The 71,025-nt window shown below is 46.5% G+C and overlaps 1 protein-coding gene across 2 annotated transcripts; it reads left to right on the top strand.

Annotated features, from left to right (window-relative positions):
* Positions 1–37,016: 37,016 nt before the first annotated feature.
* LOC123078294 (suppressor of mec-8 and unc-52 protein homolog 1) lies at positions 37,017–59,463 on the top strand. 2 transcript variants are annotated; one of them, XM_044500752.1, is made up of 16 exons: positions 37,017–37,232; positions 37,508–37,586; positions 37,668–37,871; positions 37,962–38,010; positions 42,982–43,065; positions 43,167–43,270; positions 43,707–43,793; positions 43,868–43,921; positions 44,108–44,203; positions 44,637–44,764; positions 47,056–47,182; positions 47,318–47,377; positions 47,470–47,577; positions 58,880–58,980; positions 59,076–59,127; positions 59,219–59,463. In XM_044500752.1, the coding sequence occupies exons 1-16, from the start codon at positions 37,192–37,194 to the stop codon at positions 59,315–59,317; spliced, it is 1,473 nt and encodes a 490-aa protein (XP_044356687.1). In that variant the 5' UTR covers positions 37,017–37,191; the 3' UTR covers positions 59,318–59,463. The 2 variants fall into 2 exon arrangements, with proteins under 2 accessions (XP_044356687.1, XP_044356686.1); XM_044500751.1 differs by having other exon boundaries at positions 37,508–37,871.
* The last annotated feature ends 11,562 nt before the right edge of the window (positions 59,464–71,025 follow it).

Here is a 71,025-nt window from a genome sequence, read left to right on the forward strand (position 1 = left end):
ATTCAGATCTGTAGATCTCCTCCCTTCTAACCGACTCTGTGTAACCCTAGCCCCCTCCGGTGTCTATATAAACCGGAGGGTTTAGTCCGTAGGACAAGAACAATCATAATCATAGGCTAGCTTCTAGGGTTTAGCCTCTACGATCTCGTGGTAGATCAACTCTTGTAATACTCATATCATCAAGAACAATCAAGCAGGAAGTAGGGTATTACCTCCATCGAGAGGGCCCGAACCTGGGTAAACATTGTGTCCCCCGCCTCCTGTTACCATCCGCCTTAGACGCACAGTTCGGGACCCCCTACCCGAGATCCGCCGGTTTTGACACCGACAACCTCCATAATAGGAGGCGCCCACGCCTGTATCCCCATCCGGTCCCAATGGACCAGGGGGAGACAAGCCGGTGACTACCGACGGCCACCGCGAGCATGCTTGAACGACGCCATGTCCGTGGTCAATGGTGTCGATCTGTCCGACGGCACGGGGACGCCCGACGAGCAACCTCGGACCGACGCCACCACAATGCAACAAGAGAGAAGAGCACTAACGCATAAGCTTGCACCCGTGCGGACCAAGTCGGCTCCCTACACCTGCACGCCGACGAACGACATCCACCACCGCATACCGGATCCGCACCGTCCCGACACGCCGGAGAGACAAACCGTCAGCACCGACCTCCTGAAGCACGGACCACCGCTGCTAAGGAGCAGCAGGCCGCCCCACTGCCGCCCGAGGGATCCCGAGTAGCACCACCTCACCGGACCCGCGCCGCCCTGCTAGATCTGGCCCAGATCTAGGCCGCCGGCCCGAGTCCGCCGCCCACCATGCCGCCCGCCCGAAGAGCGAGCAACTGCTCCCCGTGGCGCCCTGGACTAGGCCGCCACGGCCCGTCGCCCGCTAGTCCGCCAGAACGGGCGACCCGACGGTGCGCGCATCCGCTAGAGAGCCACCGCACAAAGCCGTCGCACAACCCGCACACGTGCTTGGCCCCGCCGCCCACGCCACCGCGCACACCGTCACCACCCGCATTTGTTGCCGCGCCGACGGCCCCTCGCGAGCGCGGCGCCCCCGCCCGGCCAGATCACCTCGCGCCAACCCTAGGCTGAGCAAAAAGGGGGGAAAGCTTCCCGCCGGCGCCAGAGCCACCAGGGCTTTGCCCAGCGGCGCTAGCCGGCGGCGGCGGGGGAGGGAGACGAGAGGGGGAAGAGGGAGGCCGACGGCTAGGGTTGCCCCTCTCGGCCGCCCGCGGGGGCGACGCGAGGGGGAGAGGGGAGGAGTCACGGATGGGTCGGAGTCTCTCGCCCCTCTCCTTATGGCGCCTCCTTCTCTCCACCCCCTTATTCTCCCTTTCGCCCCTGATCTCTCCCTTGAGCACCACACCCACCCCCATTTCCTAGGGCAATATGGACCTGATCTTGGGCAAGAAGTGGAGAATAGAAGAGGAGGAGGAGAAGATCCCCACCTCCCTGATTCCCCTTGCTCAAGCCTCAAGGGTGAGTTCCCCCACCCTCCATGATCCTCTGGGGTGTTGTACGGGGTGAATCATACATTACTAGGGCTGGGGAGCAGTAAGTTCATTTGGGAATTAGGGCCAAATCTATCTATATTGCTTTTCCTAGGTATTCAGATTCGAAAATCAGCAATTTCGGGTTCCTAAATGGCAAAATCAGAGGAGGAGCATGTGGAAAGTTTTGTAGGGGTTGTTCCCATGATCGTTTTCAGTGGTCATTCACTCAATTCGGTTCAGCCATTTAGCCGGGGCGATAAAAATAAGTTGCTGCACTGTTTATGCAAAACAACATTTCTATAGTTTTGCCCATAGCTTTTCATGATCTTCGAGGGCTGATAAATTGGTGTTATACAATGGTATAGCTACCTGATACCTTTTAGTTCATAGGTCAATTTTACATACTTATTTCCCATGAGTATGTTTGTTACCATGAACTTCCAAAGACGACTACTCAATATTTCTAAATATGAGTATGGCAGAGCAGTTTTTGCTGGTTTTGACCCCCATAAGCTCATAATTTGAGGTTGAATAGTTGGAGTTATTTGTAGATGAGTTCCCCATGAATCCATAGCCATCTTGTTTGCATGTTTTCGAGCTTCCTAGCTCAGGCTATGAATTTTTCCGTGAAGGGGCAGCAAAGGGTTGCTACCTGGAAATGCGATTAGGCATGTTTTTGTGTGTGCTTTACATAGCTTGTTTTGGTGCAATCTTTAAAACTTGTATGTATGTTTTCTACAGCAGGTTGCAGCACCAATCCACCGGAGATAGCCTCACACCACCTCCCTCGTAATGGTTGAGGCGAGTACACGGGGCAACAAGAGCTAGATTGCTCCCTTAAAATTATGTTAATGTTCACATTATTCATTTACATTCATGCAATGGTGAACATACAACTCCCTAGTGTACATTTCAATGCCCATACCACTAGTATGTGATAGGGATTGGTCTTTCTTGGTTCTTGATAAAAAATCCATCATGAGTGAATCTTCCAAGTTCAAGGAGTGATCCTCGCTTCGCGAGTGTATGGTCCTTCGGGTCCGTCCTCATGTTATGGTCCTCTCATTTGGTGAGGGTTGAAAAGGAGTGAGGTGAGACGTCGCCCCTCCTCAGCTTGCTAGCAAAATCTCAGAGCCAAGTCATCAGTCTTATTTGATTGCATTATTTCTTGATGCTTTCTCATGCCATTCCAAGAATGGAAGATTCAAATTTAGCATTCACTTCAAGCATGGTTCATTTTCATGGTCTTACTTGCCATTTTCTTATAGGCTTTATTGTGTACTTGCTGCGTCTTTGGACTCACCTCTCATGGGATTTATTTCAGGTAAATCACCGTGCGGCTTTGCAAGTACTAGGAAAGGAGTAGCTCCCATGGGTGTTCACTCACATTGCTCACCCCTTTCATTCACCTAGCCGATCATGATAATTTTTATACTTAGGTTCATGATTCCTGATAGCTAGGATCTACTTGTTGTGTATTAACCATGCCTTTGTTTGTTTCCATGATCAATATGTTTACCTGTCAAGGTGGGTTGGAGTTGACTAGTCCCCACCTTGCACCCGGGTGTGTTGGATAGTATATTTTCTTTGTTATGTGTAGCATAACGTTTGGTGGCTTCACCACTTTGCTCTACATGGGTTGGATGCTTCTGCTTGTGATATTATAAATATATACTCTATTTATTCAACTACTTGTTGTGGATGTTCGACGGTACAAAGGAGGTGCTGCCGGATTTTCCCACGAGCATTGTGTTTTGGTGGTAACATTCCTTCTTACAAGGAGAGGTGTTATACTCCTCGGTGTACCCTACTGTGTCATTGGCGCCACATGGCTGCCATACCACCTATGAAATAGGACAACAATGCAACATTGCTGACAATTTTTCAGGCAAGCACGAGAAATGACTGAACTAATGTCATCGTTACCTGCTCAGGCGTAATCGTGTCCAACTCGGCAATGTACTTTTGGTACATGAGATTGACATCGTTCGTCATCTCGGATACCACATCCCACTAGTAAGCCCAAGTGGGGCGCCGTAATTCGTCATCTTCATCCCAAGGATTAGACTTGACGCTCTTCGGGCATCCAACAGGCAACGCTCCCAGCTCCATACAGAAAGTAGAAGCAGATTACCACCAATGCATGCACTATCTGTGATCCCGCAACACGCATTGTCCAACTGCATATGAAAGAAATAATGTTAACTTGACAGCAAGGTTGCATTTCTAATGAAGAAATGAGTTGATAACAAAACAACCCAATTACCTGTCGGTACAAGTAGCCAAGAGTCGCTGAACCCCAGCTCCATCTTCTATCGAAGACGGTCAACGCCTTCAGCCACATCCATGGAGCGTTCTTGCCTGTGGAGTCAGGAAACAAAGTCCCCGAGACAACGTACCACATATACACACGAGCATGTGTCTGGATCACATCATCAGTGGCATCCCCAGGGCAATGCGCAAAGTTCCTTTGAATCCATGTGAAAGCAGCTCCGGCTGCTTTCCTTTTCTTCTTGTTCTTCTTCTCTTCTCCCTCCTCTACATTAGCCTTAGCCTCGGTAGGAGCCTTACCGATAAGAGCAGTCATCTGCTGGCACCACCCATCAGAATCGGTGCTCATACAAAGAGGCCTCCCATCGATAGGAAGACCGGTGATCAAGGGGACATCCTCGAGCGTCATGGTCATCTCCCCAGTTCGAAGATAGAAACTGTGCGTCTCCGGCCTCCACCGATCAACAATAGAGGACACCAGTGGAGCTTTGAGGTTCGGCGTGGACCGGCTGACCAACTGAATCCACGGGAGGAGTCCTGCCTGCTGGATGTAGGGTGTGTACCACTCATCGTAGGGCATGGCAGGACCAGAGACCCCATGATACCGAATCTTCAGAGGTTCAAGCTTCTGCAAAAAACAAGTAATGACAAATCTTAGGGCATGTCAATTTCAACTAAAGGCAAATTTCCAAAATATTTAGATTACTCATTATTACCATCTCCTTCTCGCGCATCATGTAGGCCCGGTGTTGTGTGCCATAGGCATCGTCGAGAAGCCAAACCATCCTTACAAAGTTCAAACAATAAACATATATGAGTTCATCTCAAATATCGGTATACACTAAACATCTCATATGTGTTCATCTAAACATCTCATATGTATTCATCTACAAGAATCTCAACATCTCCTTCTCACACAATGAATAAATGATTATAAATTCTCATATATATCTCGTATGTCATATGCGTTCAAATAAACTCAACATCTAATATATATCTAAAAAACTCAACATCTCATATATAGCTACAAAACTCAACATCTCATAATTATCTACAAAACTAGGCATCTCATATATATCTAAAAGGAATAATCTAGGTTTCACTAACAAGAATCATATATTGTGAACTAATGAACAATACTAGGATAGTACCACTATGACTACACATCCTCCATCACAACACCCAATCTTGGACAAATAAAGATCCAAACCAAGCAAATCAAGGGTTCCACCCAATCTTGGACAAATCTCTAAAATGGGAACGAATTTACGGAGGAAAAGAAAGGGAACGGAGGAGTTTACTGTAACGCCCCGATTCGATGCGCCAGGTGTCTTCCAGTTATTCGCCGTCGTTGCCATGTCATTTGCTTGCGTGTTGCATTTTGTCATGTCATCATCTGCATTTCATCTGTATGTCTTTCAAAACTTGCATCCGTTCGGGTCCTCCCAGTTCTCTCCGTTGTCCGTTCTGAGCCCCGACACTCTCGCACGCGCCGTCGCCCCTCTCAGACCTTGTTTCGTGAGCGGGAGAAAAACGTTCTCGGAATGGGCCGAGATTTGCCGAGTGGCCTTGGTATATCACCGGTAGACCGCCCGTCAAATTTCGTTCCATTTGGAGGTCGTTTGATGCCCCAACGGTTAACCGTGTAACCCCGAAGCCCCTTTCTCTTTGCAGCCCAACAACCCTCCTCCACAACACATGAGCCCATCCAAACTCCCTCCATGCTCTCGGTCGTTGGATCGTGATCGTGTGGGCAAAAACCGCACCTCATTTGGACTCTCCTAGCTCCCTCTACCTATAAATAGGCCATCTCCCCCGAAATTTGCGGATGAATCCACCCCTAACCCTAGATCAAACCCTCTCCGCGCCGACGAACATGTCCGCCGCCGCCTCCACAGCCAACCCCGCGCCGCCACGTCACCACTCATCCGCCCACGCCGTCGCGGCCCGCCGGGGCCCGGGGCAAGCCCGCCGAGCCCATCGGGGCCCGTCCCCGCACCCGCCTCGTCGGACTCCACCACCGGCCTCGCCGGAGAGCGCCGCCTCGCCGGCCTCGCTCCGTCGCGCCTCCCGCCAGCGTGCCTCGCCGACCCCGCCGCCGGTGCGCCCGCCGCCTCCTCGCCGTCCCGCCGGCTCCCTGCCTCGGCGCCCGGACCCGCGTGCCGCCGCCGCCAAGATCTCCGCCGCCCGGAGCTCGCCGCCGCCCCGCTCGCCGCCGACCTCCGCCGCCCACCGCACCGCGTCGCCGGCCCCTCTTCGCCGCCGCCGCCTCGGCTCCGCCTCGCCACTCCCTCGCATCACCGCACCATCGCACCACCGCCGCCGTCCGTCACCCCGCCCCTCACACCGGCCAGCCGCCCCTCCGCCGGATCTCCACCGCGCCATCGCCGGAGTCAACGCCGGCCAGATCCGGTCCGGGTGGACCAGATCCACCGGGAGACGAACCGAACACGCCTCCCCCGCGCCGGATCCCGCAGTCCCGGGTCGACCCCGTCCAGATTTTCGGAGGGTATATTTCACTAAGTCTCAGATTTTCAACATCATGTGCATAAGTTTGACATGCCATAACTTCTTGCATACAGCTCCGTTTTGCGTGTATAATATACCAAAATGTTCATTGCGAGATGCTCTACATTTCATTCCACTGTGCCATGCTTGTTTGAGTTCATCTTGATGCTCTAATCATCGTTGAAAGAGTGCTATATGATGTTAACCTGCTGAAACTGTTATATCTTGGTGATTTGTCTTTTTCATTGCTTTTTGTGTGTGCACCCTATGAACATGAGCTCTACCTGTGTTTTGTACTACATCATGCCATCTTTACAGTGGTGCAAGTCTTGTATTTTTAGGAGCTCTGTGGTGACTAGCACAAGCATGCAAAGTAGCCTCCATGATGTTGCTGATTTCTGTGAGTCATTTCTGCCAAGTCTGAGTCTGTTATATTTTGTTCCTATGTTTCCATGCTGCTACCATGAGTTCTATGAATAATCTGGAGATGTTCCCTAAGGATGTTTTGTTATAAATGTTATTCTCTATCCATCCATGCCCTTGGTTGTATTTATATCCTGCTGTAGCTTATTGTAAACTTGCTCTCAACTTGCTAAATAATGTTGTTGTCAGCCTGTAAACATTAAGTTTAGTTTTGCCATGTGTTTTTCTAGTGTTCTATGTGTCCTATGGACTTGTTCTTGCCATTCTTAGCTTCATAATAATGCCTTCTTACTGTTGGTTACCGTTCCATGCCCTTTAATGCTCCGTAGTGAGTTGTACAAGCTCACCAACATGCCTACTTATCGTTCTTCCTGCCATGTGCTGTTATTTTCACCTAGTCTGAATCTGTCATATCATTTGCCATGTTTGCATGAATCCTACCATCTTTTCTGTTGATCTTGGGAATATGTTCAGTAAGGGAGTTTTGTTCTTTGTCTTTGGTGTTAGCATTCCATGCCTTTGTTTGCCATGATAGCTTACTGTAACATGTCGTTTTATAGCTCTAAACATTGCAACCTGATATTATTCCTGCCATGTCCTGTGAATTCTGCCAAGTCTGTGAAACTGTTATTATTTGCAATCTTGCCATGTCCTTTTGAGCATGTTCTAGTAATTTCTGGAGTTAGCTCAGTGTTCATGTGTTGTAATGCTTTACCTGCACATCACGTCCATGTCATTTGTTTTCATGTTGAGGTGATGTAGCATGTTATTTTGATACTTACAAGTTGCCTAGTTGCTGTTTTGGACAGCTTGTCCTTTAAACTTGTTTCATGTGTATGTGTTGAACCGTTGCTCCGTTTTCAGTGTGCTCTATATGAATCTTGCTTAGTTTTGCATGTAGTTTCATGTTACCTTGTGGCATCCATGTTTTGAGGTGTGTGCTTGATGTTTGAATGCATTTTGCATCAATACCATGTTTAACTTGTTTTGCTCATATCTTCTAGGCCGTAGCTCCGAATTAAATGAACTTTATATGTAACTTGACTAGAATTTCGTGTAGATCATTTTGGTGCATCTTAACTTGCTGTCTAACAACTTGAACATAAGGTTTATTCAGATATGGACCAATTTCAAAATTTGCATATGAGGACTTACCGGAATTGTTATATGTTGTTTCCGGCCTCATTTAAACTTGCTTTGATGTGTTGTTCTTGTATGCATCATCTCTTGCCATGAGTATCTTCATGTATCCTTGTCATGCATCATACTTGGTTGAGCATCATGTCTCATTATGTGTGGTGTGTTTACCATGTTGTGTGCTTCTCCTCGATAGTTCCCGTTTCGTTGCGATCGTGAGGATTCGTTCGTCTACGCTTGGTTCGTCTTCGTGGCTTCATCTTCTTCATGGACTCATTCTTCTTCCTAGCGGGATTTCAGGCAAGAAGACCGTCACCTTGGATCTCATTACTATCATTGCTATGCTAGTTGCTTCGTTCTATCGCTATGCCGCATTACCTACCACTTGCTTATCAAGCCTCCCAAATTGCCATGAACCTCTAACCTTTGTCACCCTTCCTAGCAAACCGTTGTTTGGCTATGTTACCGCTTTTGCTCAGCCCCTCTTATAGCGTTACTAGTTGCAGGTGAAGTTGAAGATTGCTCCTTGTTGGATTATGTTTATGTTGGGATATCACAATATCTCTTATATTATTAATGCATCTATATACTTGGTAAAGGGTGGAAGGCTCAGCCTTATGCCTGGTGTTTTGTTCCACTCTTGCCGCCCTAGTTTCCGTCATATCGGTATTATGTTCCCGGATTTTGCGTCCCTAACGCGGTTGGGTGTTATGGGATCCCCTTGATAGTTCGTTTTGAATAAAGCTCTTCCAGCAAGGCCCAACATTGGTTTTACATTTGCCTAACAACCTAAGCCTTTTTCCCTTGGGTTTCCGGAGCCCGAGGGTCATCTTTATTTTAGCCCCCCCGGGCCAGTGCTCCTCTGAGTGCTGGTCCAAACCGAGCGATGTCCGGCGCCCCCTGGGCAACCAGGGTCTATGCCAACCCGACGTCTTGCTCATCCGGTGTGCCCTGAGAACGAGATATGTGCAGCTCCTATCGGGATTTGTCGGCACATCGGGCGGCTTTGCTGGTCTTGTTTTACCATTGTCGAAATGTCTTGTAACCGGGATTCCGAGACTGATCGGGTCTTCCCGGGAGAAGGAATATCCTTCATTGATCGTGAGAGCTTATCACGGGCTAAGTTGGGACACCCCTACAGGGTTTAAACTTTCGAGAGCCATGCCCGCGGTTATGTGGCAGATGGGAATTTGTTAATATCCGGTTGTAGTAAACTTGAAGTAAACTCTTGTAAAATACACCAACCGTGTGCGTAACCGTGATTGTCTCTTTTCGGGGTTGTTCGAGAGGAGAACTCGGTTTTTGGGTTATGTTTGACGTAAGTAGGAGTTCAGGATCACTTCTTGATCATTGCTAGTTGAAGACCGCTTGTTAAGCTCCTCTTCTCGCTCTTGTTTCATAAGTTAGCCACCATACTTTGCTTAGCCGCTGCTGCAACCTCACCACTTTACCCCTTCCTTACCCATTAAGCTTTGCTAGTCTTGATACCCATGGTAATGGGATTGCTGACTCCTCGTGGCTCACAGTTTACTACAACACCAATTGCAGGTACAGGTATTGCGATGATCATGACGCGAGAGCGATGTTTACATGTTTTGGAGTTCTTCTTCTGCTTCTTCGATCAGGGGATAGGTTCCAAGTCGGCAGCCTGGGCTAGCAGGGTGGATGTCGTTTGAGTTTCTGTTTGTGTTCATCCGTAGTCGGATGTTGCTCTTATGTATTGTGATGTTGTATTCATGTGGCATTGTTTGCCTCTTGTATGTATCCCCAACTATTATGTAATAGTACGATGTAATGATATCCACCTTGCAAAAGCGTCTCCAATATGCGCTTCTATCCTTGGTGGGACCTTCGAGTTCCTTTAGGATAGGGTCGCATATTGGGCGGCATGTGAAGGTAACTCATAGTACGAAGACATGTTCAAGCAAATCAAGGGTTCCACCCAATCTTGGACAAATCTCTAAAATGGGAACGAATTTACGGAGGAAAAGAAAGGGAACGGAGGAGTTTACCTAGTAGGAGCGATTGGAGATCGAATCCACGCCTTAAATTTCAGATCTGAGAGGGATGTGTGGGGGGATCCGAAGGGGGCGCCGCCGCTGCTCTCTGTTACAGAGAGCAACTGCCTGGGAGAGGGGGAAGAACTGCCTGGGAGGGCTGGCCCGATGCGCCTTAAGTCAATGTGCAGCGCCTAAGCGCTAGGCGCTGCACATTATATTGTGTGGCCCCGGGTTGCCACGCTGGCCGGGAGTGCGGCGCCTAAGACAAAGGCGCTGCATAGTGGAGTGCAGCGCCCGGCTGTTAGGCGCCACATAAAACAGTTAGTTTGTGAATTTTTTTAAACAGTTCACATCGTGATTTTTTTTAAAGAAAACATGCACTTTATTAATTGGAAATTGTAACGCCCACAATGCGGCTATATCTCCCACGTGTCGAGGCACGACTTAGAGGCATAACCGCATTGTGGTTTTGTCGCAAGAAGGGTCATCTTCACACAATCCCATGTAATGAACAAGAATGGGATAAAGAGTTGGCTTACAATCCCCACTTCACACAATACATAAATAAATCATACATCAATCAGAGTACACACATAGGTCCGACTACGGAACCAAAATAAAAGAAGACAACCCCAAATGCTAGATCCCCGATCGTCCCAACTGGGCACCACTACTGATCAACATGAACAGAAACAACACAACGAACAAGATCTTCATCGAGCTCCCACTTGAGCTCGGTTGTGTCACCTGCATTGGTATCATCGGCACCTGCAACTGTTTTGGAAGTATCTGTGATTCACGAGGACTCAGCAATCTCACACCCGCGAGATCAAGACTATTTAAGCTTATAGGAAAGGATGGGGTAATGAGGTGAAGCTGCAGCAAGCACTAGCATATATGGTGGCTAACATACGCAAATGAGAGCGAGAAGAGAAGCAACGGAACGGTCGTGAACTAGCAATGGTCAAGAAGTGATCCTGAACTCCTACTTACGTCAAACATAACCCAAAAGCCGTGTTCACTTCCCGGACTCCGCCGAGAAGAGACCATCACGGCTACACACGCGGTTGATGTATTTAATTAAGTCAAGTGTCAAGTTCTCTACAACCGGATATTAACAAATTCCCATCTGCCACATAACCGCGGGCACGGCTCTCGAAAGATAATACCCCAACTTAGCCCATTATAAGCTCTCACGGTCAACGAAGGATATTCCTTCTCCCGGGAAGACCCGATCAGTCTCGGAATCCCGATTACAAGACATTTCGACAATGGTAAAACAAAACCAGCAAAGCCGCCCCATGTGTCGACAATCCCGATAGGAGTCGCACGTACCTCGTTCTCAGGACACGCCGGATGAACACTACGTACAACTAAAACCAGCCCTCAAGTTTCCCCGAGGTGGCGCTGCAAGTGGCTCTAGTTTGGACAAACACTCCGAGGAGCACTGGCCCGGGGGGTAAAATAAGATGACCCTCGGGAGCGCGACTCCCAAGGGAAAAAGGCTAGGTGATGCAAATGTAAAACCAAGGTTGGGCCTTGCTGGAGGAGTTTTATTCAAAGCGAACTGTCAAGGGGGTCCCATAAATCACCCAACCGCGTAAGGAACGCAAAATCAAGGAACATAACACCGGTATGACGGAAACTAGGGCGGCAAGAGTGGAACAAAACACCGGGCATAAGGCCGAGCCTTCCACCCTTTACCAAGTATATAGATGCATTAATTAAATAAGAGATATTGTGATATTCCCAAAATATCCATGTTCCAACATGGAACAAACTTAATCTTCACCTGCAACTAGCAACGCTATAAGAGGGGCTGAGCAAAAGCGGTAACATAGCCAAACAACGGTTTGCTAGGAAGGGTGACAAAGGTTAGAGGTTCATGGCAATTTGGGAGGCTTGATAAGCAAGTGGTAGGTAGCGCGACATAGCAATAAAGCGAACAACTAGCAAGCAAAGATAGAAGTGATTTCGAGGGTATGGTCATCTTGCCTGAGATCCCTTTAGGAAGAAGAACGAGTCCATGAAGAAGACAAACTGATGGAGTCGAACGAATCCTCACAACTCCGGAAAGAAACCGAAGCTAACGAGAGAAGCAACCCGGAAAGAAACAAACAACATAGTAAACACACAATCATAAACATGGCATGATGCACAGTCAAGTATGATGCATGTCCGGTTTAAATGAGGCATGGCATGGGAAAATGCAACAAACAATACTACAAATTAAGTGGAGCTCAATAGGCAACGAGTTGCATATTGACGAAACACCACATTCAATTATTTAGTTCTCTCTCATATATGCACCCAACAATATTAAATGTTATTAAACATGGCAAGGGGTGAAGCATAACAAAACTACGTATCTAGGCAATTTTAAATGAGGCCAGAAACAACAAACAACAATTCCGGAAAATCCTCATGTGCCTATTTCGAATTGCTACTGTTCTGCCCTATACACAATTTTAAAGTTGTTAAACATGATAAATAAGTGCATCAAGTTAATCTATGCATTATCCTACCCCATTTACATATAAAGTTTATCTAAATCGGAGCTACGGTTATTTAGTTATGAAATAAACTATTTTAACATGTTATTTGAGCAAATTTAATCAAATAGCAAGTTTAAACATGGATAAAAGCTGGATATAGTGAAACTACATGGAAAACTGAGCAAGATGCATATATGACATGTTTCATTTGGATGCATGGATTTTTAGCTATTAACAAACCAAAATAATGGCATTTCTGTGAATATGCAAGAGAAAATTAAACGACAGGGAACACGAGCTGGGCCAGCCACTGTCAATGACGAGGGGGCCTGTGGTGCTGAGGTGGCAGGAGTGTTGGTGTGGAGAGGGTATGTGTGCAGAGAGGGTGACAAATGGGGTCCACTGTCATAGAAGCAACAGAGGTAAAAATTGCGGTTCTAAATATGTCCCCAAGGGGATTCGAACCGGGGTCTCCCTGGTAGAACTCCATTGATCGATCCTGCCTCTGTGCAAGGACGAAGAGGAGCGTGGTGTGCGTGCAAGGACATGAGCAGTGTGCAGCGGGGCGCATGAGCACAAGCTCGAACTCGAGCCCATCCGTGACGGAACGACTCGGGTCGCGCGGATCAGTGACTACGATGATGGAAACGACGGCGGAAAGAGGTGAGGAGGTGCGGCTGCTCACAGAGTCGGCCTTGCCACGGCGGCCATGTGCGCCGAGGTGACCTGGAGTTACTGTGAGCGAGGGAGTTCTGCCAAGGAAGAAGAAAGGAGGAAGGAGAGAGGATGACATGTGGGGCCAGGGTGAAAATGTGTTACGTGGAGGTGGAATTACCAGAGGGGGAGGTGGTTGGCGGGCTGGGCTGTGGTGGTGCTGGACTGGGCTACGCTGGGGCTGCTGCTGCTGGCTGTAAGGTGAGGGGAAGGCCCAAGTGCAGCGCCCAGATAAGGAAAAGGTAGTTCCCTTTTCTCTGTTTTTATAATAAACAGATTTGAGAAAAGGAAAAGAAGGGGAGCTAGGGAAAGAATTTGGAAGATGTAAGAATATCCTCATGCTCCTGGGAACATGCAAGATTTAATAAAATTGGTTTAGAACTTTTAGAGACAGAAAATTTAAACAAGTTTGAATTTGATTCAAACTTGAGTAAATTCTTAGCCCAACCAAAACAACTTTAAAAGAGATGAAATTTGACAAAGAGGTAGTTGGCATGGTTTAAGATTTACCGAAAGTAAGTGAACATTTACTGGGACAGAAAAATACCACTTGCAATAAATGGGTGAGAATTGAAAGGAAGACGCTTGTGATGGGGTGTTGCACTAGATGATGATTTAGATGGAAAGGGCAAGATGAAACAAAAAAGAAGATGAGAAGAAGGAGTTCACAAAGATAACAAGCACACAACAAAGCTTCAAGATGCAAACCAAGGCATTATGCTCATGATGCAATGCAGAAGATGACATGGCAAAATGCAACACGCAAGCAAATGACATGGCAACAGCGACGAATAAACGGAAGACACGTGGCGCATCGGATCTGGGGCGTTACAACACTCCTCCACTAACAAGAGATCTCGTCCCGAGATCTTAGGAACGAGACGGAAGGGGAATAGGAAGAACAAAGTTGCTTCTTGGACAACTGAGTGAAACAAAAGAACCTTGAGAGGTTAGACAGCTGCAAGGAAGAATACAACGGAGATGAACGACGTTGAAAACACTCCGTTAGAAAAGAGGAACAAGGAACATTACGAGAATCTTGTAGGATGAAAGACATGAAACATGAGCTCAATGAACAAGAATGAATTCGGAACCACTCCGGCTAAAAGGGATAGAAAATGAATTTGGGCAACACTCTGGTTAGAATAAGATAGGAAAGGAATAAGAACAAAAGAATTCCGGCAGCACTCCGGCTGACAAATTGAGGAATAGAACATGAACTTCACAAGATGGGATGACACTTGACGAGATGAACAACACAATGCCTCCAGAAGAATTGACAGAATAGAATGAAAAGAACGGATAAACGAACAACAACTTCCACCAGGAATGAATTCGATAGCATCCTTAGAAGGAAGGTTTGAACGGAGTTGTTGAGGAATCAACAACAAAAGAATAAGCTTGTTGTGGACTTATGGAAAATCCTCTCAAAATTTGAGGTGAAACCCCGCCACAACCAAATACTTGAATATCAGAGAAGAATGAAGAAATGCAAAACTCCAATTCAAAATAATACGGAGAATTAATTGCACTTCGAGACGCAAGAAGAAGAATACTTGAGCTCCACCAACAAGAATCTTGACGAACTCTTGAAGAATGAATTAAATCATGCTGAACCACCATGAAGAACTCCGGTAAACAAAAGGATTAAAGAAACAAAGGTTGGAAAGAACAAGATAAAGCCTTGTGATGATTTAGATGGAGGTCCCGATGAAATGGCCGAGGAAATTTGAACTCCGGAAAATAAAAGGTGGAAACACTTAGAACCGAGAGATTATTCATTATGAACAAACTCCGAAGGAAGGGATTAATCAACTAGATGAAAGAAGAATAAGAATTACGTTATGCTTATCCTCCACCAATTAAATTGATGAGAAGCAATGGATTTTGCATACTACTTATTCTTGTTGAAAAGGATTAAGGGGTAAATGGCGCAACCTTGAGGAAGGTCTTCAACGAACCACCGGTAGGATTTCAAAGAACGAATGAATTGATATGATAAACAAAGGAAAAGGAATCTTGAATGAACCACCATAAGAATTCGAAAATGATTGATGACAGATAATGAATCACCGGGAGAATTAGAGGAATAAATATGCTTGAGGGAATTTAGATGCAAAAGAATGAAGAGATCACGAGCTGATTAAAGAATACTTGACAGAAGCGCCGAGATAATTGGATAACGGTAGTTGGAATGATGGCCTCCGGTGAAATGAAACGGAAAACAACTCCTGACATACTCCGAATGGATAAGAAAATAATATCTGACAAATGGAATAATTCAAGAGGATAACATGAAGCTAGAACCACGAATCTTTGAGAGAACGGACAAGATTTAGAGGAACTCTTCTTCGGTCTTCAAATGACGACGAGAAACGCCACCAAAATTACTGAGATACTCCGGGAGAATGAAAAGAGGAAGGGTTGGGCCAACAATGAAAAGAATTTGAAAGCAGTCTTGGGGAAGGCATGTGACTGATGGAATCCATTCTTATGTCACACTTTGAAAAGAATTAGGAATGGCTCCGGAATAATTAGAAGAGTCAGGTAAGATCCTGGGAAAAGACATGTGGGTTAGGGCCCACTCAAAAGAAACACCGTTGAAATGATTTAAAAGAGAGATAGCGCTAGTTGAATTAAATGAGTTGAATGAGATAACAACCTCGAAATAGCTTGAACGGATTAGGAATGAAAACATGAATCTCCTGAGGCATCTTCAGCACTCCGGAACAATTGAATAGCACTTGAAGAATGATTAAGAGTTGCACCGGCATGAGAAAACATTTGAAACGAGGAAGGGGTATGATCGACAAAACTTGAATTGAATCCACCGGAGAAGAAAAGAATGAAGAATGATAAACTTGAACCTTCGTTAGTATCTTCATGGGAAATCACCGGATAAGAACATTGAAAGAAAAAATGAAGAGACTTCTCACCAATAAAGGATACATGGTTGAGAAATCTGAGTCCTTGAAGAAAAAGGGTGGGAGGGCGAGAAAAACAAAGGCACCTTGGGACGGATGAAACAAACACTGTTGAGAAAACTTAGAGTTGATCTTGCGGATGTTGTAAATGATCGGATCCACTTGAAGAGAAGCACACCGGTTGGAAATAGAATTGGGATGACACTCTTGATGACCAAGAAGGATTAACACTCCCATAGAAACATGAGAACACCACTTGGAAAAGGTATGTAATCAACACCTGACAATGAAGCAACTCGAATACCACAACTTAAAACAAAACAAAGGATTGGCTTGCAGAATAAGCCGGAAACAAACATATGATAGATCCCATATCGTATCATGTGTGTGTTGGAAAGATATCCTGCGAGATACTTGAATTCCCACTTATAAACTCCCGAAACTTTCTGGTTATGCAATCAGGTGTTGGGGATACAGGGGACACAAAATATATCACCCAAACTAACAATCCCTAGATCCAGCTGTATCCATCCGTCAACACATAACCAAGAAACCTTCGGAAATCGTGTACCTCAACCTTCGAAAAGCATCCGTTATACGAGTTATGGCAATACTCCCGAACTCCCGCCCCAGTACTGGGTGGCGTCGAGGTGATCTCACCAACAACTGCATAAAAGAGATTTTCGATGTCGGCGAAACTCAGGTATTTCAGAACTGCAACGATAAAATTGTGACGACAACACCTCGGAGCTCAACTCCCCGGGACACTGCCACAACCCCAAATGTCAGGAGGCACCAAGAACAATGTTCTCGTCACAAAACCATCGGAACGATTCCAAGATACCCGCGTGATCCTAAAAAAAATTCTTTAGTAAAATTTGAGGAGAAGAAAGTCAAAACTTCTACGTCAGGAGACCTCACCAGAGCGACGAAGGGACTGAGGAGTAAAAAGAATCCTACTCTCCGATATATATAATCCTAAGACTCAAAACATTTTTGTTCTAGACTCAACAACGTCAGCGATTCGATCAAGCAGGGGGCTCCTAAGTCGGGGAAGGCTCTGATACCAACTTGTAACACCCACGATGCGGCAATATCTCCCACGTGTCGAGGCACGACTTAGAGGCATAACCGCATTATGGTTTTGTTGCAAGAAGGGTCATCTTCACACAATCCCATGTAATGAACAAGAATGGGATAAAGAGTTGGCTTACAATCGCCACTTCACACAATACATAAATAAATCATACATCAATCAGAGTACACACATAGCTCCAACTACGGAACCAAAATAAAAGAAGACAACCCCAAATTCTAGATCCCCGATCGTCCCAACTGGGCACCACTACTGATCAACATGAACAGAAACAACACAACGAACAAGACCTTCATCGAGCTCCCACTTGAGCTCGGTTGCGTCACCTGCACTGGTATCCTCGGCACCTGCAACTGTTTTGGAAGTATCTGTGAGTCACGAGGACTCAGCAATCTCACACCCGCGAGATCAAGACTATTTAAGCTTATAGGAAGGAAGGGTAATGAGGTGAGGTTGCAGCAAGCGACTAAGCATATATGGTGGCTAACATACGCAAATGAGAGCGAGAAGAGAAGCAACGGAACGGTCGTGAAGCTAGCAATGATCAAGAAGTGATCCTGAACTCCTACTTACGTCAAACATAACCCAAAAGCCGTGTTCACTTCCCGGACTCCGCCGAAAAGAGACTATCACGGCTACACACGCGGTTGATGGTTTTAATTAAGTCGAGTGTCAAGTTCTCTACAACCGGATATTAACAAATCCCATCTGCCACATAACCGCGGGCACGGCTTTCGAAAGATAATACCCAGCAGGGGTGTCCCAACTTAGCCCATTATAAGCTCTCACGGTCAACGAAGGATAATCCTTCTCCCGGGAAGACCCGATCAGTCTCGGAATCCCGGTTTACAAGACATTTCGACAATGGTAAAACAAGACCAGCAAAGCCGCCCGATGTGTCAACAATCCCGATAGGAGTCGCACGTACCTCGTTCTCAGGAAACACCGGATGAACACTACGTACAACTAAAACCAGCCCTCAAGTTTCCCCGAGGTGGCGCTGCAAGTGGCTCTAGTTTGGACCAACACTCCGAGGAGCACTGGCCCGGGGGGGGGGTAAAATAAGATGACCCTCGGGAGCGCGACTCCCAAGGGAAAAAGGCTAGGTGATGCAAATGTAAAACCAAGGTTGGGCCTTGCTGGAGGAGTTTTATTCAAAGCGAACTGTCAAGGGGGTCCCATAAATCACCCAACCGCGTAAGGAACACAAAATCAAGGAACATAACACCGGTATGACGGAAACTAGGGCGGCAAGAGTGGAACAAAACACCGGGCATAAGGCCGAGCCTTCCACCCTTTACCAAGTATATAAATGCATTAATTAAATAAGAGATATTGTGATATTCCCAAAATATCCATGTTCCAACATGGAACAAACTTCATCTTCACCTGCAACTAGCAACGCTATAAGAGGGGCTGAGCAAAAGCGGTAACATAGCCAAACAACGGTTTGCTAGGAAGGGTGACAAAGGTTAGAGGTTCATGGCAATTTGGGAGGCTTGATAAGCAAGTGGTAGGTAGCGCGACATAGCAATAGAGCGAACAACTAGCAAGCAAAGATAGAAGTGATTTCGAGGGTATGGTCATCTTGCCTGAGATCCCGCTAGGAAGAAGAACGAGTCCATGAAGAAGACAAACTGACGGAGTCGAACGAATCCTCACAACTCCGGAAAGAAACCGAAGCTAACGAGAGAAGCAACCCGGAAAGAAACAAACAACATAGTAAACACACAATCATAAACATGGCATGATGCACAGTCAAGTATGATGCATGTCCGGTTTAAATGAGGCATGGCATGGGAAAATGCAACAAACAATACTACAAATTAAGTGGAGCTCAATAGGCAACGAGTTGCATATTGACGAAACACCACATTCAATTATTTAGTTCTCTCTCATATATGCACCCAACAATATTAAATGTTATTAAACATGGCAAGGGGTGAAGCATAACAAAACTACGTATCTAGGCAATTTTAAATGAGGCCGGAAACAACAAACAACAATTTCGGAAAATCCCCATGTGCCTATTTCGAATTGCTACCGTTCTGCCCTATACACAATTTTAAAAGTTGTTAAACATGATAAATAAGTGCATCAAGTTAATCTATGCATTATCCTACCCCATTTACATATAAAGTTTATCTAAATCGGAGCTACGGTTATTTAGTTATGAAATAAACCATTTTAACATGTTATTTGAGCAAATTTAATCAAATAGCAAGTTTAAACATGGATAAAAGCTGGATATAGTGAAACTACATGGAAAACTGAGCAAGATGCATATATGACATGTTTCATTTGGATGCATGGATTTTTAGTTATTAACAAACCAAAATAATGGCATTTCTGTGAATATGCAAGAGAAAATTAAACGACAGGGAACACGAGCTGGGCCAGCCACTGTCAATGACGAGGGGGCCCGTGGTGCTGAGGTGGCAGGAGTGTGGGTGTGGAGAGGGTATGTGTGCAGAGAGGGTGACAAATGGGGTCCACTGTCATAGAAGCAACAGAGGTAAAAATTGCGGTTCTAAATATGTCCCCAAGGGGATTCGAACCGGGGTCTCCCTGGTAGAACTCCATTGATCGATCCACTGCGCTGCTGCTACCGCTGTTGCAGGGATTGGGCACGGCTTTCTTTGAACTAGCCCCACGACGGATGGGGTTTCTTCTCCTCTGCAACAGAGAAGACACCGATCTACACCGCGCGAGCAACGGTGAAACGGTGGGGTCCAGGAGGCAACTGCGGGTGTGTGGGATAGGCTGCTGCGAGGCTCAGCCACGAGGAGGGGTGCAGAGGCGCTCGAGCTCGAGCGTTGCTCGGCTCGGGCCATGGCATGGCGCGGCAAGGCAGGGAAGAAACCACACGCAAGGCGAGACAAGGCAGGAAGCGCGGGCAAGGACCTAGGGGTGTGTGCATGAGTGATGTAGTGCAAGAAAGAGGGAGACGCGGGCATCGCGTTGGTGTCTCATGGGAGGCGGCATGCATGTGTGGAGGCGCTGAGTGTAGGTTCTCGCGTGCGCAAAATTCAGAGATCAAGGCCATGGCGGCGAAGCACGACGAGGCAAGCTGCGGGGTCCTGCCTCTGTGCAAGGACGAAGAGGAGCGTGGTGTGCGTGCAAGAACATGAGCAGTGTGCAGCGGGGCGCATGAGCACAAGCTCGAACTCGAGCCCATCCGTGACGGAATGACTCGGGTCGCGCGGATCAGTGACTACGATGATGGAAACGACGGCGGAAAGAGGTGAGGAGGTGCGGCTGCTCACAGAGGGGGTGCTGCTGGAGTCGATCGAGCTCAGGAACGAGGGGTCGCGACAAAGTTGACCGGCGACGAGCACCTGCCGTAGATGAAGAAGATGAAGACGACGACGAGGAACTTGGCGTTCCTCTGAACCGTGAAGAAGATGAAGCAGAGGAAGAGGACGCCGAGGAACTTGGCGTCTCCAGCCTTGGATCGCAGCGGGAACGGGGTCGTGGAGGAAGAAGGGGCCGGCGTTGGAGCTCGTACGCCGGAGGAGAGCTCCGGCTCGCCTCGGCCATGGCGATCGGAAGCGAGGCAACAGGGCGCTTGGGTGCCATTACCTGCGCGGCGGCGGCGGACAAGAGGGAGAGGAGGAAGGGGAAACCCTAGGGGTTGCTACGGGGGTTAAATAGGGGGGCTGGATGGCGAGGATGGAGTCGGCCTTGCCACGGCGGCCATGTGCGCCGAGGTGACCTGGAGTTACTGTGAGCGAGGGAGTTCTGCCAAGGAGGAAGAAAGGAGGAAGGAGAGAGGATGACATGTGGGGCCAGGGTGAAAATGTGTTACGTGGAGGTGGAATTACCAGAGGGGGAGGTGGTTGGCGGGCTGGGTTGTGGTGGTGCTGCACTGGGCTACGCTGGGGCTGCTGCTGCTGGCTGTAAGGTGAGGGGAAGGCCCAAGTGCAGCGCCGAGATAAGAAAAAGGTAGTTCCCTTTTCTCTGTTTTTATAATAAACAGATTTCAGAAAAGGAAAAGAAGGGGAGCTAGGGAAAGAATTTGGAAGATGTAAGAATATCCTCATGCTCCTGGGAACATGCAAGATTTAATAAAATTGGTTTGGCAACTTTTAGAACAGAAAATTTAAACAAGTTTGAATTTGATTCAAACTTGAGTAAATTCTTAGCCCAACCAAAACAACTTTAAAAGAGATGAAATTTGACAAAGAGGTAGTTGGCATGGTTTAAGATTTACCAAAAGTAAGTGAACATTTACTGGGACAGAAAAATACCACTTGCAATAAATGGGTGAGAATTGAAAGGAAGACGCTTGTGATGGGGTGTTGCACTAGATGATGATTTAGATGGAAAGGGCAAGATGAAACAGAAAAGAAGATGAGAAGAAGGAGTTCACAAAGATAACAAGCACACAACAAAGCTTCAAGATGCAAACCAAGGCATTATGCTCATGATGCAATGCAGAAGATGACATGGCAAAATGCAACACGCAAGCAAATGACATGGCAACAACGACGAATAAACGGAAGACACGTGGTGCATCAGATCCGGGGCGTTACAGAAATAATGGTTACATCGTCTACAAGAAGAGGTACAATATTCTCCGTAGGCTCCTCAAACCAATCTCTAATTACAGAAACTTTCGCTAGCCTAGCAAGTTCATGAGAAACCTTATTAGCTACCCTATTACAATGTTCAACTCTAGTCAACGGAAAATCACATGCCATGAAGTAGCAATCCTCGAAGACTGCCGCCGCAACTCCCGCCGATTGCCCTCTATTTTTCATTGTGTCAATGACTTCCATATTATCAGAGTTAATAATAAGACGATTGCATCCCGCCTTTTGTGCAAGAATTAAACCAAACCTCAAAGCCATCGCTTCTGCTGTTAGTACATCAGCACACCAATCGATCTTCCAATTTCCGCCAACAATGAATTTTCCTTTGTCATCTCTGAGTACAGCACCTGCCGTGCCCCTGAGCAGATCATGGTCAAAAGAAGCATCCTTCTTTTCTACTAGTCGCACTAGGGGAGTGGGCATTCACATAGTTTGCCGTTATAGCACGAACCCCCATCGAAATTTGGTTCACATCTTGAGACTTCCCTTCATGAACCAACGTGCGTCTCTCCCACCATAAATACCAAGCGGTTATCGCGATTAATTCACTTGCATTTTGGCAACCTAATATAGATAATTCTTGGTGCATCATAAGAAGTACGAATTCAAGAACCACCTCACCCGCACGATCAATAACACAAGCTTGGTTAATTACCTCGTACATCCCCAGCTTACCCCAAACCTCTTTTGCCTTCTCACACAGAAACAAGATGTGTTTTGTATCTTCTTGCCCATTCGAGCATGATGGACAAAGGGGCGAAACTTTCATATGTCTATTGGCAAGTGTAACACGACACAGTGGAGTTCCATGCAACGTTCGCCAGATAAATATTTTTACCTTTGCCGGACACGATAATTTCCAAATCTTACCCCAAATAGGATTGACATTGGTACGACCCATACCATTAGTATATTGCAATTTCCTCCTGTGTTGTTGGTTCCATTCCTCCGAATAAGCTGATCAAACAGTGAATACACCATTTTTTGTATAGCTCCAGGCAATGAAATCCGACATATTATGCATAGGGAGGGGAATCGCGAGGACCCTTTGCACATCAATTGGCCACAAAGTTTGTCTCACCAAATCTTCATCCCAAGAATTCGTGATTGGATCAATAAGATCAGCCACCTTTGACGGAAGTTGCCCACCTCTAGGAATAATAATTTTCCTGTTCGCACAATTCGGAATCCATGCATCTCTCCAAATATCGATGTTTTGTCCATTTCCAACTTGCCAGATATAACCATTTCTCAAAGAGTTCACTCCCGCCATAATGCTTTGCCAAGTAAAAGAGGATCCCTTCTTTAAACTTGCGTTCATCAAATCTCCCTCAGGGAAATATTTAGCTCTCAAGATGGTTGCACATCAAGATTCAGGATTATCAAGAAGACGCCACGCTTGTTTAGCTAATAGCGCCAGGTTGAAACAGTGTATATCTCGGAAGCCCATACCTCCTTGATCTTTTGGAACACACATTTTCCACCATGGTATCCAATGCATCCTCTTCTGATTGTCCTCGTCACCCCACCAAAAATGTGACATCGCGTTAATAATTCCTTTGCAATTTTTTTAGGAATTTTAAAGACGGACATGGCATAGGTAGCGATAGCTTGTACAACAGATTTGAGCAAAATTTCCTTCCCTCCAGAGGATAACAATTTTTCCTTCCATCCACTAATTTTCATAATAATTTGATCGATCAGGAACTGGAAACAATCACTTTTGTCCATGCCCACATTTGCCGACAAACCCAGGTATTTGTCATTGAGGGCTTCAGTCATAATATTTAGAATTGTACATATTTGTGCCTTGTCTTCCACTTTAGTATTGGGACTAAAGAATATACTAGATTTTTCAACACTAACCATTTGCCCTGAGGCGGCACAATACGAATCCAAGAGTGATTTCAATGCCTCTGCACTCATGGGATTGGCTCGCATAAGGATCAAACAATCATCAGCAAAGAGGAGATTAGAAATTGATGGGGCATCTATGCAAACCTTTATACCGGAAATGTTTCCATTCTCCTCTGAATTAGCTAAAAGGGCGGTCAAACCCTCTATACATAACAAGAATAAGTAGGGAGAAAGGGGATCTCCCTGCCTCAATCCTCTAGTTGGTTTAAAACTCTCTGTCTCATCATCATTAATACGGACCCGGTACTCCATAGAGGATACACACTCCATAACTAAGTTCACCCAAATCTCTTTAAAACCCAATTTCAGCATAATTTCCTCTAAGAAACACCACTCCACTCGGTCATATGCTTTGTGCATATCTAGTTTGATGGCACACAAACCCTCTTTACCCGCCCTTTTGTTTTTTATTATACGGAAACATTCATATGCCCCAATATATTGTCTGTAATCAATCTTCCAGGCACTCTGAGTTGGGCTAATAATATCTGATAGGATTATCTTTAGACGAGCAGCAATCATTTTTGAAATAACCTTATACACCACATTGCACAAGTTGATTGGTCTAAATTGGGTTACCTTTTCAGGAGAGTTAATCTTTGGGATCATTACAATTGCAGTGTCACTCCACCCAGTTGGTATAGAACATGTATTTACCGCTTAAAGAACCTCTTCGATCAAGTCATCTCCCAACATAGACCAAAATCTTTTCTAAAAAATAGCATGGAGGCCGTCAGGACCTAGCGCTTTTAAATCACCAATATCAAATAGGGCCTTTCGAACCTCCTCGGCCATATAGGGGGCTAGAAGAGCATCATTCATTTCATCGGTCACTTTTCAGTGGACAAGAGATAGAACCTCCGAGTTAGGATGGGAACCTTCTGATGTAAAGAGGTTTGAGAAATATGCCATAATGTGATTCTTCATTTCTGTACCTTGCACCCATAGCCCATTATCATCAAGTAATTTTTTAATCTGATTTCTTTTCTTTCTGGCCATTGCCGCATTATGAAAAAAGGAGGTGTTACGATCCCCATGCAATAGCCAGTTTGCGCGACCACGTTGTAGCCAGTAAATCTCCTCTTGTTCCAACAGATTTTCAATGAGGACAAGAATCTCCTTTTGTCGCGCTTGAGACTCCGCACACATAGGTCCCCTCCGCAGCCTTTCTAGTTCTTTTTTTAGTTTATTAATTCTTTTTTTCGGTCCCTTCAGAATATCGCGATCCCAAATATGCAGATCCGCCTGCACCGCCCATGTACGCTCAGCGAGAGACGGCCCAATACCCATCATCTTTGCTTTATCCCATGCTATACATACGATTTCTACAACTGTCTCTTCTTTGAGCCATCGAGCTTCAAATTGTTTTGCTCGACCCCTTGGGCGATTAAACATATTCACATCAAAATAATCTGTATCCAGGATGAGGGGTCGATGATCAGAGTGTACGTGTTCTTCATTTATGATCGCAGCCCGAGCAAATTTATTCGCCCAATCCACATTGTAAACTGCACGGTCAAGTCTCTCCCTAATTTCGCCTCTCCTCCAAGTGAAGAGATCGTCAATACATCCCATATCACCGCACTCTTGCAAACAATTACGAAAATCTCTCATCATAGCATTAGGTCTGGCGTTACCGCCCTCCTTTTCAGAAGAAAGTAAAATTTCATTAAAATCACCCAAGACTACCCAGGGGTGTTTGCCCTTACAATGTAAATTTCGAATATCATCCCAAGACAAACTACGCTCACTCCAGCTCGGACGACCATAAAACCCCGTAAAACACCATTGTACAATATCCTCATTCATAAACAAAATATCAATGAAATTATCCAAGACATAATTCAAAACAACTTTATTTATCTTATGATAAAACAAAACAAGGCCACCAGCCCGACCATCGCTCTCCACTACAAACATCGAATCAAAATTTAAAACATGACGCAACTCATCGGCTTTACATTTATTCAAGTGAGACTCTGAAAGAAAAATCACATCCGCCTTAGTACACCCTTGGAGCTCCAAGAGCTCTCGAACTGCCGTGGGGGAGAGCATACCACGGCAGTTCCATCCTAGGATTTTCATTTGTCCCGGCGGACCTCCTCCTCGGAGGCCGCCGATGCGCCATCATCTCCAACCGACTCCCTCCTCTGCTCCATATGTGCCTCCTCATCCTCTGTCTCCTTAGCTACATGTGTCAGTACCCCATCCCCATCCTTCACAGTTACCACTCTCCTAGTACAGACTCGCTTGGAGGACACATTCAAATCACCGTACAGGATGCGCTCATAGCTCTCCATCTCTTTCTCAAAAGAAAAGTCTAATTCACTCCCTGTTGGTCTAGGATCAGATGGGTCCTACCTCTTGAGCACTGCGTTGGTTTTCCCTTGAAGAGGAAAGGGTGATGCAGCAAAGTAGCGTAAGTATTTCCCTCAGTTTTTGAGAACCAAGGTATCAATCCAGTAGGAGGCCACGCATGAGTCCCTCGCACCTACACAAACAAATAAAATCCTCGCAACCAACGCAATAAAGGGGTTGTCAATCCCTTCACGGTCACTTACGAAAGTGAGATCTGATAGATATGATAAGATAATATTTTTGGTATTTTTATGATAAAGATGCAAAGTAAAGAAAGCAAAATAAAGACGGCGCCAGAAATAGCTTGTTGACGGGAGATTAATATGATGGAAAATAGACCCGGGGGCCATAGGTTTCACTAGTGGCTTCTCTCATGAGCATAAGTATTATTGTGGGTGAACAAATTACTGTTGAGCAATTGATAGAATTGAGCATAGTTATGAGAATATCTAGGTATCATCATGTATATAGGCATCACGTCCGCGACAAGTAGACCGCCTCCTGCCTGCATCTACTACTATTACTCCACACATCGACCGCTATCCAGCATGCATCTAGAGTATTAAGTTCATAAGAACAAAGTAACGCTTTAAGTAAGACGACATGATGTAGAGGGATAAACTCATGCAATATGATATAAACCCCATCTTGTTATCCTCGATGGCAACAATACAATACGTGCCTGGCTGCCCCTACTGTCACTGGGAAAGGACACCGCAAGATTGAACCCAAAGCTAAGCACTTCTCCCATTGCAAGAAAGATCAATCTAGTAGGCCAAACCAAACTGATAATTCGAAGAGACTTGCAAAGATAACCAATCATACATAAAAGAACTCAGAGAAGATTCAAATATTGTTCATAGATAAACTTGATCATAAACCCACAATTCATCAGTCTCAACAAACACACCGCAAAAGAAGATTACATCGAATAGATCTCCACAAGAGAGGGGGAGAACATTGTATTGAGATGCAAAAAGAGAGAAGAAGCCATCTAGCTAATAACTATGGACCCGAAGGTCTGAGGTAAACTACTCACACATCATCGGAGAGGCTATGGTGTTGATGTAGAAGCCCTCCGTGATCAATGCCCCCTCCGGCGGAGCTCCGGAAAAGGCCCCAAGATGGGATCTCATGGGTATAGAAGGTTGCGGCGGTGGAATTAGGTTTTTGGCTCCGTATCTGGTAGTTTGGGGGTACGTAGGTATATATAGAAGGAAGAAGTACGTCGGTGGAGCAACGTGGGGCCCACGAGGGTGGAGAGCACGCCCAGGGGGGTAGGCGCGCCCCCCTACCTCGTGCCTTCCTGGTTGATGTCTTGACGTAGGGTCCAAGTCCTCTGGATCACGTTCGTTCCGAAAATCACGTTCCCGAAGGTTTCCTTTCGTTTGGACTCTGTTTGATATTCTTTTTCTGCGAAACTCTGAAATAGGCAAAAAGCCAGCAATTCTGGGCTGGGCCTCCGGTTAATAGGTTAGTCCCAAAAATAATATAAAAGTGTATGATAAAGCCCAATAATGTCCAAAAATAGAATATAATATAGCATGGAACAATTAAAAATTATAGATACGTTGGAGACGTATCAAGCATCCCCAAGCTTAATTCCTGCTCGTCCTCGAGTAGGTAAATGATAAAAACAGAATTTTTGATGTGGAATGCTACTTGGCATAATTTCAATGTAATTTTCTTAATTGTGGTATGAATATTCAGATCCGAAAGATTCAAGACAAAAGTTTAATATTGACATAAAAATAATAATACTTCAAGCATACTAACTAAGCAATTATGTCTTCTCAAAATAACATGGCCAGAGAAAGTTATCCCTACAAAATCATATAGTCTGGCTATGCTCTATCTTCACCACACAAAATATTTAAGTCATGCACAACCCCGATGAAAAGCCAAGCAATTGTTTCATACTTTTGGTGTTCTCAAACTTTTTCAATCTTCACGCAATACATGAGCGTGAGCCATGGACATAGCACTATATGTGGAATAGAATGGTGGTTGTGGAGAAGATAAAAAAGGAGAAGATAGTCTCACATCAACTAGGCGTATCAACGGGCTATGAAGATGCCCATTAATAGATATCAATGTGAGTGAGTAGGGATTGCCATGCGACGGATGCACTAGAGCTATAAGTATATGAAAGCTCAACAAAAGGAACTAAGTGGGTGTGCATCCAACTCGCTTGCTCACGAAGACCTAGGGCATTTTGAGGAAGCCCATCATTGAAATATACAAGCCAAGTTCTATAATAAAAGATTCCCACTAGTATATGAAGGTGATATCATAGGAGACTCTCTATCATGAAGATCATGGTGCTACTTTGAAGCACAAGTGTGGTAAAAGGATAGTAACATTGTCCCTTCTCTCTTTTTCTCTTATCATTTTTTTGGGCCTTCTCTTTTTTTTATGGCCTCTCCTTTTTTTTCGTCCGGAGTCTCATCCCGACTTGTGGGGGAATCATAGTCTCCATCATCCTTTCCTCACTTGGGACAATGCTCTAAAAATGATGATCATCACACTTTTATTTACTTACAACTCAATACTTAGAACAAAATATGACTCTATGTGAATGCCTCCGGCGGTATACCGGGATATGCAATGAATCAAGAGTGACATGTATGGAAGAAATATGAACGGTGGCTTTGCCACAAATACAATGTCAACTACATGATCACGCAAAGCAATATGACAATGATGGAGCGTGTCATAATAAACTGAATGGTGGTAAGTTGCATGGCAATATATCTCGGAATGGCTATGGAAATGCCATGGTACATAGGTATGGTGGCTGTTTTGAGGAAGGTATATGGTGGGTGTATGATACCGGCGAAAAGTGTGTGGTATTAGAGAGACTAGCAATGGTGGAAGGAAGGATGTGCGTATAATCCATGGACTCAACATTAGTCATAAAGAACCCATATACTTATTCCAAAACTACAAGTTATCGAAGCAAAGTATTACGCGCATGCTCCTAGGGGGATAGATTGGTAGGAAAAGACCATCGCTCGTCCCCGATCGCCACTCATAAGGAAGACAATCAATAAATAAATCATGCTCCGACTTCATCACATAACGGTTCACCATACATGCATGCTACGGGAATCACAAACTTTAACACAAGTATTTCTCAAATTTAAAACTACTCAACTAGCATGACTCTAATATCACCATCTTCATATCTCAAAACAATTATCTAGTATCAAACTTCTCATAGTATTCAACACACTCATATTTTTTTTACTAATCTTGAATGCCTATCATAATTAAAGCAAATTACCATGCTGTTTTGTAGGACTCTCAAAATAATCTAAATGAAGCATGAGAGAACAATAGTTTCTATAAAACAAAACCACCACCGCGCTCTAAAAGATATAAGTGAAGTACTAGAGCAAAAACTATATAACTCAAAAGATATAAGTGAAGCACATATAGTATTCTAACAATTTCCGAATCAAGTGTGACTCTCTCAAAAGGTGTGTACAGCAAGGATGATTATGGCAAACTAAAAAATAAAGACTCAAATAATACAAGACGCTCCAAGCAAAACACATATCATGTGGTGAATAAAAATATAGCTCCAAGTAAAGTTAGCGATGGAAGTAGACGAAAGAGGGGATGCCTTCCGGGGCATCCCCAAGCTTTGGCTTTTAGGTGTCCTTAGATTATCTTGGGGTGCCATGGGCATCCCCAAGCTTAGGCTCTTGCCACTCCTTGTTCCATAATCCATCAAATCTTTCACCCAAAACTTGAAAACTTCACAACACAAAACTCAGCAGAAAATCTCGTGAGCTCCGTTAGCGAAAGAAAACAAAACACCACTTCAAGGTACTGTAATGAACTCATTCTTTATTTATATTGGTGTTAAACCTACTGTATTCCAAGTTCTCTATGTTTATAAACTATTTTACTATCCATAGATTCATAAAAATAAGCAAACAACACACGAAAAACAGAATCTGTCAAAAACAGAACAGTCTGTAGTAATCTGTAACTAACGCCAACTTCTGGAACTCCAAAAATTCAGCCAAAATAGGACGACCTATACAATTTGTTTATTGATCAGCAGCAATTGGAATCAATATTTTATCACGTTCTGGTGATTTTTAACAATTATTTTCGTGAACAGAAAGTTTCTGGAATTTTCAGCAAGATCAAATAACTATCATCCAAGAAGATCCTATAGGTTTAACTTGGCACAAACACTAATTAAAACATAAGAACACATCTAAACAGAGGCTAGATCAAATATTTATTCCTAAACATAAGCAAAAAGCAAAAAAACTAAAAATAAAATTGGGTTGCCTCCCAACAAGCGCTATCGTTTAACGCCCCTAGCTAGGCATAATAGCAAGGATAGATCTAGGTATTGCCATCTTTGGTAGGCAATCCATAAGTGGCTCTCATAATAGATTCATAAGGTAATTTTATTTTATTTCTAGGAAAGTGTTCCATGCCTTTCCTTAACAGAAATTGGAATCTAATATTTCCTTCCTTCATATCAATAATTGCACCAATCGTTCTATGGAAAGGTCTACCAAGAATAATAGGACATGAAGGATTGCAATCTATATCAAGAACAATAAAATCTACGGGCACATAATTCCTATTTGCAACAATAAGAACATCATTAATTCTTACCATAGGTTCCTTAATGGTGGAATCCGCAAGGTGCAAGTTTAAAGAACAATCATCAAAATCACGGAAACCTAACAAATCGCACAAAGTTTTTGGAATCATGGAAACACTAGCACCCAAATCACACAAAGCATAGCATTCATGATCTTTAATTTTAATTTTAATAGTAGGTTCCCACTCATCATAAAGTTTTCTAGGGATAGAAACTTCCAACTCAAGTTTTTCTTCATAAGATTGCATCAAAGCATCAATGATACATTTAGTAAAAGCTTTATTTTGACTATAAGCATGTGGAGAATTTAGCACGGATTGCAACAAGGAAATACAATCTATCAAAAAGCAATTATCATAATTAAATTCCTTGAAATCCAAAATAGTGGGTTCATTAATATCTAGAGTTTTGATCTCTTCAATCCCACTTGTACCAATTTTAGCATCAAGATCTAAAGACTCCGAATTTTTGGAATGCCTTCTAGGTAAAGGTGGTTCATATTCAGTCCCATCATTATCAAGATTCATATTACAAAACAAAGAAATAGGGGACACATCAATAACTTTTAGATCTTCATCTTTATTTTCATAAAAACTAGAAGAACACGCTTTCACAAAACAATCTTTCTTAGCACGCATCCTAGCGGTTCTTTCTTTGCACTCATCAATGGAAATTCTCATGGCTTTGAGAGACTCTTTGATATCATGCTTGGGTGGAATAGATCTAAGTTTCAAAGAATCAACATCAAGAGAAATTCTATCAACGTTCCTAGCCAATTCATCAACTTTAAGCAATTTTTCTTCAAGCAAAGCATTGAAATTCTTTTGCGAACTCATAAACTCCTTAACACTAGTCTCAAATTCAGAGGGCATCTTATTAAAATTTCCATAAGAATTGTTGTAGGAATTACCATAATTATTAGAGGAATTACTAGGATATGGCCTAGGATTAAAGTTTCCTCTATACGCGTTGTTACCAAAAGTATTTCTACCAACAAAATTCACACCCATAGATTCATTATTCTTCTCAATCAAAGTAGACAAAGGCATATCATTAGGATCAGAAGAAACACTTTTATTAGCAAAAAAATTCATAACTTCATCCATCTTTCCACTCAAAACATTAATTTCTTCTATCGCATGAACTTTCTTATTAGTAGATCTTTCGATGTGCCATTGAGAATAATTAACCATAATATTATCTAGGAGTTTAGTAGCTTCTCCTAAAGTGATTTCCATAAAAGTGCCTCCTGCGGCCGAATCTAAAAGATTTCTAGAAGCAAAATTCAATCCGGCATAAAAAATTTGTATGATCATCCACAAATTCAAACCATGTGTAGGGCAATTACGTATCATTAATTTCATCCTCTCCCAAGCTTGTGCAACATGTTCATGATCAAGTTGCTTAAAATTCATGATATCGTTTCTAAGAGAGATGATCTTAGCGGGAGGAAAATACTTAGAGATAAAAGCATCTTTGCACTTATTCCAAGAGTCAATACTATTTTTAGGCAAAGACGAAAACCAAGCTTTAGCACGATCTCTAAGCGAAAAAGGAAATAGCTTCAATTTAACAATATCATTGTCCACATCTTTCTTCTTTTGCATATCACACAAATCAACGAAGCTATTTAGATGAGTAGCGGCATCTTCACTAGGAAGGCCGGCGAATTGATCTTTCATGACAAGATTCAACAAAGCAGCATTAACTTCACAAGATTCAGTATCGGTAAGAGGAGCAATCGGAGTGCCAAGGAAATCATTGTTGTTGGTATTGGTAAAGTCACACAATTTAGTATTATCTTGAGCCATCGTGACAAGCAAGCAATCCAACACACGAGCAAACAAGAAGCGAGCGAAAAAAAGCGAACGAAAAAGAGAGAGGGCGAATAAAACGGCGAGGGTGAAGTGGGGGAGAGGAAAACGAGAGGCAAATGGCAAATAATGTAATGCGGGAGATAAGGGTTTGTGATGGGTACTTGGTATGTTGACTTTTGCGTAGACTCCCCGGCAACGGCGCCAAAAATCCTTCTTGCTACCTCTTGAGCACTGCGTTGGTTTTCCCTTGAAGAGGACAGGGTGATGCAGCAAATTAGCGTAAGTATTTCCCTCAGTTTTTGAGAACCAAGGTATCAATCCAGTAGGAGGCCACGCACGAGTCCCTCGCACCTACACAAACAAATAAAATCCTCGCAACCAACGCAATAAAGGGGTTGTTAATCCCTTCAGGGTCACTTACGAAAGTGAGATCTGATAGATATGATAAGATAATATTTTTGGTATTTTTATGATAAAGATGCAGAGTAAAGAAAGCAAAATAAAGACAGCGCCAGAAATAGCTTGTTGACGGGAGATTAATATGATGGAAAATAGACCCGGGGGCCATAGGTTTCACTAGTGGCTTCTCTCATGAGCATAAGTATTACTGTGGGTGAACAAATTACTGTTGAGCAATTGATAGAATTGAGCATAGTTATGAGAATATCTAGGTATCATCATGTATATAGGCATCACGTTCGCGACAAGTAGACCGACTCCTGCCTGCATCTACTACTATTACTCCACACATCGACCGCTATCCAGCATGCATCTAGAGTATTAAGTTCATAAGAACAGAGTAGCGCTTTAAGTAAGATGACATGATGTAGAGGGATAAACTCATGCAATATGATATAAACCCCATCTTGTTATCCTCAATGGCAACAATACAATACGTGCCTTGCTGCCCCTACTGTCACTGGGAAAGGACACCGCAAGATTGAACCCAAAGCTAAGCACTTCTCCCATTGCAAGAAAGATCAATCTAGTAGGCCAAACCAAACTGATAATTCGAAGAGACTTGCAAAGATAACCAATCATACATAAAAGAATTCAGAGAAGATTCAAATATTGTTCATAGATAAACTTGATCATAAACCCACAATTCATCGGTCTCAACAAACACACCGCAAAAGAAGATTACATCGAATAGATCTCCACAAGAGAGGGGGAGAACATTGTATTGAGATCCAAAAAGAGAGAAGAAGCCATCTAGCTAATAACTATGGACCCGAAGGTCTGAGGTAAACTACTCACACATCATCGGAGAGGCTATGGTGTTGATGTAGAAGCCCTCCGTGATCGCCTCCGGCGGAGCTCCGGAAAAGGCCCCAAGATGGGATCTCACAGGTACAGAAGGTTGCGGCGGTGGAATTAGGTTTTTGGCTCCGTATCTGGTAGTTTGGGGGTACGTAGGTATATATAGGAGGAAGAAGTACGTCGGTGGAGCAACATGGGGCCCACGAGGGTGGAGGGCACGCCCGGGGGGGTAGGCGCGCCCCCCTACCTTGTGCCTTCCTGGTTGATGTCTTGACGTAGGGTCCAAGTCCTCTGGATCACGTTCGTTCCGAAAATCACGTTCCCGAAGGTTTCATGCCGTTTGGACTCCGTTTGATATTCTTTTTCTGCGGAACTCTGAAATAGGCAAAAAAAAACAGCAATTCTGGGCTGGGCCTCCGGTTAATAGGTTAGTCCCAAAAATAATATAAAAGTGTATAATAAAGCCCAATAATGTCCAAAAACAGAATATAATATAGCATGGAACAATAAAAAATTATAGATACGTTGAAGACGTATCAATGGGATTCTCCTCTTTTTACCTATAGTTACCTTACGTGCGTTCTCTGCTCTCTTAGAAACTCCCACATTTTTTCCTTTGCTCCCCTTCCTCTTTTGCTTGCCCTGCATCAAATTTTTCCCAGCATTAAAAGTAAACGCCACATTACCATTTGTTGTCTCTTGAGCAGCCAGCCTAGTAGCAACAGCCCCTGAAAGAGCCTCCAGCACACCGGGCATGAATAATAGCCCATCATGTTTAGCAGCGGCTGTAGCTGCACCCTATGAATGGCTGCCTCCACCCATCGGATGGATCCCCTGACCCTCCTGGCCAGTAGGATATCCACTATGGCCAGCAGCAGCAACCAACGCCTTGGCATGGCTGGGTACTACCGGCCGCAGCAGCTCGCGGCCCTCCTGGCCATGCAGAACACCTGGATGGGTGCAACCCAGCACTGCCAACCCTTGGCCCTCCTGGCCAAGGTTAGCAGGGGCAGCCAGAGCCCCTGGTCCGCCTGACCGGGAGCAGCTCCAAAAGGAGCCGGCGAAAGAGCCACAGGAACCCGACCCCTCCTGGCCGAGTGGGAGGCCCCCTGGTCATGCGTTGCACCAGGACGAGTCCTCCAGGGGCGTGTGGCCCTGGACCGGAGCAGCCAGCGCGCCCACCTGGTCCACCTGACCAAGTGACGCACTAGCCGGAGCATGCGCCAGGACCTCCTGAACCCGGCCCTTCTGGCCGGCGGTCGTCTTGGCTGAAGTAGCGGCTCCCTTATCAGAGACTGTGAGACCACTCACGGCAGTGGCCACCTTGACGATGTCCATGGGCTTGGCGTTATTGTTGTTGTTGTTGGCGATGCTTGTAGTCGGATTCTTGTCGCCGCGAGAGTAGTTCCCGAAGAGGAGACCCCTCCTACTAGCACCTTGGCTCTTCCAGTAGGGCTCAACACTAAGATTTCTAGGGAAGCAAGCTACTCCTTTCTCACCTGGGATTTTACAAAATCTCTGAGAAGTATGACCCACGATCCCACAAAACTCACAGTACAAAGGTAGCTTCTCATACTTTACATCAAATTTAAGTATCTTTGAACTACCTAAAGGGGTAAACTCTACAGAAGTCTTCAGAGGTTCATGCAATAAGAGCTTCACGCGCACACACAAATATTTTTCAACGATTACATGGTTACGATGCGATACCTCCAGCACCTCTCCCAATTGATCCTCGAGAGACCACCCTATACTCCCCGTCTTAAGCACGAACGGAAGATCTCGTACCTGGACCCATATGGTCATGACGCCAAGGTCTACCTCTGTCGGGTCGCCCTTGCCGTCGAACTCGGCGAAGATGAGGCCATCCCGCTTGAAATGCCATGGCTGCGCCTTAAGCACAAACCGACGGTCACTCTCAGCGGCGAAGTTGAGGATGAACCTCCCGTCGTCGCTGGCCACCTCTTGGAAGGTGGTCGCCCCTTGGTTCTTCCAACCCGTGTTCCGGAGATCGTCGAGGATGACCCTTGGGTTGGCCTGGAAGGGGGAGAGGAGGCGTCCAACCACGAGGAAACCACTGATGGCCTTGCGGGCAGCCTCCATGTCAACGACCAGAGGACGGCTCCCTGACATCTTCGTCCCCAACTGGTTATGCATTGCCAGGTGGAGAGACGAACCAGCTTGGGCAATGGCCGACGGGGAACCCATCCCCGCCGCAGCATCTGTCACCCCCCTCGAACCCTCTCCACTCACTGGTTTCTTCCCCAAAATATCACACACATTCTTTCCCTGACCCTCCATGGCACACTCCCCTCGGTTGCAGCAAGATTTAGAAAGAGAAGAGAGCAGATGCTGCTGCACTGGTGATAACAATGAGGAGGAACAACCTCTCCCGAACCCACAAATATAGCAGGCCTGGGCCCCCTTCCACACAGCCTCAATAACGAAATTGATGATATTAATCACGAGTAAAAGGCCATGAATGAGCAGTTTCCTAATAACTCCAGCGAGTAAAACTCCCTTTCCCTCAAATGATTCACAAACGGGCAAAGTTGGATCCAAGAACGAGATCACAAACAAATCCCGCTGAAAACTCGTACTAAAACCTGGAATGGATAAATTAACTAGCAAAACTGCATGAATTGCCTGTGAATCCCAAGCAGAAATCTCGCCCTCTGAAACACTCATGGAGCCTCTGAATTCTATCCTATTATCCTCACAAGATGTCGGCGGAATCCCACCTGCCAAAAAATTCGCTATTCCCCTATATGATCCCCACTGATTCCTCTCCTTACTTTCCAAACTAGAGAAAGAAACTACCAAATATTCAGGATTAAAGACCACCTCGAAATTTTTCCCCAAATCCCGAGTCACCAGATCAGCAGTTTCTATAGCGAAATTGGGCCCAGCCGGACCTTCCTCGTGCGAATCAGAGGATATCTCACCTGCCAATTTACGGCACAAATCCTTCACTCTTCTCCTTGAATGCTTGAGGCATCTTTCCCGATTTTTCGCCATCTTGATTAACCTCCTCGATCTTTCCCGAAAGGCCTTCCACTCCTGACCGCTGAAGACGCCCCCGATAGGGCCATCTCCAGGAGGCGACGCCCCCTTATCCGGCGGAGCCGCCGTCGATGGGGCCGCCATCTAGGCCGCCAGGATTTCCGTCGCTGCGAGGTCGCCGGGGCGGTCGCGGGAGCCCCCGAGAGGGCGAGTTTTTTCTCGTTTTCCCGTAACTTGTTTTGTGTCTGCTCGTGATTTCATCCTCAGGTTAAATATGTGTTTTTTGCCCTCAAGTCCAATTCTGTCTTGATGTATAGACTCATCATGGGCCAAAGTAATATTCACGAGGCCCAGCAAGTAGACTCTCCTCGCTATCGAGCTTTGGCCTACAACCACAATCCCTGTCTTGTCTCCAAAAAAAAACCACAATCCCTGTCCTCTCCTCCGCCATCGCCACCGCCACCTCCTCCCGTTCTTCTCCGGCCGCCGCCTCAGACTTGGTGCCCGCGTGCTGCCACCCGCAGGAGCCGCAGATGGCGTCTTCGACGTCCACCCTAGAGATCGAGGCTCGCGAGTACGTACAAACCCTTCTTTCTTTTCGTGCCCTACACCTTACGGCAACGAAGGCAACCAAAGAACCCTAAACCCTACGCGCCTTTTCTTGAATCCGCCCATTCTCACACGAACCCCTCTAGTGCTTAATGTTTCTGCAGCCCATCTGCGGCTTACACAGTGAAGCGGGAGATTGTGATTTCCATGATGTTTGCTAAATCTATACTAGTAACTTATTTTGAAGAGGAAAATCTGGAAAGCTGGGGTTTGATTTGTTTCTTGCATCCATTGATGCAGCGTGGTGAAGATAATGCTGCAGTTCTGCAAGGAAAACTCGCTTCATCAGACGTTCCAGACCCTGCAGAACGAGTGCCAGGTCTCGCTCAACACGGTGGACAGCATGGACACCTTCATCGCCGACATTAATGCTGGGCGCTGGGATGCCGTGCTGCCGCAGGTTGCCCAGCTGAAGCTGCCGCGCAAGAAGCTTGAGGACCTCTACGAGCAGATTGTGCTGGAGATGGCAGAGCTCCGTGAGCTTGACACGGCCCGTGCAATCCTTCGCCAGACACAGGTGATGGGGGTCATGAAACAGGAGGAACCCGAACGATACCTCCGACTAGAGCACCTCCTTGTCCGGACATACTTTGACCCGAATGAGGTTGGTAGCCTGCTTTGCTATTTAGTTATTGTTAATTTGTTGTGCTATTGTTCTTAACTGTGAAATGCTGGGATGTCACTCTGCCAACAGGCTTACCAAGAATCTACCAAGGAAAAGCGACGTGCGCAGATTGCCCAAGGTTAGGCTGCTGATTGTCTTTTCTTGAGGCATATATGTTAATGATTCTCATACTTAGTAGAGAAGTTTGAGTGCTTCTTGATTCTGAGATATGCTACACTTTCAGAATGTAACATAATTCCTGTGTTCCAAAATATAAGGTGTACTGATTTTTTTCAAAAAGTCAAACGTTTCTATGTTTTACCAACTTCAGTAGAGAAATATATCAATATCTACAGTACCAAATAAATAAAATATAAATTATATATCATGATGAACTTAATTATGCTGTATTGTGGATATTGATATTTTCTCTACTAGCACAAAGGCCCGTGCGTTGCAACGTGTACAAAAGAAAAATGCTTAGAAACCTGAAAAACAATTCACCACTTAAACAACTTTGCAAGTAGCAAAACAACATTTAATATAATCAAAAGAACCAAGGACCATATTCTCGAAACAAAGAGAGAAAATCAGGTGATGTTTAAAGAAAGAAAGAAATTCCCTTAATTGCGTAAGGTTAGAAGCAAAATGATGTGCCTCGTGTTCTTGTTTTGGTAATCTGAATATTTCTATCTCTACACAACAATGATACTCACATATACCTGTCACAAGGAGTTGACACCTAAACTGATAAAAAAAACTGTCTTCTGGCTCCGTCTCAGTGATACGCAAAGATACAGGTGATAGACTATTTCTAGGGGCTTGATGCTGGTGTAAAGATTTTCGTTTTTGTTTGACATGCTTCCTGGTCAAGGTTGGACTGGGAGAAGGTCGGGCACACCACACTTTCTTGTTTTTGCTGAGAATTTACATGCGCTTTTACATGAAAATAAGCTCAATGAGCATCTATTAGAAAAAGTTTGAAAATGGATTTCAATCACACGCTAGAGGTAAAGAATGATACAGAACAACACACATATGAACAACACCGACAGGAAAGTAGGTCTAGGCATGTGCGCAAAGCTGCTCGAGTTGCTCCTCGAGTGCAAATCCACTCTCTAGTGAAGTCATAGATGTTTCATAGGCCTTTACTGAATTGTTGAAGCCTGTTCGGAATTCCACTGCAAATACTATGGCTCCAATGTTTCAGTATCGAGTTAAGTAGTTAACAGTATAGCAGTGATAAATCATAAAATTCACAGCAAGCTGGAGCCTAAGTCGCTTCTAAAACCATATACCAAGTAGGATATCCGGTCCCTTCTAGCCATTTCATAGATTGTTTAATTTGTGAGCGCTCTGCAAAAAATAGAAACAGGAATTTCAGTCAAACATGCATTATAGACAAAATGCAGTTGCTCCTTTTGGGCAGGGGCTGCATGTGTAGGGCTTTGCTTTGGATTTTTCCCTCTGGTCCTCTAAGTATCAATCGACAAGGTAGTACTGAGACTGAGAGTTACAAAAGAATTTACTTCAAAAAGATTTATATGCCTGTTGCCATGAATTTTCTAGACAGTAATAATGTTCCGTGAAAGCTCCAATCCATCACTTTCTCCTCTCTTTTTCCCAAATGGAAATGCAAGCATCCGTTCTCAACTTAACAATTCATCAAGAAAATTAAAATTAAAAATGGTACGTACCATTTGACATCGCTTCTGAATAATTAGAAGACCTTGTCAAAGGACCAGAAAACTTATATGTGAAGCATCATCAACAAGGCGACGATGGTTCATGAAGACTAATTCTGGTGTTCTTCAGCATATACTTATCTGAATTCAAACTTTATGGCGTCATAATACTCTTTGCTTTTTCCTTACGGTGACAAGGGTTAGATCTCTTAAGAGGGTGAGGCCAATCGGTAAACAGAGGGAATGACACTTCCCCACCACACAAATACTATTGCATCCTTTAGCAATCAGTATGCACAGGAAGCCCAGTATTGCTTTTGCATCCTTTCAGAAAACTAAATACAGTACTATTTAGACCGCACAAATCCCATAGAACAAATATCTGCGAGGACAAAACAACAGCTTTTAGCATAGGAACACTCTCCTTAGGAAACGGTGGATACATGGTACGGACTGCAACAATTCTCAAGCAATAAGAATAGACGTGAAAAAGAATGAAGAGAGCTTTTCAGAAGAAAAAAAAGGACTGACATTTGTTTTCATGAACTCTGCCTTCCAAATATATTCTAGGACATATGTGCGTTGCAACGGGGTGACAAAATTCAGCCTTTAAATGAAAATAGCATTAGTATAAAATACTGAAGTTGTTCAACCAGTGCCCGTTTATTTATGCCAACTGGGAGGCCTTTGCTTATTTTTCGTTTCACAGACCACAGTCGCTTTTATTTTTCGTTTAGCATACAACAATCCTGCTCAATTGAGATATTCGTTTCGTAGCCCACAATCCCCTTTATTTATGTCAACTGGAATTTTTCGCTTCAGAGCCCACAATTTCCTTTATTTATACTAACCGGGGTTTTTTGATTCGCAGCCCACGACCCCTTTTATTTAGGCCTGCCAAGATTTTTCGTTTCGCAGCCAACAATCCCCAACTCCTTTTATTTATTACGCCAACCGGGTGATACTTTTTCCTAAACACAGCTCACCCTCCGTTAGTTTATTCTCAGGCTGCTTGTTAATTCTCATACTTACAGGCATATATAAATTGATAGAATTAGTTTTTTTTAACTTGATGGAATTAGGTGTAAGAAGCAAGGTGGGACTATTTAATCTGTTAACAAACTTGTTTTATAAGCATGAGTAGATTCTGCACAACTTGGCCCAAAAACATCAGCGTCGCAGCGAGGCCCAATAAGAGCACGAATCAAACTTGATTGTTCTTTGGTTGGGTTCCAGATCTAGGAAGCTTCATGTGTAATGGTATGATTGCAAGGACATAGCAGTTGTAATGGATTGTGAAATGAAAAATGGGCAGAACAATCTGATTATTTATCAACCATGTTTCTACTTTCTTTATAGCAGCAAGAGGTTCTGCTGAATATAAAGAAAAAAAATGCCTTCATCATAAATAGATACGTCTCAGTTTTGATGTAAATAATTTATGTGCTAGTCTGCTACTCCCTCCGTTCGGAATTACTTGTCGCAGAAATGGATGTATCTAGACATATTTTAGTTCTAGATACATCCATTTCCGAGACAAGTAATTCCGAACGGAGGGAGTAGTATATATACATATATATCTACATGAGGGAGATGACACAGAAGTACAGCTGCAGAAATTTAATTCCAACGAATACCTTTCATCACTTTTGTACACCATACTACAGGTCACATCCATGTGATACAGAAAGGCTTATCTAACATGACAAAGAGGTCGCATTCACACCAATTTGAACAAAAATCAACAGTGCAAAAGAACAACAAATGAGTAATTCTTTGTTAGAGAAGCACATGTGGTCCTCTTAGTTCAGATGAAACTAAATTCAGGTTAATAGCAGTTAGGTAGTTTGTCAAACCCAAGAAGCTCAGTGACCTGTGTGACAATTCATGGCTTCATCATGTCCATCTGCACCTTTGACATGTTTATCTAAACACAATAAAAGAAGCAAAATAGAGTTTACCTTGGACCTGCATCAATACCCGCTCGACACTCTTCACCTCCCATTGAACATGAACCAAAAAACTTGTTGGTCGAGCTTGGGGGTGAACTTCCATATCTAGAGCATCTCAGGATGCTTGTTTGAGAATTGGGTATCCTGATCAGCCAACGTTCCCTGCAAAAACCATGGCAAACCAAACTACCTCTCAATGATCTGAAGAACAGGAAAAATTAATAGATACTCTGAAATCAAATGGCACATGTGGTTAGCGATCTAGAAATCCAAGATCAAATTATATATGGAGCCTTTGGCCAAACATTAGATGATACTTTGAATATGAGCATAGAATATGGCAATCCCACCTGAGAGGGTTGTGGTGTTCATATCCGTTCTCTCACTTGACCTGTTCGTGCTTTGTCCTTCCTCATCTCTGTTGCACCCCAATCCAAATCTGCAAGCATCCAAACCCATGGCAGAGAAGGGGATCTCAGAGGTTGGTACAAAAAATGAAATCCCCGAACAAATTGCTACCCATTCTTTCTGTTCCTCCTTCTATTCAACCTTAGAATCCTTTAATTCTAGATCTTAAATTTGTACACACCTGACGGGAGGACGTACATGGGGATGGAGGTGCCGGGGAGGCAGTACTTGAGCTCCAAATTGGAGACGTCCACCTCTGAGGCGGAGGAGGGTGGGGGTGAGGAGTTGGGGCGGGGGAGGAGGGGAAGAGCAGGGCAACGACGACACTGCTGGAGGGTAGCTGGAGAGGAAGACCGACTGCGCGTGGCGGCGTGAACACGCCATGGAATCCTATGCAAATCGGAGACGTCCGCCTTGAGGCGAAGGAGGCTAGGGGTGATGAGTTGGGGTGGGTGAGGAGGGGAAGAACAGGGCAACAGCGGCGCTGCTGGAGGGTAGGTGGAGAGGTAGACCGGCCGCGCGTGGCGGCGGGATTCATGGCGGCGGTGCCGTGCCGTCCCAGGAAGGACCCGTGCTGTTGTGCATACGCAGAGGAGAGGACAGGCTGCCATGCTAATTTTTTCCCTGAAGGCCAAGCGAGTCCCAAGCCCAAACACACGAAACGTTTTTCCTCTGTTTACCACTTCAGTACTGTAGCACGGGTTAATTATCAAAAGCGACAGGGACCTTTTGTAAAACGGCGCGATGGTGAACCCGACAGACTCAATCCGTGCTTTATTATTATTATTAGATAAGATTGGTCAAACGTAGAGAAGTTTGACTTTTCCAATAACACACCTTATATTTTGGAACGGAGCAATGGAGGGAATATTTTTGTTGAACATTTTTTAAAATTATAAGTTTTATTGTTCCATGTGCTGTTGAATACGAGGGACTTATTAATTGATGATTTAAAGTTGTGCAATGCTCATAGACATGTGTCCTACTTTTGCAATAATAGCCGCAATTGAAGTTCTGCCTTTCTGATCCTCAATACTAATGCTTCACCTGCCTTGCCGATGTCAGCAATCGCTTCTGAAGTTTCAGTAGTCCCACCAGCTCGGCTAATGGCACTGATTACCCAGGCTTTGAAATGGCAACAGCACCAAGGTACTCTCTTGGTTGCACGTTTTTAACCTGTGATACTGTGATGATCCCCGCATTGCCAATTGCGAACTCATCCTAGCTCCTTTTTCGTTCCTCTTGCATAGGTTTGTTACCCCCTGGCACACAGTTTGATTTGTTCAGAGGAACCGCTGCAATGAAGCAAGACGAAGAAGAGGCATATCCTACTACTTTGTCACATCAAATAAAGGTTATCTTGTGGCTGTATCAGCGAGCTTACATTGGCTTTTTCATGTACACGCCGGATTTTTGGAAACTGCAGAAGATAAATTATTGATAAACATATTTGATAATTGATATCAATGACTTTCAGAAGCCTAAAATGATGATTTCTTACTTAAGTTGACAGCAGAAGAATATTGACACAACTAATTAATGATATTTTTTGCGTTGGCTTAATTGCATGTGACTTTCATTGGGACATTATGGTGGTCCCAAAATTCTTTGGAAAATATCGATACAAAACACACTAGGACATGTCAACATGCTTTAAGATGTAGTTAAGGATTCTACCATCTTCACTTCCATGCTGAAAGGAGGATATAGAAACACATGACTGCCTGGAGAATTGCTGTTCTCAGGCTTTTCCTCATGGTTACAACTCGACATTTTGTTTTTTATTTCAGTTCGGGAAGAAAACCCACCCTGAGTGTGCTCGATTCTCACCCGATGGCCAGTACCTTGTTTCATGCTCAGTGGATGGAATCATCGAAGTAAGTTGGTTGCTAGTGTGTTTTACAGGTTAGCTCTTTTGTCGTACATGGCTAAATTTCATTAACATTTTCAGGTCTGGGATTATGTCAGCGGCAAGCTGAAAAAGGATCTTCAATATCAAGCCGATGTAAGGCCCTAGCATTGGAGCTTTTCGCCTTTAACATGGAATTTACATGAACCCTGTAATTGTGCATGTAGCCAAGCTATTCAAGATTAATAGCTTTTGAGGGACATCAATAAGTTGTGTTATTTGATTTAGATACTGACAAGATTGTTAGGTTCTGCATAACGTTTGTTTGAAAATACTTTCCAGGAAAGCTTTATGATGCACGAGGATGCTGTGCTCTGTGTTGATTTTAGTAGAGATTCTGAGATGCTGGCATCTGGATCACAGGATGGAAAAATTAAGGTACTCTCACTGTTCTCTCCCCCATCCCCCCACACCCCCTCTCCCTTGGCAATATTTATTGCAAGTTCACTGTTCCGAGTGGTCACGGTGTTTGTAGTCATGTGAACTGCTTGTAAGTGTGTTTGCTCAGAGACAAAGCCTGACCTCTTTACAGTTCTGATTGATTAACGTGCCGGCATGTGTTAATTGCTATATTTTTTCTTCCTCCTGTGGAGTGCAGTCATATTGAGTACATTTATGCATGGTATCATTGGTCATCTAATCATGTTCGACCATACAATCATCAGTTGGTAAAAGTACATCATTAGTCAATACACGCGGCCAACTAATTTCTTAGACCTTCATTATGGGTCATTATTTCACCAGCCATTCAGTCTGTTTGTGAGAAGAATTGCATTGCCGTATTTAACTGTTTCTTTTCACTGATTTTCAGGTTTGGCGTATACGAACTGGCCAGTGCTTGCGACGCCTCGAGCGTTCACACGCGAAAGGTGTTACAAGTGTTACATTTTCACGTGATGGAACTCAGATACTGAGTACCTCTTTTGACACTACTGCGAGGTTTCTTACAATACCACCAATTTGAATTCACAATGGATATATACTTATTTGCTTTTCACTTATTATGTTCTCATGACAAAGCATCGTCAAAGATTATATTTTGCATGTGGTGAGCTAGTGTTGCATTATTTGGGAAATCCTTGTGCTTTTGTCCATCCTTGTGTTTGAGGACTCGTAACATAGTGCAGCTGTCCCGTTAACCACTTCTGTTATTCTCATATGGGCGCTCTCTTTTCAGTCTCTTTAAGATAGTCCAGTTAAAAGATGTTTAGTTTGCGCACAGTATTCATGGCTAAATTGCATATCATTGAAATATTTGATCCATTTGAGAATTAGTCAAAATAAAATTATGGATTGTTTCCTGAACTGGGGGAAACAAAACTGCCTTTTCTCAGTGCATAGTTTTCTTGTCTAAAGTGGGAATGGAAAAGGATGAAAGGAGGCAAGACGATGGGCCCTGATTGTATCCCCATTGAGGTATTGAAAGGCCTCGGGGACATAGCGATAGTATGGCTAACCAAACTTTTCAACCTCAATTTTCAGGCAAACAAGATGCCAGAAGAATGGAGACAGAGTATATTAGTACCAATCTTCAAGAACAAGGGGGATGTTTAGAGTTGTACTAATTACCGTGGAATTTGGCTGATGAGCCATACAATGAAGCTATGGGAGAGAGTTATGGAGCATCGCTTAAGAAGAATGACAAGCGTGACCAAAAATCAGTTTGGTTTCATGCCTGGGAGGTCGACCATGGAAGCCATTTTCTTGGTACGACAACTTATGGAGAGATACAGGGAGCAAAAGAAGGACTTGCATATGGTGTTCATTGACTTGGAGAAGGCCTATGATAAGATACAACGGAATGTCATGTGGTGGGCCTTGGAGAAACACAAAGTCCCAGCAAAGTACATTACCCTCATCAAGGACATCGAACAAGTGATGTCGACACTGATGACTTCCCGATTAAGATAGGACTGCATCAGGGGTCAGCTTTGAGCCCTTATCTTTTTGCCTTGGTGATGGATGAGGTCACAATGGATATACAAGGAGATATCCCATGGTGTATGCTCTTTGCGGATGATGTGGTGCTAGTTGACGATAGTCGGACGGGGGTAAATAGGAAGTTAAGAGTTATGGAGACAAACCTTGGAATCGAAAGGGTTTAGGCTTAGTAGAACTAAAACCGAGTACATGATGTGCGGTTTCAGTACTACTAGGTGTGAGGAGGAGGTGGTTAGCCTTGATGGGCAGGTGGTGCCTTAGAAGGACACCTTTTGATATTTGGGGTCAATGCTGCAGGAGGATGGGGGCATTGATGAAGATGTGAACCATCGAATCAAAGCCAGATGGATGAAGTGGCGCCAAGCTTCTGGCATTCTCTGTGACAAGAGTGCCACAAAAGCTAAAAGGCAAGTTCTACAGGATGGCGGTTCGACCCGCAATGTTGTATGGCGCTGAGTGTTGGCCGACTAAAAGGCGACATGTTCAATAGTTAGGTGTGACGGAGATACGTATGTTGAGATGGATGTGTGGCCACGCGAGGAAGGATCGAGTCCGGAATGATGATATACGAGATAGAGTTGGGGTAGCACCAATTGAAGAGAAGCTTGTCCAACATCGTCTGAGATGGTTTGGGCATATTCAGCGCAGGCCTCCAGAAGCTCCAGTGCATAGCGGATGGCTAAAGCGTGCGGAGAATGTCAAGAGAGGTCGGGGTAGATTGAATTTGACATAGGAGGAGTCCGTTAAGAGAGACATGAAGGATTGGAGTATCACCAAAGAACTAGCTATGACAGGGGTGCGTGGAAGCTTGCTATCCATGTGCTAGAGCCATGAGTTGGTCACGAGGTCTTATGGGTTTCACCTCTTGCCTACCCCAACTTGTTTGGGACTAAAGGCTTTGTTGTTGTTGTTGTTGTTGTTGTTGTTGTTTTTTAACGTTCAGTGTGGATGGTTTACGAAATTATGTTTACAGCCTTCCTCTCCCTCTATGTTAACAAAGTTATATAAATCAGACTTAACAAAAGAATAAACCAGAACTTAAATGTATTGAGTAGTTGGTGAAATTTTCCCTGTTTTGAGTGGGAAAACAACCTGTGCAAGCACCACAAATCTGAACCATGAATTGCATACTGAATTGTGTTTGATTCTGCAACATCCTGCATTATGATGCATTTCTTCTCTTTTGCTGCTGCTGTGTTCATAGTTTCGGTCTTATATATTCCGTGCCTATCCTGTTTCTGCTTTAGCCCCTAAAAATAATTACAGGGTTATTCTCTTCATTTCTGCAGAATCCATGGCCTTAAGTCTGGGAAGATGCTAAAAGAATTTCGCGGTCACGACTCCTACGTGAACTATGCCATCTTTTCTACTGATGGCACCCGTGTTATCACAGCTTCCAGTGACTGTACTGTTAAGGTGCAGATCTTGTGTATCAGCATTTGAACTTCTGTTCCGATGAGAACTATTATTTATTAATTCATTAATTTCCCACATCTATTGTTCTGTATGGTAGACAATTGTATGCGCATCATTTATGATTTCTCGATGTAGGTATGGGATGTGAAAACAGCAGACTGTTTGCAATCATTCAAGCCTCCTCCTCCTCTGAGGGTAATCATTATTTTTCACATTGCCGGACTCCTTCCATAACACAGGCTTTCAGCCATGCTTTTTCTTATCCATATGTATTCTTAAATTTCCAGGGAGGAGATGCATCTGTTAACTCTGTCCATTTGTTTCCAAAGAATAGTGATCACATTGTTGTCTGCAATAAGACTTCTTCAATATACATCATGACTTTACAAGGACAGGTATACTGTTACCTTCACATCCCATCATGTTTTTCAAGTGCCTTTTTTTTGAAAAATTAAGTATTTCAGTGGAGCATACTGACATGGTATCGAGCTTAGGTTCTTTTTTTCTTTTCGAAAAATTAAGTATTTCAGTGGAGCATACTGACATGGTATGGAGCCTCCCCCTGTACATGTATATATAATGGCTTTAGCCTCTGGATAATACAAGTTGCATATTTCCCTGAAATGTATCGAGCTTAGGTTCTTTTTTTTTGCACGATTGCAACTCGTGCTGGATCCATCTAGTACTGCTGCTGCCGCTGTCTTCTTTCTGGCCTGCTGAACTTCTCCGATTCTCTCCGGCTTGGCCACACTGCCCTGGCTGTCCTCGCTCCTCAGGAAGTCGGTTCCCCTTCTCTGGTCTCCCCGTCCAGATCGAAGAGGCTTCTCCCTGTCCAGATCTAAGTGGCCGGGTCTGGCAGCCCGTACCTAGTCCGCTGCTTCCTCCTGTATTACCTTGCTGCCGCTGCCCTCCGCCTGCCTGGTCAACATCCCATCGCCCAAGGAATTCGGCGTCTGCAAAATCATTCTCGATCTGGTATCGGAGGTCCGCATCTCCGTCCCGGTCGTTGATTCTAGGCCGCCGCCTCGGCTCCCAGGCCAGGCCGCTGCCGCCCCGCCTCCCAGGCCCGGCCGCCGCCGCTCCGCCTCCTCCAGGTTAGGCCGCCGTCGCCCCGCCTCCTCCAGGCCTGGCTGCCGCCGCCTGAGTCCAGTCCGCTGTCCCGGCCGTCGTCGTCTCGAGGCCAGTGCTCCTCGGATACTTGCGGTTTGTGGGCGGTGTTGTGGCAAACGTGCGTGTGCCTCTGCATGTGTGGGTGGTTGACCTGATTTAGATAGATCGGTTGAGAGAGTAAAAAGAAGAGAGAGTAAACTGATACGATGTTTCCATCGGGCCTGCATCTCCGTCACTGCCCGCCGACTTCCGATGGTGTTCCCTATATTGATCCCGTCTCGCACATGTGACGTCGGTCGGTGCTTGGTACTCGTCCGTTGTGACGTTGTCCCCTACGGCATCTTCAGCAGACTGTGCTGGTCGCTATTCGTCGACTCTTCTTGCGGCTTCTGCCCGCGGTGGTGGTGCCTGCTCTACGTCGACTCCTCTCGCGGCTTCCGCATGCGGCGGTGACCGCTCTATGCCGACTCCCCCAGTGGCTTCCACATGCGGCACTATGTCGACTAACTACTCTCGGTTGATTCTACACACGGCTTCCATGGGTGGTGGCGACTGGTCATCGACATCAGGTGTTTGTACTTCGACATCTTCTATTGTGTCTCTGTCTGCGCGTGAGATTGCGTAGCTGCGATGCCTGCTTGCTGCTTGGGATTCTTCACCGACTGGTTCTGCAAGTTTCGTGACTGACTTTTCTAGCATTGAGAAACCATTCAGGTACATCCCCATGGATTCTTGATATTGGAGCGTCTTTTCATATGACTTATGATTCTTCTACTTTGACCTCCGTTCGACCTGTTCTTACTGTTGACGGCACTCCCCTCCCTGTAGCTAGTCGAGGTACTCTTAGCACTTCTTCATTTCATGTTCCCTCTGTCGCTCATGCTCCTCGACTTACCATGCAGCTCATATCATGTGGTCAGATTGTTGACTCTATTGTAGGGTCATTCTTGACTTTGATTCATGTTCTGTTCAGAATCGTCGCACGGGTTCTCTGCTTGGTGCTGACCCTCGACGCTCCGATGGTCTCTGGGAGCTTGACTGGCTTCGACTTCCATCCGTTGCCCCCGCCGCCAGTCTCGCAGCCCCTGCTACTGCATTTACCAGTCAGCAGTGGCATCATCGTCTTGGCCATTTATGTGGTTCTCGTCTCTTGTCTTTGGTTAATCGCGGTGTTCTAGGGTCTGTCTCTGGTAACGCTTCGTTGGATTGTCTGGGTTGTAGACTTGGTAAGCAGATTCAGCTACCCTATCCTCACAGTGAGTCAGTATCCGAGCGCCCTTTTGATCTCGTTCACTCTGATGTTTAGGGTCCGGCTCCCTTCGCTTTGAAAGGGGGTCATCGCTACTATATTATCTTTATAGACGATTTTTCTCGGTACACTTGGATCTATTTCATGTCTTCTCGTAGTGAGGTCTTATCTATATAAAAAAATTTGTTGCCATGGTTCATACCCAGTTTTCTACTCTTTGTGTTTTTCGCGCAGATTCAGCTAGTGAGTATATTTCCCATGTGCTGTGAGGATTCCTTGCTGAGCAAGGCACTCTTCCTCAGTTCTCTTGTCGTGGTGCTCATGCTCAGAATGGTGTGGTTGAGCGCAAGCATCGTCACCTTCTTGAGACGGTGCGTGCGATGATGATCGCCGCCTCTCTTCCGCCTCACTTCTAGGCTGAGGCCGTTACCACTTCCACCTATCTCATTAACATTCAACCATTTGCTGCTCTACAGGGTGGTATTCCTCTCGAGCACCTTTCTGGTCGTTCTCCTGATTATTCGACGATTCTTTTGTTTTGCTGCGTTTGCTATGTTTTGCTTGCTCCTCGTGAACGCACCAAACTAACTGGTCAGCCTGTTGAGTGTGTCTTTCTCAGATACAATGATGAGCATAAGGGCTAGCGGTGTTGGGATCCTGCTGGTCGTCGGATGTGTATTTCCCGGGATGTGACCTTTGATGAGTCTCGTCCCTTCTACCCGCGTCCATCCTCCTCGGCCTTTTCCATGGAGGACATCTCTTTTCTTACGTTTCCGGATAGACCTCCCTCTGTGCCCAGTATTCCTACTCCTCGTTCCGCGATTGCAGATCTGACACCGTCCTCCTACGATTTTTTCTCCTCCTTCATCGCATGACCCTCCACCTTCATCACCGATACCTTCCCCTTCTCCACCTTCATCATCGATACATTCCCCATCTCCACCTCCAATGATTCCACCTCTTCCCTCCTTTCCTTTCCATTATACTCGTTGTCTACGTGTGGTGGATAAGTCTACTGATGTGTCATCTTCCTCTTATGGTCTTCGTTCTCGGCCTTGTCCGCCCACTGACCGATATTCTCTTTCTCGCTATGGTCTTTTGACTGTTCTTGAGTCGACTTCTTATCGAGATGCTGTTGTTCATCCTGAATGGCAGTTTGCGATGGCAGAGGAGATTGCTGCCCTTGAGCGCACCGGCACGTGGGATCTGGTTTCTCTTCCTCCTCGTGTTCGTCCCATCACGTGTAAGTGGGTCTATAAGATTAAGACTTGCTCTGATGGTTCTCACGTTTCCTGATACACCTCCCTCTATGCCCCATATCCCTACCCCTCCTTCCCCCGTTGTTGCAGATATGTCGCCATCCTCTCCCACAGATTCTTCTCCATTGCGCATGACTCTCCACCTTCATTACTGATACCTTCCCCGTCTCCACCTTCATCACCGATTCCTTCCCCGTCTCCACATTCATCAACGATGCCTTCCCTGTCAACATCGATGTCTTCCCTTCTCCACCTCCGGTGGTTCCTACTCGTCCCTCTTTTCCTTTCCGTTCCACTCGCGTTCACGTGTTGTGGATGCGTCCACTAATGTGCCATCTACTTCTGGTGTGTCGTCTTCCTCTTCTCAACTGACTTATGGTCTTCGGGCTCGGCCTTGTCCTCCTACTGGCCGCTATTCTCCTTCCTGATATGGTTCTTCGGCTATACTTGAGCCTACCACTTATCGCGATGATGTTGTTCATCCTGAATGGAAGTTTGTGATGGCAGAGGAGATTGCTGCACTTGAGCGCACTGGCACGTGGGATATGGTTTCTCTTTCTCCCCATGTTCATCCCATCACTTGTAAAGTGGGTCTATAGGATTAAGACTCGCTCTGATGGTTCTCTTGAGCGTTATAAAGCTCGTCTTGTGGCTCGTGGCCTTCAGCAGGAGCATGGTCGTGATTACGATGAGACTTTTGCTCCTGTGGCCCATATGACCATTGTCCGCACACTTCTCGCCGTGGCCTCTATCCGCCATTGGTCCGTGTCTCAGCTTGATGTTAAGAATGCCTTCCTTAATGGTGAGTTGCGCGAGGAAGTTTATATGCAGCCACCACCTGGGTATTCAGTTCCTGATGGCATGGTTTGTCGTCTTCGTCACTCTCTATGGCCTTAAGCAAGCCTCCCGCGCTTGGTTTGAGCGTTTTGCCTCTGTGGTCATTGCAGCTATTTTTACACCTAGTGCTCATGATCCAACGCTGTTTGTCCACCTTTCTGCTCGTGGTCGCACTCTTCTCCTATATGTTGATGACATGATCATCACTAGCGATGATCTTGAGTATATTGCCTTTGTCAAGGCCCGTCTGAATAAACAATTTCTTATGTCTGATCTTGGTCCTCTTTGTTACTTTCTTGGGATTGAGCTTTCCTCCACCCCTGATGCCTTTTTTATTTCCCAAGAGAAGTATATCCATGATCTTCTTACTCGTGCGGCTCTTAGTGATGAAACACTGTTGAGACTCCTATGGAGCTTAATGTTCACCTTCGTGCTTCTGATGGCGAGCCCTGTCTGACCCGACTCATTATCGTCATCTTGTTGGGAGTCTTGTCTATCTCGCCGTCACTCGTCTGGATATCTCCTATCCTGTCCATATCCTGAGTCAGTTTGTTTCTTCTCCCACTTCGGTTCACTATGGTCATCTTCTTCATGTTCTACGATATCTTCGTGGCACGATCTCTCACCGTCTCTTCTTTCCTCGTTCTAGCACGTTATAGCTCCAAGCCTATTCAGATGCTACCTTGGCTAGTGATCCTTCGGATCGCCGTTCTCTTTCTGCTTACTGTGTCTTTCTTGGTGGTTCTCTCATTGCCTGGTAGGCGAAGAAACAGACCGCCGTTTCCGGTTCAAGTGCAGAGGCTGAGTTGCGAGCTATGGCTTCTCACGGCATAGATGACTTGGTTACGGTGGTTACTCGAGGATTTTGATGTTTCTGTCACTACACCTACTACACTCCTGTCAGACAGTACATGTGCTATCATTATTGCGCGGGACCCGTGAAGCATGAGCTTACCCAGCATATTGGTGTTAATGCTTTCTTTGTGCGCGCTGATGTGCAGGACCATGTTATTGCTCTTCAGTATGTGCGTTCTGAGTTACAGCTGGCGGACTTCCTTCATGAAGGCCCAGACTAGAGCGCAACATGGTTTTTACCTCTCCAAAGTCAGTGTTGTGGATCCACCATGAGTTTGAAGGGGGGGGGGGGGTAGAGTTATATTTATTGTGTCCTTTTGCATTCTGCCCTTTGGCCTCCCCCTGTACATGTATATATGATGGCTTTAGCCTCCAGATAATACAAGTTGCATATTTCCCTGATATCTATCAGGATATTTAGGACATCACAAATCCAATAGAAATAGGAAGATAAAACGTATGCTTGGTTTGCAACGCCAAAAATTGCTAAAAGTAGGCAACTTTTTTAGAGGTGGGTATGGCAATTTGATAGCCAATATTTTGTGCTGGTCCGGCTTTAAATTAATAAAGCCACAAGGTAGCATCCACATAGGTTCCGAACCTTACAAACCATTAAGTTCAAATGACACAAGACAGCAAAGACGAAATACGGTAAGTCCAAAATACAGGAAGCAAGGAACGCAAAATATGTCTCCACTTGAATCATCATGTCCTTCCTCCCGGCGCAAACTGAAGACACCAAAAGTAAAGACCAGCTACATGGATTGACGAGCAAGCGTTAAAGTGTTGCTGATCTTCTCCATGGTTTCCCTCATGCGCTCAGCATCACGTTGCTTCCCCAACGGTGTCCACATCTGTAGGAAGAGATGACATTTGAAAATAACGTCAGCGGGGTAAGCATGGAATTTCTTTTCAATCGTAATTTTGTTCCAGGTCGTCCAAACAGACCACAGAAGCGCCCCTACGCAACGCCACACGATCCATGCACTAGACCCCCTCTGGGTTTGTAGTAGAGCTAGCAGATCCGAACCCGACGCTGGGTTCCAGTTCTGGTGAAACGCGTCCCTAACAGCGCTCCAAGCAAACCTAGCTAAAGCGCATTGAAAGAAAACGTGGTTCGCATCCTCCTGTAAACCACAAACAGCGCAAGAACCATTAGATGGGCCATTACGCTTGGCCACATTAGCCGACGTCGGAAGACGATTTTTAAACATTTGCCACAAGATCTTAATCTCGAGTGGTATACCAGCCTTCCAAAGCCCCCTAGCTATGTCCAAGGCGTTTCCCTCCGTCAACTTGGAGTACAAGGGTTTTACCGAGAATTTATGGGACGCGGACAGGCCCCAGGTGACCAAATGAGCCCCTGAGCTGAGTTGTCTGTTTCTGATTTTGGCCACCAGCTCGTCCCAGCTTGTCGCTTCCAGCGAAGAGAGGGATCGCATAAAGTTTATTGCCGGCGGTGAGGTACTAAGGGCATCGCCCACCATCACGTTAGTGTCCGTGGCTAATTGGAAGAGCAGAGGGTAGGATTGCCATAGCGGCCTTGCATCTAATCAGTTATCTAGCCAAAACCGAGTGGACATGCCGTTATTAATATCAAAATGGGCCCCTACCGAAAATGCCGGTCGGACCGCTTGGATCCCGTTCTAAAACGCCGAGCCCGAAGGTGTCGCCTTAAACAGATTTCCATCCGGGAAGTATTTTGCCCGTAGGAGATCCGCCCAGAGCCCCGACTCGTTTTGGGCCAGGCGCCACCACCACTTGGTGAGAAGGGCTACATTCATAAGCTTGGAATTGTTAATCCCCAAGCCTCCGATTTTTTTTGGCCTACACACCGCCGCCCACTTGACCAAGTGATATTTCCGTTTGATTCCAGTTCCTTCCAAAAAGAACCTGGAGCAAGGGGTGTCTAATTTCGAGTGGACCCCACCCGCCAGAAGAAACATTCCCATGGTGAAAAATGGGAGGGAGGAGAGGCTAGAATTAGTAAGAATCAGCCTACCGCCAAAGACATAAACCTCCCTCGCCACGGGCTAACCCTATTAGCCACCTTGCCATAGAGTGGCTCCCACTCGGAGATCGAAAGTTTTCGATGGGAAATCGGAAGGCCGAGGTACTTCATCGGAAAGCCCCCAAGCTTGCAATTGTCCCATCCCTATGGTGATTACCTCACTTTTTAGAAAGTTTATTTTAAGCCCGGAAAGGAGTTCAAAAGCAAGCAACAACAACTTGATCGATGCGATACTATGGTTATCATGCTTGAAGAGAAGCATCGTGTCGTCTGCGTATCGCAGGTGGGTCACCCCTCCTGGAATGAGGTGGGCCACTAACCCTTTGATGTGCCCAGCCGCTCTGGCCTTGGCGAGCATTGCCGACAGGGCGTCCGCAATGAAATTGAAGATGAGCGGCGAGCTAGGGTCACCTTGGCGAAGGCCCCTTTTGTTGTGGAAGAACTTGCCCACCTCACCGTTAATCGTAACCGCCGTCTGTCCGCAGCTGACGAGGTGCATGATATGGTGAACAAAGCCTGCCTCAAAGCCCTTTTTGAGGAGAACCTCCCGAACAAACTCCCAGTTCACTTGGTTGTAGGCTTTTTCGAAGTCGAGCTTAAGCATTACGCCCTTCCCCTTGGTGCGCTATCTCATGAACTATCTCAAGGAGCGCGATCGGCCCCTCTATACTATTGCGTCCCTTAAGAAAGGCGGTTTGGCTTTTTAGGATCACTCATTGTGCAATTGGTGCCAGACGTGTGGTGTACGCCTTAGCACATAGCTTGAACGGGACGTTAATAAGAGTGATAGGGCTAAACAGCTTAATATTGTCCGCGCCCTTAACCTTAGGGATAAGACTGATAGCACTGTAGTTAAGGCGGACAGGTCCACCGTTCCTAGCGCAAAGCCATTAACTAACGCATAGAAGATATGCTTAAGGCTGGGCCAAAACTTTTTAAAGAACTCCACAGGCCAGCCATCGGGGCCCGGCGCCGTGTCCGTCTTCATATCTGTCAACGCCTTGTCAATCTCCTCCAGCAGGAAGGACAAGGCCAACCCGTCGTTCTCTGCCTGCGACACCCTCTGTAGGCACAAAACTTTTTCCTCGGCCGTTCCCAACAGACCAATGAAAAAATGATAGATGTGACTAGCAATTTCGTTTTGGGATACTAGGAGGCCATTATCCGAATTAAGGCGCAAAATAGAGCATTTACGCTTTCGACCATTCACATACGTGTGGAAATAGCTAGTATTCGCATCTCCCTTAGTCACCCATTTCACGCCGCCCCTACGACGCCAATATTCTTCTTCTACTCTCAGAATAGTGAGAACTTGGTTTTCAAGGGCATATCTATGTGCCCACTCGCTTTCGGAAAAGGGTACCGGCTTGTATGTCCAGCGCCGCAATCTCCTCTACAAGTCTAGCCCGCTCCTTCTTGGATTCACTTCCGTGGTTAGCCCCCCATCCACGTAGATAAGCGCGCAGAATGGCAGCCGCGGCAGTCCAGAACTCCGCCGGGCCACGTTGGTACCCTAAATGCGACACAATGAGCGACCACCGCTCATTAATCATGTGCTCGAAGCCCTCTGCCTCAAACCATGCTGTTTCGAAGTAGAACCTACTGCTATGACAAATGGATTCCTCTCCTGAGGAGAGAATGAGGGGGAGATGGTCGGATCCTATCCGTGTCTCCGCCACCAAGGAGCAAAGGGGAAAGAGAGCTTCCCACTCAGGTGTGAAGAAAACTCGGTCGAGAACGCTGTGAACAGGTCGCAATTGCTTGTTAGTCCAGGTATACCTAGCTCCTGTACGCGCAGCTTCTCGCAGCGTCGCTGCCGCAATCGCGTTGTTGAACATGGACATCCTCGCCCAGTCAACATTGTTGTTGTTCTTGTCCGCCCCCGAGCGGATCAAGTTAAAATCCCCACCCACGATCAAAGGGAGGTTGGCCGCTCGTTTGGCCCCCAACCAAATCTGTGAGCTCGTACAGAAACTCGGCTGATCTCGCATGGTCCGCCGGGCCGTACACACATACAATCACCCCAGACAGCCCGAAAACACGGTGTTGAATGGTAGCAGCAATAAAGAACACACCACACTCCCACACAGTTACATCACATGCATCACAATTACAACCCATTAAGAGGCCACCCAAGTGACCGGTGGAGGGCACCCATTGCCAATCAAAACGCTGTAGCGGGTCGAGTGCAAGTAGATCTCTGAAAGTAAAGTCTGCTTTAATCGTCTCTTGCAACGCCACTACATCGATACGCTCTTTAGCCATCTACTCTCTAAGCTGCGTGCGACGCCATACATGACCGCAGCCCCGAATATTCCAAAATATATAGCGCATTAAATAATACGATTTCGAAGGCGAACTCCTCTAGAGCTCACCGCTTTTGCCACGCGCTTCCTAGCCGGGGCATGGCTAGAAGAAGGAATAGCAGAGGCCTCCCTCTCCTCTGCTTCCCCATCGGGCACAGGTCCAGCAACAGCCCCAACTGGTGCCATGGACCCATCTGGTGCTGCCGCACACCTAGCAGCAGCCTCGGCAAGCGCGGCCTGGGCCTCCTCGCGTGCACGTACAAGGGATATGATATAGCCGTTACTAACCGTCACCGCAACGCCACTATTGCTCAAAATCGAAGCCAGGTGTTCATCCGAAAAGGCGTTTAAAATCCTGAAAGAGGACAGCGGGTTACCTGAGGCTTCCATGTTCTTGTCGGCGAGGCGGAGCTTGGCGCTTTCCATGGACGTCATGTCGCCCAACTTGGCCTTGGCCCGGACGCTGGGCGCACGCTGCACCACTGGAGTTGCCTTGGAGTGCTTGGCCTTGGCACCTGTCCCCGCCGCCCCGAGCTCGCCCCGCTGGACCGTCGCCGGTTCAGGGGCCAGAGAGGCTGCCCCCTTGGACAGCGGCTTCCTCCCCGCCGTCTTCTTGGGCTGCCCGCCCGAGCCACTCGAGCCGCACCGTCCAGATGCAGGCGTCATGTCGGACCCCTCGTTCAGAACGCAGGGCATGAGGGACCCCCCCCCCCCGCCCCCCTCCTTACCCCTTGGTGATTCCACCACCATTGGATTGGAGGCCAGCTCCGAGACCGGCAGTGACAGGTTGGAGCCATACTCATCAAAAGCTCCAGCCAGGGTGCGGGCCAGCGATGGAACACTCACCGCCGTATCTTGGGTTGCCACCACCAGAGCCCCGCCTCTCGGAGCGCCCAACTTGTCCCATGTTTCAGTGTCAATGGACGTGTCCCGGATACTGTCCTCAAGCTCGTCCTCCTGCACCCCCATATCCACATCGATATTCTCAGCGACGCCATGGTTCCCACCAGCAGCATCTTTATCCTTTCCGGGAGCGCCACCGCTATGCTTGTTGTTACCGCCCGGGGGGAGGGAATGGCCTGACTTGCCAGCATTGTTTGGGGGTTGTTTGTCCGAGGGGCCGGGCCCCTGAGCACCACCGTCAGCCCCCGCGCTTGGGCAAGCGCCCGAGCTCCACCTTGATCTGATAACCCTCATGGTTAAACCAAACTTCGACGACGCCGTTGAGCTTCTCTGGCGCTTTACACGCAAGCTTCATTTTCACAGGCCCCAACCTAGTGAGAGAGAGCTCGTTGACCACAATCGGACGACCCAACATCTTAAGCCCCTCCATGATGCACTCCACCCTGCGGTGTTTCTTGGGGATGCCGTGCAGCTTGACCCAGGCCTCGGGCATCACCATAGGCTGAACCTCTTCAGGCAGCATGTCACGCACCCTAGCCGTGATATCATTGATCGAAAGGAACAACTGCGAGGAGATGAACGGCTCCAGGTCCTTGGACGCCGACGTCTGTGTGTACGACAATAGGAGCATGGAGATATGGTCTCTCATCACATCTGCCTTCTCCCGTGGTGCTATGTCCTGGTCAGATTTGATCACCGAGTAGCCGCTTGAGGTACCAAAATACCCGCTATTGACAGTTAAGGCTAAAAATTACACCTCAAAAAAGACGAGGGGCGAAACCTACACAACCTGATTAAGTTGAGGGACGAAATATACACCTATATTTTTCTAAGAGTATCAGGTAGATCTTTGTCTTCTCAAAGGCTTGACATTATCTTTCTTGAACCCTTGGAAGTTATCTTTCTTGACCCTTAGAGACTAAGAGTTTCGTGGTTCTGGCGCTAATGAAGTGCATTGTAATTTAGGCTCAGTTTGCGGTGTAACTGTGCTAATGTTGAATTTATTATTGTATAATCTGATATGGAGAAGTAGCCACAAAATAGGAAAAAACTGGTTAGTCAAACGATAAAAGGAGAATGGACATGCATTGCCAAATTTATCCTTAGTGTTGAGCGTTATGATGAATTCTATCTTATGGTTATTCTTGCCTTGAAAATTTGTTGTAGGTTGTAAAGAGTTTCTCATCTGGTAAACGGGAAGGAGGGGATTTTGTTGCAGCTTCAGTTTCACCAAAAGGAGAATGGATATATTGTGTTGGTGAAGACATGTGAGGATATTATGTTTATTACTAATTGCTACATTCATTCATGCTGCTTCCGAGTTTCTTGATGATGATCCAGAGTTTTTCTACTTATCTTGTAGGAACATGTATTGCTTTAGCCAACAGTCCGGTAAACTTGAGCATCTAATGAAGGTTTGTAGGATTTCTCAAATGGAAATCTTTACCTGGTTGTGTTACACTGATTTTTATTGAAATGCTAAAAAACACCTTGACACCATTTCAGGTCCATGACAAGGATGTGATTGGCATTACTCACCACCCTCACAGAAACTTGGTTGCCACCTATGCCGAAGATTGTATGATGAAGATATGGAAGCCTTAATTACATTCATTCATTTCCAGTTTTATTAATCTGAGTGGTATTTTAGAGGATGCATTTGGTTCTTGTAATATTCGTACTGTAGCATATATAAAACCAGTTGGAGTGATTGATCATCAAACTCATTAAGCTACGGGAGAATTGCCGCATGCTGGTTGGCCGTGGCAAAAACATTTTTGATTTTTTTTTTTTGAAGATGAAATTGAGACTTTTTTTCTTTTGAGAAAAGTTTTTTTGGAGATTATTTTTGAAAGATGAGAGTGAGACTTTTGTTTCTTTTTCATTTTAAGAATGTTTTTTTGGCTTTTATTTTTTCTTTTTGAGATGGATGTGATGTTACGTGTTGTGAGAAAGTTTTCTTTTTAATTTTAAGATGAAGTTAAGGTTTTTTCTTTGAAAGCGAGAAATACATGCACAACTTTCTCTCAAGAGGCCTGCAATGGCAGGCCTCAACCACTAGTATCATTGTATATTATGGATAGAAAAGTAAGCTGGGGTAGCTTTGACGTGTCCCATTGTTGCAACACTGCATGCCGTCCGCGCACAATCAAACAACTCGAATGCTGGGAAAAAGACTGGATGCAGGTTGCCTTCCCGACCAGCCGTGCGTGTCCTTGGAGCATCTACAACTGGGATGCACTAATTGGATTTTGGACCCCCAAACGTGTCAGTGTCACCTTCCCCTTTCCTGCAAAATAACCAGAGTCTCTGCATGCGACATATCATCAAACACATTATGTGCATGCACGCCGGCGACATTAGTTAGCGGCGCGCTGTAGGTGGAGGCCAAGGGAAGGCGAGCCAGCGGCGTGCTCGGGCGGCGACCACGCGTCGGAAGTCAAGGCCGCACCTACATGCAGTGCTGTTCATGCAGTGTCCGGCGAGCGAGCACGCACGTGGCGGGATGCAGGCATCTGCGGTAGCCAGCACGCATGCAAGCAGCCAATCACGCCCGCGGACGTTGATACTGCTGCGCATGCGTCTGGCTGTGCGATACGCAGGCATGCGAGCTCCTGTCCTGCCCGACGACCACCGCCACCAATCGCCGGCGCAACCCTCCCCTCCTAGACTGTGTGAGTTGGCCATCGACTGGTACGTGTGGCCGAGCGAGGGCCTATGGGAGGGGTTGGTTGTGCACGCGCTACAGCGTGACCTCCTCGGCAACTTTCCTAAGCTTCCAGGTCTTCTTCCTCCCGCAGCTTACCAAAGTTTGACTTCCACCGCCGGTGGAGCAAGCTCGTCTTGCTATGTGCAACGACCTGGGCTAGGCCCGTCCCTTGCGCAGAGTGTGGCCAGTGGGCCGGCCTGTGAGGCCTGTAATGTAGCTACATATAGCAGTGTTGCGTGTGCGTGTAGGGGGCAGAATTGTAATGACTGAATCTCTGTATCCCTAATCCCAGAGCGTTCCTCTGTTCTTCTTCTTCCCCACGCCAGCCGTCTCTGTCTCTAAACTACCATATCCTGGCGTGACGTGTCAGCGTCCCAACTGCCAACGATAAGAAAGCGGCCCAGGCAGCAGAGAAGAGCAACAGCGGGGTGAGTGGTCATCGATTGGCAGCTGACTCAGCGACACCAACCAATCAGGGAGAAGGGCGCGTCACCGGCCGGCCACGTCGACTCGACTGATTCAACCTAATCGCAAGTACGTGGGACCCTCCTGGCTGAACACTACTTAAGGAGAGGAAGTGCAGGGAGCGAGGCATCCGGGCTTGGATCAGGAACACGGCAACGACACAACGTCCACCTACTTTCCCCTTTCTTCTTTCTCTGTAAGCTGTAATCAAGAGAGACTCGTGTGTATCCCCAAACCTGTAGCTGTGTATGAGAAATACCATGAGCATGATCTTGATCCTAACATCGTGGTATCAGAGACCACCCTCCACCCTCTAGCTGTCGCCCGACCGCCTCCACCGCCGCTCTGGAGACACGCCGCCAACATCAGGCTCGGGTAGCACTCATCGCGGGCATGGATCCCGAGCTACGCGCCTACCTCGACCGGTTGGACTCCAACGCCAACGAGCGCGCCGCCGCGGCTGACGCCAATTCTAACGAACGCGCCGCTGCCGCTGACGCCAAGTCCAACTCCATCCTCAAGGCGCTCGATGCGCAAACAGAGCGGATCGATGCATTGACCGCCTGGCGACCGAAGCTCGAAGCCCGCTTCGCCAAGCTCGAAATAGCCTTCGCCGTGCTGCAGGCTGCGTCCCCTGCAGCAGCGTCTTCCCCTGGTGGAACGCCGCCGCCGCCCCTCTTCACGGCGCCAGGCGACTTCCACGGGCTAGCTAGCCACGACGCGACGCATCTTCCCGGAGGAACCCCGTCGGTGACCTTCGAGTTGCCGCCGGACCCTCCGGTCACGGGTACGGTCGCCCTCCCTGCTCCTATGCTCTCTGCACCTATGATCTCGGCCATGGGGCAGCAGCCGCCCACTATGGCGTTCCCAGTTTTCACCGGTGACAACCCCCAACTGTGGCGCACACTAGCAGAGCAGTATTTTCAGATGTTTGCAGTATACAAATCGTATTGGGTACCGATGGCCATACTCAATTTCTCAGGCACTGCAGCAATTTGGTTGCAATCAGTTCAGAGAAAATTGACAGGAATGGACTGGGACTCATTCGCAGCTCTGCTTTGCAGGCGCTTTGGCCGTGACAAACACCAGATGCTGATTCGTCAGTTTTATGCAATTAAGCAAATCAATTCTGTAGCAGATTACATTGAGCGCTTTGAAAATCTGATGCATCACTTTATCTCTTACTCAGAGCTAACTCACCCATTTTTCTTCCTTACACGCTTTGTTGAGGGGCTTCGACCGGATCTGCGGGTCGTGGTTCTCATTCAGAGACCTCCGGACCTCGACACTGCATGTTCGCTGGCCTTACTTCAAGAGGAAGTAGCCGATGGCGAAGCGCTACTGCAACACAACAAATGGAAGCCCTCTTCGTCTGTTCAAATGCAGCGTTCATATCCGGCCAGTGCAAGCCCAGCCCCAACATTCTTCAGTAAACCTGCACCAGCCTCTATAACAGCAGAAGACCGCAGAGGCACTGATGCAGCACGAGCCAATACTGACAACTCCAAAATGAACACACTGAGAGCCTTCAGGAGAGCTCGTGGGTTGTGCTTCAAGTGTGGTGAACGTTGGGGAAAAGATCATACATGTCCAACCACGGTTCAGTTACATGTGGTGGAAGAGCTTCTTGATATGATAGCTAGTGACTCAGAGGGTGAGCACATCACCACAGAATTAATTGATGGGGATGAAGAGAACTTGTGCACACTGTCTCGTCAGGCATTGGACAGTTCTTCAGATTCTGGTGTCATGCAAATTCAAGCTTGGCTTCAAGGCCGTGAGATGTTGTTGTTAATTGACTCGGGCAGTTCATCCTCGTTTGTCAATGCTCAAGTGGCCACCAAGTTGCAAGGGCAGATCAATCTTCCCACACCCTGCAGAGTGAAAGTGGCCAACGGGGGAATCATTCAGTGTCACAGTTACATACCAGCTTGCGCATGGTTTACTCAAGGCCATGAGTTTTCCCTCGATTTCAAGGTCATCTCACTTGGGGCCTATGACACTATACTGGGCATGGATTGGCTTCGCAAACACAACCCGATGCAAGTTGATTGGGAAGCCCAGCACCTGTCAGTCACAACACCAAATGGACAAGTTGCAATTCAAGGGATCTCCTCTTCCCAACAACAACAATGCTCTGTCATATCTTCTTCCGAGTTACTGAAGAATTGCCAGCAGGGGTCGGTGGCTTATGTGGTTCACTTATCTGCTTTAGCTGAGGATGGTACCACTGAAACACCAATTCCACAAGATATCTTGCGCGTGCTGGAACAGTTTACAGATGTGTTTGAAGAGCCTAAATCACTACCTCCAAGAAGAAGTTGTGACCACAGAATTCCCCTGATTCCCGGAGCTCAGCCTGTCAATTTACGGCCCTACAGATACAAGCCAGAACTCAAGACAGAAATCGAGCGTCAGGTCCAGGAATTGTTGGATGCAGACATTATTCAGAGGAGCTCTAGTGCTCTTTCATCCCCGGCTCTACTAGTTAAAAAGAAGGACGACACCTGGCGTCTTTGTGTGGACTACAGATGTCTGAATTCAATGACCATTGTCAATAAATATCCTATCCCACTAATTGATGAACTACTTGATGAACTCCAGGGAGCAAAGCGGCCCAGGCAGCAGAGAAGAGCAACAGCGGGGCGAGTGGTCATCGATTGGCAGCTGACTCAGCGACACCAACCAATCAGGGAGAAGGGCGCGTCACTGGCCGGCCACGTCGACTGATTCAACCTAATCGCAAGTACGTGGGACCCTCCTGTCTGACCACTACTTATGGAGAGGAAGTGCAGGGAGAGAGGCATCCGGGCTTGGATCAGGAACACGGCAACGACACGGCGTCCACCTACTTTCCCCTTTCTTCTTTCTCTGTAAGCTGTAATCAAGAGAGACTCGTGTGTATCCCCAAACCTGTAGCTGTGTATGAGAAATACCATGAGCATGATCTAGATCCTAACATGATGTGAGGAGTTGCTGAGATCTCGTAGCATCTGGTACTCAGAGCCCAAATTGATCCGCGTCCTCTGACCCCGAATTTTGCTCGCAATCTACAGATCAATCCGTCGATTTGCTCCTAATTCCAGGCAAAGGTGTGGATCCCCTCGGGTGATTCCGCACGGAACACCTCGGTGTACTTGCGTCTGGTTGAGCGAATCGATCGGCGTCAATGGCGCGCTCGAACAAGCCGACGCTCTCGGCTCGCATGGCGGCAGCGGAGCTGTCCTTGGCGGATCTGCAGAAATTGGTGCAGGACACGATTCAGCAGAGTAAGGCAGTCTCGGAGGCAGGCGCCGTCACAGCGGAGCGGGTGAATGAGCTCCAGGACTCTCTCGACAAGTACGCGTCCTCGTCTGCCAAGGCGTTCGACGCGCTCGCGAAGACGACCACGGACTCCCTGGGGCGCACTGAGGCCACCCTTGGTCGCGTTCTCATCGCCAACAGTTTGCTCGATGCGGCGATGGCCGAGATGAAGCGGGCACTGGATGGGGTGGTACGCCGCGTGGATCAACTCGAGCAGCTACCGGCGACGGGCACTTTGCAGCCGCCTCCGCCTCCACCGCAACGTTCAGGCACACTTCGCACTGAAGGACAGAACAGACGGCTGGCGCCACCAGCGACAGATCAGCGGGCGATTCGTCACAATGGGCAACCACTACCCGGGGGTGAGCAATCTCAGTTCCAATCCCCTATAAGTGATTATTTCTTAGATGACCATGAGGATCTCGATCACTCCCCTGTTTATGGCCATCGGTCGCATCACAGTCGTTAGCCACGAATCCCTCGGTCTGACTTTCCAAAGTTTGAAGGAGAGAACCCGAAATGGCGGAAACAACAGTGCGAGAAATATTTTCCGATGTACAATGTTCAACAGGAACTGTGGGTCGATTTCGCAACAATGCATTTTTCTGGCAATGCTGCTTTGTGGCTTCAGACTTACGAAGCCATGCACACGATTGATAACTGGGCAGCTTTGTGTGTAGCAGTGTTCGCCAAGTTCAATCGCAACAAATACACCAGAGCGATTGATATTTTCTTCTCCCTGAAGCAAACGGAAACAGTGGATGAGTATGCACATATGTTCAAGGAACACATGCACAAGATGCTTGTGTACAATCAGTCCTACGATGAAACATTTTTCATTAATCGCTTTGTGGAAGGACTCAAACCTGCTATTCGAGCACCAGTTAAATTGCAGCAACCAAGTACTGTGGATTTGGCTTATTCCTTGGCTCAAACACAAGAAGCACTGTTGGCCGAGGACACATCTAAATTTAGTAAGAAATGGGAACCACGATACAGCTCCAAACCATATGTGCATCAAGGTCTCCTGGGGGCTACACCTGCAGACAAAAGATCAGAAGATCATGCTAAGTTCCCGGAGAAGGTGGATAATCTAAGGCCTCAGAGAATGGCACGAGGAGAGTGCTTCAAGTGTGGGGAGAAATATGCACCAGGCCGTAAATGCCCCAAGACTGTTCAGTTACACGTCATGGAGGAGTTATGGAATGCTTTACAACCATATGAAAATGACTCCAGTGGATCTGACAGTGAGCAATCTGAACAACAGCTAGTCAATAAACATGATGATAACTGCATGAAATTATCTGAACAGGCCACAACTGGGGCATCTTCTAAAGAGAGTATAAAGCTGCAGGGTATGGTTGGCAAACGGCAGTTGCTCATCCTGGTGGATTCTGGGAGTTCCACCAATTTCATCAAAGTTGATCTAGTCAAAGAGTTGAAATGCCCTACAGAGAACATCCCTGCTGCTACAGTCACTGTTGCCAATGGAGGGAAATTACCATGTAACACTCAAGTGCCCAGTTTACAATGGTTCTGTCAAGGACAAACTTTCACAACTCAGCTGAAATTTTTACCTCTGGGTAGTTATGATATCATCTTAGGCATGCAGTGGCTCGAGACCATGAGTCCTATGTGGGTTGACTGGAGGAAGAAGGTTATGAGATTTAAGTATCAAGGCACAAGGATTACACTCAGAGGAGTTAGGGAGAAACCCACTCCTTGTACAGCTATTTCAGGCAAACATCTACAGGGCCTTCTGAATATTGGGGCAGTTGAGCAAGTAATTCACCTTTGCCACATGGCAGAGCAACCTCTAGCAGAAACATGTATTCCACCTGTAGTTCAACCTCTAATTGACAAGCATTCACAACTATTCAATACTCCTGATACGTTGCCTCCTCACAGAAATTTTGACCATCAGATTCCCCTCCTACCAGGTGCCAAACCTGTTAGTGTCAAACCATACAGATATAACCCTATGCAGAAACAGGAAATTGAAACACAAGTCTCTGCAATGCTGCAACAAGGATTAATTCAACATAGCACAAGTTCCTTTGCCTCTCCAGTGTTGTTGGTCAGAAAGAAGGATGGAACCTGGAGATTCTGCGTGGATTACAAAATGCTTAACTCTGTAATGGTTCAGCATAAATATCCACTGCCCATAGTAGAAGAACTCCTAGATGAACTGGCAGGTGCTAAATATTTCACTAAGTTGGACTTGAAAGCAGGCTATCATCAAATCAGGCTGGTGGAAGGAGAAGAACACAAAACTGCTTTCAAGACCCATCATGGACTGTATGAATTCAAGGTCATGCCTTTCGGCCCGATCAATGCTCCTGCCACATTTCAAGCTGCAATGAACACAATATTTGCTCTTCTTCTCAGAAAGTGTGTCTTGGTTTTTATGGATGACATTCTCATCTACAGTGCAACTTTGGAAGAGCATTTGCAACATTTGGAGCAAGTATTCACCATCCCAAAGGACAACCAGTTGTTTGCGAAACTAAGTAAGTGCTCTTTTGCTCAGCAGGAATTGGAATATCTTGGCCATGCCATCAGTGAGAAGGGAGTTCAGACTGACCCAACCAAGATTGCAGCTGTTCGAGAGTGGCCAGTCCCGACCAATGTCAAACAAGTCAGGAGTTTCCTAGGTCTGACTGGATACTACAGGAGATTCATTAGGAATTATGCAATTATTAGTAGGAGCTTATCTGATCTACTGAAGAAGGATGTGGTATTCACCTGGACACCCACTAATGAGGCAGCTTTCCAGAGCTTAAAGTCTGCCTTAGCTCAGGCTCCTGTCCTGGCATTGCCAGATTTCAAGAAGGTGTTTGTCATTGAAACTGATGCTAGTAACAATGGCATTGGAGCAGTGTTAATGCAAGAGGGGCATCCAATTTCTTATCTCAGCAAGGCTCTAGGACCAAGGGCACAGGCACTATCTACTTATGAGAAAGAGTGCTTAGCTGTAATTCTGGCAGTGGACAGATGGAGAACTTATTTACAACATGCTCCATTTACATTGGCAACAGATCATAGGAGCTTGACACATCTGCAAGATCAAAGGATTAGTAATCCCATGCAACAGAAAGCACTTCTGAAACTATTGGGATTGAACTACAACATTTTAGGACAGGATAATACTGCTGCTGATGCTCTCTCTAGGTCTCCTGCTCCTCCAGAACTTGATACCATTTCATTGTGCACACCCAAGTGGCTTACAGTAGTCTCTGAAGGGTATCAACAACATTCTGAAGACAAGCAATTGCTCCAAGAATTATCTCTTACTGGATCAAATGAGAAAGGATATGTGTTACACCAGGGCATTATCAGATATAAGGACAGAATCTGGCTGGGGCACAATACAGAAGCACAAAAAGCAATTATGTTGTCTCTCCACTCTAGTGGCATTGGGGGACATTCTGGGTTCCAAGGAACTTACCAAAGAATTAAAGCTCTTTTTGCCTGGCCAGTTATGAAACAAGACATCCAGAAGTATGTCAAAGACTGCATTGTTTGTCAACAAGCTAAATCTGAGCATATCAGGAAACCGGGTTTCCTCAGTCCTTTGCCAGTGCCGAAAGAAGCTTGGAACTTCGTTACTATGGATTTCATTGGCGGTCTTCCTAAAAGCAAACAATTTGACACTATTCTAGTGGTCATCGATAAATTCAGTAAATATGGGCACTTTCTTCCTCTTGCTCATCCATTTACTGCGTTACAAGTGGCTCAAGTATACCGCGACAACATATACAAATTGCATGGCCTCCCTCAGGTCCTGGTGACTGACCGAGACCCTATCTTCACCAGTACTCTCTGGCAGGAACTATGCAGGTCATTAGATACCAAAATGAACATGAGCTCTGCCAGCCACCCTGAAACAGATGGACAGTCGGAAAAACTGAATCAGTGTTTGGAAACTTTCCTTCGGTGCATCGTCCATTCTGCACCCAAGAAGTGGGCTCATTGGTTACCTCAAGCGGAATATTGGTACAACACTAATTACCATTCAGCTCTGAGCAGAACACCATTTCAAGTTCTTTACGGCTATCAGCCAAGGCACTTGGGTGTTGCCAACCTACAAAGTTCTTTGTCTTCTGATTTGTCTGGATGGCTAGCTGAAAGAAATCTGATGCAAGGTCTGATTCGAGAGCACCTGCTTCGAGCAAAACAACGCATGAAGGCACAGGAAGACAAACATCGCTCTGATAGGCAATTTGCTGTTGGTGATTGGGCATTCCTCAAACTGCAGCCTTATGTTCAACAATCAGTGGTAAGACGATCTAATCACAAGCTAGGGTTCAAGTACTTTGGGCCTTACAAGATCATGGAGAAAGTGGGTGATGTCGCTTACCGCCTCGCCCTCCCGGCGTCAAGTAAAATACATCCAGTGGTACATGTTTCTCTTCTAAAGCCAGCTCAACCGCCATCCCCTGACCTGCAGACTAAAGACACTGTCAATGTTCTTGAGAAGTTTCATACTCTGCGGCCGGCTCAGGTTCTGCAATCCCGTTTGGTGCAGGTGGGCGGCCATACACGCTCTCAACTGAAGATAGCATGGGCAGGGCTGCCTCTGTCCATGGCAACCTGGGAGTGGTCCAGTGCGCTCAAGCCAACGACAATAGCTAGGTGATGAACAGTACGAGGGCGTCCTGTGTCCTAAGGAGGGGAGCGTGCAACGACCTGGGCTAGGCCCATCCCTTGCGCAGAGTGTGGCCAGTGGGCCGGCCTGTGAGGCCTGTAATGTAGCTACATATATCAGTGTTGCGTGTGCGTGTAGGGGGCAGAATTGTAATGACTGAATCTCTGTATCCCTAATCCCAGAGCGTTCCTCTGTTCTTCTTCTTCCCCACGCCAGCCGTCTCTGTCTCTAAACTACCATATCCTGGCGTGACGCGAGGAGTTGCTGCGATCTCGTAGCACTATGCTGTGGATCGGGCAGCTCTCTTGGAATCCTAGCGATAATGGGAGGCGGTGTATGATGTATGAATTGCACGATGTATTGCTTATGTGTAAAGGCACGTATATATGATGTACAAGACGTGGGCACGACCTCAACTATACAAGGAACTAGGAGGTGGGCCCAATACACAGATATGCACAATACATATAGTCAACACCCCCCGCAGTCGAAGTGGCAGCTCTGCTGACGCAAAGATTGGACCAGAACTTCGCAAACGACGTCGTAGGCATGCCCTTGGTCATGATATCTGCAAATTGTTGGGAAGTAGGGACGTGTAGAACACGAATATGGCCAAGGGCCACCTGTTCCCGAACAAAATGAATATCCAACTCAATATGCTTGGTCCGACGATGATGTACCGGGTTGGCGGAGAGGTAGACCGCCGAGACGTTGTCGCAGTAGACCACTGTAGCACGATCCACATGACAAGAGAGCTCCTGAAAGAGCTGGCGAAGCCACGAACACTCGGCGACGACGTTGGCCACCGCACGATACTCAGCCTCAGCACTGCAGCGAGAGGCTGTAGGCTGCCGCTTGGACGACCACGAGATGAGGGAGGGTCCATGGAAGACACAATAGCCCGAGGTGGAGCGACGAGTGTCAGGGCAGCCCGCCCAGTCGGCATCGGAGTAGGCGGTGAGGGCGGAGTCGGTGGAGGCGTAGAGCGTGACGCCGAGATCCATAGTGCCACAGATATAGCGGAGAATCCGCTTGACAGCAGCCCAGTGAACGTCCCGAGGAGCATGCATATGGAGACACACCTGCTGCACGATATACTGGATCTCCGGTCGTGTCAGAGTGAGGTACTGGAGAGCACCAACGATAGACCCGTAGAATGCAACATCCGAAGCTGGAGAACCATCCGTGGCGGAGAGCTTGGCGTTCGTATCAACAGGCGTAGCGGCGGACTTGCAGTTAAGCATGCCAGCACGATCTAGGAGCTCATGAGCGTACTTCCGCTGATGAAGAAAGAAGCCATCCGGACGGCGCACCACCTCAACACCGAGGAAGTAGTGCAAAGGACCCAAGTCCTTGATGGCTAACTCAGCGCGAAGACGACCGGTGAGCTAACTAAGGAGGCCGGCCGTACATGCCGTTAGGATGATGTCATCGACATAGAGCAGCAAGTAGGCTGTGTCGAAGCCCTGGTGATAGACGAAGAGCGATGCGTCCGAGCGGGTGGAGCGGGACCCGAGCTGGTGTAGAAACACCGCGATGCGCAGGTACCAAGTGCGCGGAGCGTGCTTGAGTCCATACAAGGACTGCGAAAGCAGGCACACGTGGTCAGGAAGTGTTGGATCAACGAACCCCGTGGGCTGCTGACATAAGACCTGCTCCTCGAGGTGACCATGAAGGAAGGCGTTGGAGACGTCCATCTGGTGCACCGGCCACTCACGAGAGACCGCTAGGTGGAGAACCGTGCGAATCGTGTCAGGCTTAACAACCGGAGCGAAGGTGTCGGTGAAGTCGATGCCAGCATGCTGCCGGAAGCCACGAACAACCCAGCGCACTTTATAGCGATCAAGGGTACCATCCGGACGGAGCTTGTGTTTGAAGACCCACTTCCCGGTAATCACGTTGGCGTGCCGGGGACGGGGAACAAGCTGCCACGTCCGGTTGTGCAACAGGGTGTCAAACTCCTCTTGCATCGCAGCCATCCAGAGCGGTCACGAAGAGCGGCTCGATCGAAGGACGACAATGGCGATGGCTCAGAGGTGGACGGGGCATGGACGTAGTCATCTGAGGTGTAGCGCGAGCTCAGGCGAAAAACGCCCGTACGGGCGCGGGTGACCGGACCTGCCACAGGCGCCGGTGACGAGGGCACCGAGACGGGCGTCGAGACAGGGGCCAAGGCCGCGGACGTCG

The sequence above is a fragment of the Triticum aestivum genome, chromosome 3D, assembly GCF_018294505.1.
Source record: "Triticum aestivum cultivar Chinese Spring chromosome 3D, IWGSC CS RefSeq v2.1, whole genome shotgun sequence".
Lineage (NCBI taxonomy): Eukaryota > Viridiplantae > Streptophyta > Magnoliopsida > Poales > Poaceae > Triticum > Triticum aestivum.

Bases quoted from the DNA above. Each gene is read 5' to 3' on its own strand.
- LOC123078294 (XM_044500751.1), top strand. From the start codon at position 37,192: ATGGCGTCTTCGACGTCCACCCTAGAGATCGAGGCTCGCGA. The intron at 43,271-43,706 runs GTTATCTTGTGG...TTTTTATTTCAG, and splicing joins CTTTGTCACATCAAATAAAG to TTCGGGAAGAAAACCCACCC. The intron at 58,981-59,075 runs GTGAGGATATTA...CTTATCTTGTAG, and splicing joins TATTGTGTTGGTGAAGACAT to GAACATGTATTGCTTTAGCC.